The 72,089-nt window shown below is 36.7% G+C and overlaps 2 protein-coding genes across 2 annotated transcripts in view; one reads left to right on the top strand and one right to left on the bottom strand.

Moving 5' to 3' along the window:
* Positions 1-14,047: 14,047 nt before the first annotated feature.
* LOC139138138 (fibroblast growth factor receptor 2-like) lies at positions 14,048-43,848 on the bottom strand. Its single transcript, XM_070706369.1, has 24 exons — positions 43,755-43,848; positions 36,018-36,281; positions 35,404-35,489; positions 34,943-35,056; positions 34,577-34,684; positions 34,104-34,205; positions 32,935-33,049; positions 31,410-31,531; positions 30,986-31,160; positions 30,427-30,555; positions 27,575-27,755; positions 26,763-26,878; positions 26,297-26,422; positions 22,481-22,717; positions 22,000-22,239; positions 21,727-21,878; positions 21,167-21,305; positions 20,736-20,843; positions 19,905-20,062; positions 18,667-18,789; positions 18,136-18,212; positions 17,751-17,791; positions 17,388-17,596; positions 14,048-16,464 (listed from the first exon to the last, which is right to left on the bottom strand). The coding sequence occupies exons 1-24, from the start codon at positions 43,807-43,809 to the stop codon at positions 16,399-16,401; spliced, it is 3,243 nt and encodes a 1,080-aa protein (XP_070562470.1). The 5' UTR covers positions 43,810-43,848; the 3' UTR covers positions 14,048-16,398.
* Positions 43,849-62,318: 18,470 nt separating this feature from the next.
* Positions 62,319-72,089, top strand: part of LOC139139457 (short transient receptor potential channel 4-like) — an 11,357-nt gene continuing 1,586 nt past the window's right edge. The window contains exons 1-13 of the mRNA XM_070708372.1: positions 62,319-62,529; positions 62,849-62,904; positions 63,201-63,332; positions 63,727-64,047; positions 64,450-64,683; positions 64,880-65,073; positions 65,711-65,901; positions 66,243-66,382; positions 66,992-68,424; positions 68,890-69,085; positions 69,490-69,669; positions 70,113-70,158; positions 71,844-71,899. Of these exons, the coding sequence (XP_070564473.1) occupies positions 62,319-62,529; positions 62,849-62,904; positions 63,201-63,332; positions 63,727-64,047; positions 64,450-64,683; positions 64,880-65,073; positions 65,711-65,901; positions 66,243-66,382; positions 66,992-68,424; positions 68,890-69,085; positions 69,490-69,669; positions 70,113-70,158; positions 71,844-71,899 (3,390 nt within the window). The remainder of the gene's footprint in view (positions 62,530-62,848; positions 62,905-63,200; positions 63,333-63,726; positions 64,048-64,449; positions 64,684-64,879; positions 65,074-65,710; positions 65,902-66,242; positions 66,383-66,991; positions 68,425-68,889; positions 69,086-69,489; positions 69,670-70,112; positions 70,159-71,843; positions 71,900-72,089) is intronic.

The following is a 72,089-nucleotide window of genomic DNA, read 5'->3' as shown; positions in this document are numbered from 1 at the left end:
TTCAGCATTGAGGCATACTGTAGCAGGGCTAAAAATAGACCAGGGCCCTTCTGTTGGGAGGAGGCATAATTTCCGTGTCATTAAGATTGATACATTATTATCAATATGCAACGAGAATGCGTTTTTATTGGCCATCGTTTCCTGTTGCTGTCATTCAAGTACGTCAGTTCAGATATGGAAACTTTGTTGCAAAGTTCCACCGCACGGCCGGTTGTCTCCAGAACAAAATCATACTATGGCAAATTTCTATGCCAAGCTGGGTTTGACTGCATTTATCTAGCTCGTCCCAAAATTACCGACGCATCTTTCAACCTTTCAGCTTGGTGAAAAACGCATTTATTGATTCGCCAAAGGCCTGTGGACTCGCTTATTTTTGCACAAGTGCTACATCGACATAGGAAAAAGTTGTTGAATACTCACTGTGAATCCGCCATGATGAGAGTTCTCAAATCAAAAAATGTTGCCGAGCTCGAATACAAACGTCTTCAACGTCATTGTTATACAAGAGTTAGCATTCCAAAGTCTGTCACCTTGAGTTTTTTCAAAGTTTGGAGAAGGCCGGCGTTTCCATCTGAATGATTGAACGACGTAAAACGCAAAATTCCACCGCATATCATCTGGCAATATGTACAGTAGAAATACTGTATACCGTCGCTCCAGGTACGTATAAGCTTATACTCCACAAAATGGCCACAGGTGGCGTGAACTTTCTGAAAGGATTTCCTAAACGTCCTACTTGTTACCTTAGGGACTCACTTGTGATGTCATTAAAAGTATTCTCTGCAGTAATTCCAGTTTCTGTCAACATGCCAAGCTCAACGACAAGATTATAGCACGAGACGTAGTGTACAGACTACACATTCACGCGCAGGTGAACATAATTGCACTAGCTCATATTGGCAGACTACACTGGCAAACGAGTGTGCATGCGTGAAGGTATATTTGCAGCAAATACACATTTGAATGAATTTGGAAGTTTTTCTCTTTCATTCTGACTTGTTCAACTTGAAGTTGAAAATCTTTATTGTATGTGCTAATATGCCAGAGTGGCATACAGTTCAATAAAGATCAATTCTATTCTACACTGGCATAGACTCTTCACAGTCGCTGTTGTAACCTCCACAAATGTAATAATCTCCACAAATGTAATATCAACCACAATTGTAATAAAATGCACCCATAAATGTAATATCGCCCATAAATGTAACAAAATCAACCATAAATGTAATAAAAACACCAACCACAAATGTAATAAATGGTAACCATAAATGTAATAAAAAAATCACCCATAAATGTAATACTTGTCAACCATAAATGTAATAAATCTATTTTGTCGTTGCAATTGAGGAATTAGCCCTTAAAATATTGATCTATGTAATATGTAATATGAAAGCAACTCCACGCATTATTCATTTCTTAATTGTTTGCGTTTAGTGTGTTTTCAAAGTATATTTTACATTTCCCTGTTTTGTGTACTGAACTGACTGGCCATGGCTAGACACAGCTGTAATCTGAGTGTCAGTGCAGTCTCTACTCCAGAGTGGGGAAGACTGTATAACACTACGATCCTTTAACGCCGTTTTTTCGAAAATTGCCGTACTTTCTTAATCAATCTCCTCAAATTCGTCTTCAGTGGATAAATTGTGTGGAATAATCGATAGATTGTCTGTATTCCTATGTTGTCCCACTTGAAGTTTGTTCCTTCACTGGGGATGCCAGGATGTCTAATTTTGTTCTACTGTGTTCAACTTGAAGGTAGTGTTCGTATTGTTTTTTACTAGATTGAAATATATGTTCTCGTCAACATGTTTTGTGTCGTAAGTTTCTGTTATAAGGTTTTATATTTCTCTGCATATTTGTTCTAAGTCATCTGTCATAAACTTTGTGTGGTATCACTGGTTGACGAGTTATTTTGACGCTTCCTTATTATGTAATTATCAGTGTCTAGAACTGCGGTTCCACTTCCATTATCTAACGGTTTGATCAGTACCTCGCCGTTTTCTGATAGCGTTCTCAAAGTATTCTATTCTGTGTTTCGGAAAGGAAACCTAGTTTCAGGAAAGTATGCAATAACGTTACACTAGTCTTATTAAAGTTATTATTTACTCAGGGCATTGATAAACAAATGATCACATATGCAAGTTCAAGTTTATTACATTTATGGTTGAGTTTTATTACATTTATGGTTAATTTGTTTATTACATTTGTGGTTGCAGGTTATTACATAATGGTTGACAATTTTATTACATTTGTGGTTGATTTTGTTACAATTGTGGTCGATATTACATTTGTGGAGATTATTACATTTGTGGAGGTTACAGCTGTGCCTTGTTTTGTACGCGCCGACGACTGCCACAATGGGCCTGCATTCGAACATCTCTTTTTCAGAATTCCCACAGCTTCAATGAACTGTTATAAGATTTCTATATTATACTTATAGCCCCTACTTGTAATAATTAATATAAGTATTATATAGAAATAATAATGCGAATAATAATAGGTTCAATTTCCGTGAAAATTTCACCATAAGGGTATTTTGGGTCGAAAAGACCAAATATGATATCGATTTCACTGCCCCATGTTTCCATGGTAACCATTTTAGGGGTTGAAAATTTCAGTTTTTCTAATATCCAATGAAAAGTTTCTTTGATTGATATGAAAATTAACTACCGGAGGGAGTTAGGGTCAGAGAACAAAAAACCAGACTTATTTTATTGTTTTGAGTTGCCATGGTAACTATTCTGGGATTGAAAATGTTACTTTTTTACTAATTCCTACTAAAGAACTATTGATTGATGCAAAAATTGATAATAAGGGTTTTTCTGGTTAGCACACCAAAGAAAAAATCACACTCATTTTAATGTGAGATGTTTCCATGGCAACCGTTCAGGAGTAAAAATTACCAGTTTTTCAAAGATTCCATCTAAAATCCAGGAATCAACAGAATGTGTTATATCAAAGGGATATTTTGGGTTAGAAAGACCAAATATCCAGTGTAAAAATCCAGTAATCAACAGAAATATTATACCAAAGGCTTATTTCGGGTTAGAAAGACAAAATATGACATCCATTTTTACTGCCCTGTGTTTCCATATTAACCTATTTGCATTATAAAATTTCAATTTTTTTCCTAAGTCCATTAAAAGTAATCCCAGTTACTATTAAAATGCTCTCCTAAGTGTATTTATAACAGCATGAACTCCATGTTTATTTTTATTTAATGTTGCCATAGTAACCATTTCGGTAACTACAGTTTTTTTTTATTTAAAACCATAGACCCTCGAGAGGGTCTATGTTAAAACATAATTCACTGTTTTTTGTTTATTTTATGGATTTCTAAGTAACAACTTTTAACATTTGTTCTATAATAATAATAATAATTGAAATTTGTCTGCCTTCATTCTAGAAAGAATAATAAAGATAATGTATATTGGGGCCATTTTGGTCAAAATTATGTTTTCCGTTAATTTTAGTATGTTAGAATTAATTTTACATAGACCAGAAATAATTTTTCAAGCATTTTTAATTGTGTTTCATGCAGTCATCCCAAGTAAGTGTTATATAGTATATTACTAACTTATTATGCATTTATGGAATTAAGTTTATGCCTTTAAATTAATTTTATGTGCTGAAATTAATTCTACTAGTATCCGAACCCAATCCTCCTTATCACCCAATGTACCATTATATTTATCACAATCAGTAACTGTAGCGCACACTTTTTTTGTTTGATTTAAAACATAATTCACTGGTAGTTTATTTTATGGATTTATAATTAACGACGTATCATACTTTTCATTTTATAATAATTTATTTTGATTTCTTTGCCTAATTCCAATAAGAATAATGAAGACAAATTATTTCTGATTGTTTAACTAAAGTAAAATTATGGCCATGGAGTGGTGCATTATTTTTTGCGTGACCTGACGTGACCCCATAAACTTTATGATTCTGGTGATTAGCTAGATCTCCCCTTTCCATGGTAGCAATGGCTAAATTTGAACATGGTCCCTGTATACCTTTAAAAAATTTTTTTGACCCAGCAGGCCAAGACAAGGGGAAATATTACAAGTTGAATGTTTCATGTTTAATATTGCCCAGGGCTCGAAATTAACTTTTTTCCCTGGTAGTCCACTTGGGCAACCATATTCTGAAGTTGGTCATGCATATTTTAGATCAGGGGTATCTTTTTTCCTTACTCAGACAAGAAAGAGCTATTTTACAAGGTTTTGCCCATGAAGTGAATTTTTTAGTCTTTTGATGTGTATACTTGCACACCTTTAATGACCAAGGAAACAGGTGTAATGGACGACAGTGGGAATCAGAAGTTTTGTGACCTATAAACAACCCGTTTCACTCTCACAGTTTTATGCACATTTTAAAAGTCGCCATGACAACATTACAACAATATGGCCTTTTCAGCACTGAGACATACTGTACCCGGGCTAAAAATAGACCGTGGCCCTACTGTTGGGAGGAGGCATAATTTCCGTGTCATTGTGATTGATATATTATTATCAAAATGCAACGAGAATGCGTTTTTATTGGCCATCGTTTCCTGTGCCTGTCATTCAAGTACGTCCGTTCAGATATGGAAACTTTGTTGCAAAGTTCCACGGCACGGCCGGTCGTCTCCAGAACAAAGTCATACTATAGCAAATTTCTATGCCCAGCTGGGTTTGACTGCATTTATCTAGCTCGTCCCAAAGTGACGGACGCATCTTTCAATAAATTCAACCTTTCAGCTTGGTGAAAAACGCATTTATTGATTCGCTAAAGGCCTGTGGACTCGCTTATTTTTGCACAAGTGCTGCATGGACATAGGAAAAAGTTGTTGAATACTCACTGTTACAGTGAATCTGCCATGATGAGAGTTATCAAATCAAAAAATGTTGCCGAGCTCGAATACAAATGTCTTCTCATTAAATTACGTCATTGTGATATTAGAGTTTGCATTCCAAAGTCTGTCACCCTGATTTTTTCAAAGTCTGGAGATGACCGACACTTCCATCTGAATGATTGAACGCTGAATGATTCCATCGCATATTATCTGGCAATATTTACACTAGAAATACTGTATACCGTCGCTCCAGGTACGTATAAGCTTATACCCCACAAAATGGCCACAGGCGGCGTGAACTTTCTGAAAGGATTTCCTAAACGTCCTACTTGTGACCTAAGGGACTCACTTGTGATGTCCTGAAAAGTATTCTCTGCAGTAACTCCAGTTTCTGTCAAGATGCAAAGCTCAACGACTAGATTATAGCACGGGACGTAGTGTACAGACGACACATTCACGTGCAGTTAAGCTCAATTGCGCATGCTCATATTGGCAGACTACACTGGCAAACGAGTGCGCATGCGTGAAGGTATATTTGCAGCAAGTGAATACACTGGCATGAACTATTCACAGTCGCTGTAGCTGTGCCTTGTTTTGTGCGCGCGCACGACTGCCACGATGGGCCTGCATTCGAACACCTCTTTTTCAGAATTCCCACAGCTTCAATGAAGTGTTATTAGATTTCTATATAATACTTATAGCCCCTAAGCTTGAAATAATAATAATAATAATAATAATAATAATAATAATAATAATAATTATAATAATTATAATAATGTAAAGGATAATATAGTTTCTTTCTACTGTTTTGGCTTTCTACGTTTGTCTGGTGACGAAAATTCGGAGCTACTCGATGATCCTTCGACACTGTGATAACGGAAAATGCATCCCCTGATTCCACTTATCTATCGGCAGTAGCTTGTTACATATTTTCACGACGCGACTGACTGTGATCGACACAAACAATCAAAATGGCTAATGTACGGAGGGATTTCAACTATGTACCGATTGCGCCTGATCTAAAATAAACGACAACAGATACGTATCTACCACTTTGTAATACGAAATGTAGCACTAAAAAGTCAAAATAGACATATTCCTAAAGGATTTTTCTGGCGCAGAACGAAGACTCAATCGATGGTGCGATCACTGCCCGACTTTGATCCGTCGACGTCGGCATGGCAATGTAACGTACGCCTACTTCTAATGAAATGGCGTACGCTATTTTCATCATGTAAATTTTTAAGACTGAAAAAAAAACCCGTGTGCCTACGGAGAGAATTGTGACTAGGTTGGAACCTTTTAGGCTCGTACTTTCGTCCGCTATGTTTGCTTCGACAACCTGGGTAAACATCGCTTTGACCGTGTCATGATTGGCTCTTTCGTGACATTAACACGACAGGGATTAAATAATTGTACTAGGAACACACCTTTGAAAGACATGCGTTCTCTAACAAAAAACAGAACTTTTTTCAGTTTAATTTACACTCAACTTTAGTTGTTTTTCACTACATATTGACAGATATCATATCAGTATCGTGACATTTTTACATTTGTATAGACTAACGATAATCCGGTATCTGTAAGGGAGCTTCCTGTTAAAATATTTAACAATTAATATTTAACAATCATAGCCTTTTGTTTTCCATTGAAATTGTAATCTAGTAAGTAAATTTCCTGGCAAGACAATCTGACGCCTGAACTATGCCTTTAAGCTCTTAGAAAAATAGTTCCGCGTGAAAATGGTTGCGTCTTCCCCATTTGTTTATCTTCACCTTTACTGTCCCTTTACGCTCCCATTTCTCCGATCCCACCTCCGGCTGCCACTAAGGACGCCCGTCTTCCGCCTCTGCAATGCGTTGGTTTTGGCCAAGAGACAGTCTATCGGTCGATCCGTTTGAGCTCAGTTTTTACTTTAAATTTATGTTTATGGTCCGTTTAGGATTTTGGTCCCGTTTGGGTCGATTTGGTCCCAGTTTGGCCAACTTCTCCCCATTTTGGTCGGTTTTACTCGTTCCTACTTTTGGAGACATCCAAGTCCATCTCGTCTATATAAAGTAGGCATTTGCTGCGTCTACAAACTGGCTGATTCAAACCATTTGTATTGTGATCATCTAAAACAAGAAATGGCACAATTTCAATGGTACCATTAGGCGAACAAAAATGGCTTTACGAACTTAATGATTTAAATGCTGCAATTGACACGTATGATTATCGATTATAATAACCAGCCTGTTTTTAAAAAATGCTGTACTCGGAATGCGCTATTAGGTGGCAGCGAACTGACCAAGTCAAGCATGAAAGTACAAGGAGTGAGAGAGTGTACTAGCCATAAATCGGCAACTAAAAACAGCTCCACTTGTTTATTATTGTTAGACTTAGTTGACCAGTTCTATTCCATGTGAGACAACAAGCTTGTTCAGTGTTATTTTTTAATTGCATATCGAGACAATGAGTTAACGTCTCTCGACTGTTTTAATAAATAGCCGCTAGCTTTAGAGCGAACGACGACGTCGACATTTTTCAATAGCTGGAATGAAAAGTATAGACACAATAAAATGAGGAACATCTATGACAATGGTGATGAAAACAATAATCAAGTGGCATCTAACACAATTAGATCATAGTAAAAACGCCAACCAACTGTTGGTCATCATAAATTGCAGAGGCTATGGACCAAATTTCAACAAGCTGGTTACCTACCAACCATTTTTTAAAAATTTTTACTAAGTAGAGTTGTGTTTAAATGTACTCATAATGTCCAGGCTATGTCTCGAAACAGCAGAGTCGGAATGACACATTCGCGTAATGTATATGTAATATGGGTACAACGTTACTTGTGTTCGCGCTGAACGTTTCCTAAACCAGATGTGTGTTTGTTGAACTCATTCCACAAATGCTGAGATCGCGATCTGGCCTGACCCATCCACAGATAAAGCGCGACTGTTGGAAACCCGGAAGTGTCCCAGCCCGAGTCAATTTGCGACATGCTACGCGTTAAAATGGTAATGATTTAAACATTGATAAAGTTTTCTGCCTCTCTTCCCCATCGAGTATGTACTACAATGAATAATTGGGCGTTTTTCGTTCTCCTTTCCTGCTTTTGGTAGATTTTTCGGCGGTTCAAAACTAAGTAGCACACGATTTATTTCATCTGCAAAGCAAACGATTTAAGCTGATGTCTTCATCCGTTAGTCGTGGAGTTCGACGTAGTCTTCGATGTCTACAGGGTAGAATTGAGTCGAGACAGAAGTTATGTCTGGTGTGGCTATGCGTTGTATTTTCTTGACCCTCGACGCAAGCTTACGTGTAGGCCGTGTCATCGCACATACAAAATCACTACAAAGCCAAAAAAAAACAATTTGAGCGTTCACAAAACTTAACATAAATAATAAGCAAGCCTCATCACCATCCACTTCAGGAACAAGTATTCTGAACGGCAGAGGGGGAGAAAAAACGGGAGGGCCGCAAAAAGGGTGTTAGGGGCCTTGAAAATTCCAGAGTACCGTGAGGGGTCCTCTACCGTTACACTCAGTGCAAATCGTATCGATAAATCACTCTGAACATGACATGGTAGAAAACAAATTTTTCACAAACCATTTGCTTAAGGTTATCCTATGAAACAGCTGTCTTTCAATGACTGATGATAAGTTACAGTTTTTGATTGTGATCACTGTATTGCTGACTGTCAAAAGGTGTTATGTAATAAAAAATTCCAAAATCAAATTTCTTGTACACAATGCCCTCTTAATCACCACCTCTATCGAAGTCTATTCATATAAGTTTCAACGATATTTAAATGCCCAGATAATGCTAGGTTTGTTTTGAAAAAAATGTTCAATAGTTTTCGCCATAGACAACCATCTATAGGGAAATGACGCTTTTGGGTGAAATTCGAAAATCAAATTTACTGTACAAAATTAGTAGTTAATGCGTGTGTTAAGTAGTGTCTCTCCGGGCTTGAGGAAAGCTAACTCTGTACATACAGTTCGTTGAAAACATGGAGACTAAAAGAGTAGAGGCGGGCTTCGCTAGTACTATCTGTAGTGTTACAAGAGGTAAGACAGTTTAACTTACCAGCTGATAATACAATGGACAGCGTTAGTAATGCTGCGAAGATCTCCTTTGCCATATTGAATAGAAAAGTCGTTCGTTCGTCTGCAAACCGGGAAATAAGAACCAAGTCCCGGCTTTTTTAATTATAAATATATTCGCTAGCTATAAGGAAGTTATCTTTATATCGTCAGGTGTAACAGATTAATAGAACGTATGGTCGTGACGTGACGATTATTGGAGTCCACATTATACTACAACGTATGTAAATGAATTAGTCTAACATCTTTTCAAAATTTCTCTTGGCCGTCATACTGTCTGCAAACTGAACTTCATCACCTCGTTATCGAAATCGGTAAACCATCTTCTATACTGTCACCAAAATTAGAAGAAATTGGAAACCTGGAATGCGCAAAACACGATGAACCCATAATAATCCGCGCAAGTACAAGAAATGATTCATCCCAAAATCTGTGCAAGAAAAATAGTATCCTCAAGATTCAATAACCCCTGTGGCTATCAATCAGTACTGGTCCTGACAATAACTTTCAACCAACAGCAGGTTTCACATTTATTCGTTCACTATTGAAACAAAATAAAGAGAGCTTTCACTTCCCTATTAATAATAATTGTTCTGTGGCCATGGTGTTTAGACTCCTTCAGAATCAAGTGTTACAACTTTGTGAAGACCTCAAATTATCCTGACCTCAAACGCATCTAGCTGCTAAATCTGCAGTAACATTAAATCTGAAATAAATCTGAAAAAAACCTACTATACAATAGGACGCATTTGAGTGACATTGGCATATTTGAAGTCATATCAACAGCTGTTCAAAATACAAGAATGGATAAAAAATACAAGAATAAGACTGAAACAAAATTAATAAATTATTGACGCATTTGAAGTCATAGAGACAATTTTGAAGTCACTCTGATTGCTGTTATTTAATAATTCTAAATACATTTAAATATACAAGATAAGAGATTGAAAGAGAATGATATAGGGTAGAGTCGGCCTTTTTCAAAAACATTCTTACCTCATACGGAGATGCTGTTGAGGACTTTTAAACTTTTAAGTAATACTAGTTGCTGCTACTTTATTCTTCACGGTGGATGTAAAAATATGTTAGAGACAGAATTTGAGACAAAAGTATCGAAGGGGAGCGTTAGTGTTTGTATAAAACTATGCCAACTCTATAAAGGGACGCAGTTGAAGTCACATGCACATTTATGAAGACGTAGTAAATACTTGAATGAATATTAAAGAATAAGAACAAGGCTCGAGACAGAAATGACAACAGGGAGGCTATTGTTTTGTGTAAAATATCTCTACCCTAAGATAAAGTCATGTATTAAAAGTCAATATTGAAGCCGCACTTACAGCTATCATTTTATATTTCAAGCTGTATATAAAAATAGAAGATTAGGGCTTTAATAACAATTATCAATAGGGAGGGCTAAGAGTTTTTCAAAAATAAAGCCACCCTATTGAGAGATACAGTTGATTACATGCACGTTTTTGAAGTTATACTAGTTGCTGCAATTCAATTGCCTAAGTTGTACATAAAATACAAGATTAGGGCTCGGAACAGAATATAGCAGATTACCTACCGCCTATAGCAGAATACAACAGCTCAAAGCAAGTTACAACAACTAATATTGGATTGCTTACAGCTTAGAGTAGAACAAAAGGCAACATTGTAGAAGTTGTATGCCAAACAGGGATGAAATCTTATGTACGGTCGACGTCCATATACTGCCATTAGCAATATTCTGTTCAGTGCGGTGCTTGATCGATGAGGGGGCCTTTTAACTCAAAGGGTAAGAAACTTGAATATGTTGAACAAGAGACATCCACGGCTAGGCTTTATCGCTAAAAGGCACATGACCTGATAAATGTAACTTGCTAATAAATCTGAAGATGTGGCCCAATCCTGCATCCACATGCATTCTGTGGTATAGGCGAAGTTTGATGATCTATAAAATAAAGAGAATGATTGACGGTCAAATGAGAGAACCGGGGATACTAAGATAACAAAGAATAAGCCCAGAATGAAGCGAGTGTAAGCGAGCGAAATTCTGCGAATTTGGTTAGCTAACCCTAATCCCCCCCCCCCCCCGTGTTTCATCCGACACAAATCCACCCAGTAGAAAATTGTTAAAGTGATTGGAAGAAGGTGAAATTTAGTTTATTTTTATGTCATTCATAAGAAAGTGTTGCAATTACAAGGCGACCGCTCGGTGTTTTATATACGGCGATTTTAACGACGTCATCTTTTGGCATACCACTTCTACATCCTTGCAATTGACAAAATAAAACAATTGGTAGAAAATTACTAACTGCTCATAGTAGACTACAACAGCTCATAGCAGATTACAACAACCAATAGACGATTAAAGAACTCTTGCAAATTACTCTTACTTTATTACATCAGATTACAACAGTTAATTGCACATTACTCAAAGATTATCGGATAGACTTAAACAGCTTATAGGAGATTCCTCATAGCCTATAGCAGACTACAACATCTCACAGAAGGATTTCTCATAGCCCATAGCATACCAAACGGCTAATTGCAGTTAGCTCGTAGCAGATAAATTATAACTCATGCAGATTACTCAACTCAACAGATAATTTCAGATTATAAAAGCTCAAGTAGATTACAATGGCTTTATTAAATTACTGAGAGCACATAGATAACAGACAGCTGACAGGAGACTACGACAGCTCATCACATACATCTCTATTTGATGAACAATTGCTACCATCAAACTAACATGTGGGAAAACAAAACGATTCGAGTGACTGATGAAGGAACCGCACTCTGGTTTCGAAACACCGTTAAGACGAAACACTTTAACGTGTAACCGGTTTTCCCGGGGACCCAGATCACATGACTAGGGTCAAAGCACTATTTATTCACCGGTGGCTCGCCATGTTTCGCCATACCATAAAACCACATCGATCGATTCAATATACCGCATCACTAACAAAGGTAGATAACAATGTGTGAAGTTGCTCTCACTTTCCTTTATATAAATTTAAACGAACTTGACTAAGGTAATCGCTGGGAAGCTGCATACAAAATTTCAAAGTTTGTTTACAAATTAGGTTATTGTTACAAATAGGTTAAGTTTTGTTACAAATTTGGTTCATGTTACAAATAGGGTAAATGTTTGTTACACAGTGGGTTACAAATACGGTGAAAGGAGACTAAAATACCACATCGCAGATTACTTGCAGCTGATTGCAGATTAAAACAGCTGAAAGGGATAACATACAGCCTATAGAAGATTACTTAAGCTCACAGCAGATGATAACAGCTCATAGCAGACTACTTACAACTTACCGCAAACTGCTACAGCTCATAGCAGATTAAAACAGCTCGTAGCAGACTACTTATAACTTACAGCAAACTAAAAGAGCTCACAGAAGATCAAAATAGCTCATAGGAGAGTACAGCATCACATAGCAGATTGCAGCTCGTAGACGATTACTCGCAACTTATTATGTAAAAGAGCAACCCAAAGCATATTACAGCAGCTTAAAGCACATAACAAAAGCTAACAGCAGATAACATCAGTTAATAGCAGATTGCTGACTGCTCATTGCAGATTATATATAGCTCATATAAAAGAACACAGCAGCTCATAGCAGATTTAATAAAAGCTCATATAGCAGATTGCATTAGCTCATAGCAGACTACTTATAGACATATGGCTGTTCAAAGCAGACAAAATGCTCTTCAACCTCAATAATAGGTGACACTTATAAACACTGAAATAGTCCATTTCTAACTCACTTCAGACACATTCTCATGACCAACAACAGTACATCACCACTGGAGATCCTTATCATTTTCATTGTGCAGTCTTATCTCAATCACAGCCCATCAAAGTAAGCATACAGGTGTACTAACTCATACATAGGTAACAAGGTAAGAACTGAGTTACGATGAAGCAATTCATACTGTAGTTGCAGGGGGATTGTATTTGATACAACGATAGTTAACACTCTGAGCTCTTTTTTGGATTTATAAGATTTTTTATTCGAGTCACATAAAAGGAAAAACAGTCCAGTAACTCATTACTGTCAGAAGTATCAACAAAGCAACATTACAATATGGTCAACGCATCAGTGACAATAACAAGTTATCGTTATGGACCAGTTAGTTGTAAATATTTTCCCCATTTCTATATGTGTTCACCAAATTTGTTTTTTTTTTTCTGTTGGCAATGAAGAATTCCGTCTTCTGTACATTCTGGACATAGTTCATAAGTTTGCATAGTTAAGCTCGTTTATATTACATCTCATTATATAAATATATCTCTTTGCAACTAGTGGTAGGAAATTCACAATCTTCGGAAACTGTGAATTTCCAAGCAAAACAGTCCCAGGATTCAGCTAGTCTGGTAACGCAGCCCTCCGAAGCTTCCAAATGTGTCACTAAAATTCTCCAAAATCGGCTGACATTGTAACAGTGAAAATTTAAAGCAGATGGAGAAGAGTTTCCTCACTGTCAGCAAAAAAGGTGCAAGCACCTGAGGGAACTCTAGATAGTGTCATTTTAAAAAGGGTGACATTTGTTACTGGAATGTTATATGACAGCTTTCACTGGAATTGAAGCAATTTCGTATCTAAGGTTAACTGAAAAGGTGACTGGTAAATACATCCAACTTATGAATAAGACTGTTCAAAGTGTTTATGACAAATATTTCAGACCTAGAAGAAATTAAGTATTGGTTTATAATACATGATACAATACGCTTTGTAGTGCACTGGCTAATATGATAATGAATGTTTCTGCAATGCGCTTTGAATAAAATGCCGAGCAAACCTCATCATGATCTACTGTAAATATTGACATATCAACAATCTGTTTCCAGGCAGCCGGCAATGCAGAGATTAAAAGCTTGTTGCACCCACCTGAACTACATGTTCCAATTTAGAATGTTACCACTTGGTGTCAAATAGGTGACAATATATTTAAATACTGCATGCTCTGAATAAATGACGATCCATTTTCATTTTGAAATGAATTTGACTTTCTGGTATGAAATGATTCAAATGAAAAATACAAATTAATAAAGTATCAAACTAGCGATTGACATATTTTCTTTGAGATTTATGAGAAAGACGAATCGTTCATGTTTAGCTTTAAACTTTAATAGAAAGCTTTTCTTTGAATACTAGCCATTCGAAGGGCCACGGATATAAAAAGTGTACATTGTGTATAAAATCAACCTCAGAACGAACGAATGTGTTCGCACTTTGTTGGTAACTACGTAGCATTTCGCAAACATTCTATGCTGTAAATTTGGTTGCCTGCTTGTTCATTTCTCTTTTGCATGGGCCTTGGAATTTTCCTTCAACATAAAATTAATAGTAGTCACAGACAGACTCTGATATGCAAGAAGATTGTGTAATATGACTTATTTGAATGTGCAAACATCAAAACAGCTTGCTGAGATCGAGTGGAGCACCCCAATGCTTGAATAATATCAAATAGAGTGACAGGGCTGAAAAATCCAGCTGGCATTGGCATTTTAAAGGACACCAAAGTTAGAATTAGCTGTCAAGGCTTACTTAATCGAAATAAAATGTAATTAAAGCCCGGGATTTGAATTTTACGTGAAAATCATGTAAATGTCTGCTGAATACCGTCGGATTTGCTCTAAATTCACTATTTGACTTGGTAGTGATTATTTACCGACATTTTGGCAAGAAACAATCTCTTAGGCTTTTACTCATAAATCGTAATTTCCAAAAAGGCCTTTTGTAAGTTGCCTTTTTATAAATTTCATTATCAATATCTCTCATCTGTCTGTTGTTACTTCCGCGATCATTGTCGATTATGCATCCAACTGAATAACAAGAAAAGTCATAGTTTGATTCGGAAGATTGTTTAGCTCATGGTGTGTAGTGTTTGCCTGGTTTCCCCACAAAGTTAAATTAAATAACCTATACGCAGGCAAGCAACCAATTATCAGGAAAAAACCGAAAAGTAATCTGAAAGCGGCAAGTAAATGGTAACCACCTGGATCAACTAGTATCTGCCAACATACTGCTTATGTTACGTTTGAACATCGCGTATTCCTTTACTTTTTGGACAGTAATATATATGAAATCTTAATGGAGGGCAAAAAATCTAAATACGGGAATAATCTGATCACGCCAGACAAATCATTACTTCTCAGCTCCCCAAGTATTGGTTACTTCAAAGGCAGTATTGACCTGCCTTGTGAACTATCTTTACTAATGACATCATGAATATTTCTGCAAATTAGTCAAAGAAATGTGAGTCGATTAGACAACTACAGAGGAAGAATGGGGCTTTTCAGTCTGGTCCTTCAAAGAGACACATGAAAACAGATAAAGGGGCTGTACCAAAGACGCAGCTGTGATTTTGTTCTTGCTATGCAGTATGCAAATTGTGGTATTTCAACTATGTCAATCAATTGCAAAGCTAGTAGACGCAGAATTAAGATTGTTTGACAAATTCAACCGTTGGAGAAGCTCTGGCAGTGTCCACGCAACACCTGGTAAATGGGAATTCTAGTCCAATATCTCGATTGTCGACAATGTCAGGTGTGCAGCATTTCCAAGATACTTGCCTATCGAATTTGACGGTTGTGCAACTGCCATAGTTATCTTATACTGGCGCTCATAAATATTACGGCAATACAAATGATAATGAAGTAGACTTAATGGCCTTAAATTTCAACGTAGGGCCGACCTATTTACAAAAAATGATGAACAAAGCGTAAAACGACAGCCACAGCATCAATCATTCGAGTGACACTAGATCTTCACTACAAAATTAAGGTGGAATTGCAAGTAGCGCAGCGTATTTTGTTCTTAATCACTTTTTTGCAAAGATTCATTACATTTTAAGTAATTTGTGAACCTTAGATTAAAATATTGGTTGGCTCCACCTTAAAACTTGTCAAGTAGTCGTAAGTTGAGTAAGAAAGTGTAAATTTTGCAAATTCATGAAATCGCCCAATTTCCTGGCTTTTCTTTTCTCCAAATTTCCAGATTTCATGTGAATTAAATTCACTTCTTGCTTGGTCAAATTTTATGAAATTTTCACATTTTATTCTTTTTAAAAACTATATATCAAAGAAGCTTTTTTTTGAATAAACTTCTTACATTTTGAATAAGAGCATTTTATTTTGCTTATCATGATTTTAATCACAATTTTTGAGTGTCAGTCTTACAACTGCCATTTTAAAATGAGGATGAATATTGCAAAATAAAATGGTCGTCTTTTTACACATATACTCTTGTTTTAAGTTAAATATTAAATTCCATAAAATAGTATCAAGTTTTCGACTTATTTTTCATTTATACCGAAATTGAGTATTTCTATCTCATGCATATATGACCTCTGTCCTTCGAGTAAACTATTGCTACCATACTAAACTTTAGGTTCTGTGCTTTTTGAAAATATACAGTATGAGGGCGCTTCCTGTTGTTGGTTACGTGCAACTTTGCTGTTGGTTCAACCATATTCTGAAACATTTAGGTCGTCCTGAACCAAATCTTTACAAAATTTAAAGAAGGAACCCTGAAACAAAATACACAGAAAAACAATTTAAATATTTGCATACTTAAATAAGGCGACAAATTCGAAGTTAAACATTTAAGAGCGACATTCTAACTTGAGAATGAATCTGTTAGATCGTTTTTAGGTTACAGCTCTAGCTATTTCACTGTACTTGTAACCGACTGTTTTATGAACCATATTGTATTGTAACACACCTTATCCGCAGTCTGTATTCTAATTCGCCAATTGATAGTCACGTGGGATGCGTTCTTTTTGTGTTGATCCACGTAAACGACGTCATCAGGCATCATTCGTTTGAACTGTTGCCAGCCAGGCATCAGTTCTGAAAAATGATTCCCGCTGACGTCAAAAACGATATTTGACGCGAACGCGGACCGGAATGTAAACAAAGATGTCGTCTGCGGCCGATCGAAACGATAATCCAGAATTTTCTTTGTTTATCCTACTTTCTGAAGAAGAATTGAATGCTTTGGTTTCCAACAAGAACTGGATACGGACAAAAACTGTAATCAAAGGTGAATTGAACGTTTTGCAGAAGTATTGCGGTCTTTTTAGGAAAAACTTTTTCTACTGAACCACTCCAACATATTACATCATAGACCTACATGCGACAAGTTTTGTGTATAGTACGTTCTTGTGTATCGCTACGGATGAGGTGTGTTACAAAACACATATTGACTGGCATGAGGGCAACAGCATACGTCTTTAACCCCTCGGGCCTGTGAGTCACCCCCAAAAACAGACTGTTTCCCTCGGCCTACGGCCTCGGGAAACAGTCTGTTTTTGGGGGTGACTCACAGTCCCTCGGGGTACAGACGTATGCTGTTGCCCTCATAGCCAGTCAATATGTGTATACTGAACCATACTGGTCATAAGCTAAGTCAATAGAGAGAGTAAAAATGACATAATTGTTATATACTGACCCCGTTTAACTCTATGAGCCTTGATAATTCATGGACCATGTCATTGGCAGAACACCTATCAGCGGGGTTTGATGCCCAGCAGCGACTCATCATTCGGAATATTTCATTGGCACAATCTTTGGGTTTTGGTAATCTGCCTCCTTGAAGCAAATACTCGCAAAGTGCTTTCACATGACAGTCATCGATGCCGTGATACTTTGGACTTGTCCCTGACAACAATTCAAAATTTTTTTTCAGTACATAGGGGTGGTGACAACGGCATTGGAATAGTCGTAGCTTTAATGTCAATTATTTTTCTTATCAAAATGTCCTTATACCCATATCTCCAGTTAAAGTAATTTGATATATGTAATCCCGCCTTACCTAATGTTGCGATCTCCCATAACAACACTCCAAAGGACCATCTAGTGACAGATACAAACCAACAAGCAAAAAATAAACAACAATAACATAGATGTGAATGGAAGAAAGGCACACTTAATAACTACAATTGACGATTCTATTCAGTCTGAAAATTATGACAACTACACCAATTTTTTACTAAACGCTCACTCGATGTTATTCTACGATACCATATCATTGTACCTTACTACGTTTACTGAATTATCTATTACGATCTGTCTTTTCCGGGCGCTTTTGATTGCTGACGTCATGGCTTGGTAATTAGATAGCCTGGTTTGTGAGACCGAATACGGTCAAGAGATTACATTCTGCCGTGTCACTTGTTTGATCTTTTCCTCTTACTCACATGTCACTTTTGAAGCTGTAGATATCATCTCTTAGTGATTCTGGAGCCATCCATCTAGTAGGAAAACGTCCCTGACGCTGGTTTGAGGGATGTGAAATTGAAAAAAAGTATTATCGCATAATTTGCATAAGATATTGGATATTTGATTCTTAACAGTAGAGCGAGGGATTGCGACAATAATTTCTAGACTTGAATTGATATGTCGACAGCAAGGAACAGTAACTACCAAAGCGAGGTGTCCGTAATTCATCAACGTTTTGCCATTTGAGCACGCATTCTATTCTCAAACTTTATGGACAGTGATTCTTCTGCCATTTACCTAGCAATCTATAACACACTTCATTATTTTGGAATAACTTAATATCCGTCGTTATTTAGTGTACTGTATTGATAAAACATATTTCTCCGTTTTATTACATAGACAGAAGAACACACCCTTTAAAAGGAATACAAAATGAAAGAAGTTTAGACATCAAACATTGAAGCAATGAACAAATTCGTGTAAATTATTATAACGACAAGTAAATTTACCCCATGATGACAATGGTATTCTCCTGTTTGGTACACGTCTCTGGCAAATCCAAAATCTCCGATTTTAGCTACGTCATCGTGAGATATCAACACGTTACGGGCTGCTATGTCGCGATGGACAATCTAAAAGATATCAATTGAGTTATCCAATCGGTTTGCATCGGTGAGATTGGAAGTAGAACTGAATTTTCGTAAGAACTTGTAAATAGTTTCTTGTGTGCGGGATAACAGCAAAACTGTTCGAAGCTAGGAAAAGCACAACGACAATAGTTTTCAAGGATGTTGCAAGGTATTTATATTAAAGGTTTAATTCATGTCTTCAAAACGAACAAAATTTTATCAATACACTTAAGTAAATGAGTTCATCTGCTTTGATGTTTGATTGATAAAAAATATTCTTCTCTCTTGTAATAAGTTGCAACTGTGTGTTGCTATCCAATCGGCGTATAAAATTTGAATAGACATATAGAGATAAGGTAGGATTGCTAAGTCCCTTTTTGAACGCGTTATTTACCACTGCGCCATCTAGTGTTGAACATTGGCGATCAATATATGTTAGTCATTCCTGAGGAAGACCACAGACTCTTGGTTACCGAAAAGTTGACAAGGAAAACAGACAACTTATTGGTTGAGAGGGAATAAACAGTATTATATTATGCATGTACAGGTCCATACTAAACATATTTAAGTTACTCTTTAAATAGTAAATGCCTATACAACTTTATCATGAACACATGTACAAGTATTACATGATACTGTGTAGTATAGACATGTACAAAAGTCTAAACTACACAGTATTATGTAATACTTTTACACGTCCATACTACACAACATATGTTATACTTGTACATGTCTATACTGTATAGTATTATGTTACACTTGTAAAATATGCCTATACTAAATAGAAATGTTGTACATGTGTATACTAAACAGTATTACGTTATACCTATACGTGTCTATACCAAACAGTATTATGTTTTCCATGTGCATGTCTATACGATGATGGAGGGATAACAAAAAAAAAATGCTGCCAATCTACCTGTAATGTCATTGTGCTCAGAATTATCATCGATCACTGTCATGTAAAATTCAAACAAATAACAGCCTTTAACAGATGGACAGAACTTACATCGACAACCCTCATCCCCGACTTTACTTGCGGTAACTACAGTCACAATCAGATTGAAACAGCACTTGACGTGAGTAAACAAGACCAAATAATAATACGATTTTACTACCTTCATGAGCTCCATATATTGCATTGCTCTGGAAGTGTGTAGAGCAAACTTCACTAACCGTCGGTCGGTATCGAGATCTTTCCGACCAAAAACATTGACATCAGTGAGCAGTGTCCGGAGATCACACTCCATGAGCTCAGTTACTATGTATTTTCTACCTACATTTTGGAAGAAAACTGAAGTTTAGCGCAACGTCTTGAGCGGACTGAAACTCGAACTCGCAAATCACACCGAATGAAATAGGCTTTAACAGTTAGATGACACAATCTTTGAAAATAGAGTACACAATTCTGCAACTGCAGATGTGTGGCTTGGTCTTCACCCATGCAAACAAGGAACAAATTCGACTTTTCGTGAGAATCTTGTCATATCTGGGAAAATGCTTTCTGTTTGCTCAGGTATTAAAAACCAGAAATATTTTTTGAAATGTGTGCCTCTATCAGTATGAACGGGACCACAACACTGATATATGAAACTCCCCTTGTTAAAATGTGGACAATAATGGCAACAAGACCTCAGCTAAGCTACAACTACAATGGTGTATGTAAATTAATTAAACTGTATTGTTCAGGATAACAAGTGACCAGCGGCCGATAGAACTCTTCTGTTAAAGCATTAAACGATACCCCAAGCGATGAATTGGTATACCACCAATTTTTAACTTGTTCACTTCATATGTGCACGAGGGAAAGGAAGCTATTTTAGTAGTCCAAAAATACAATTTTTAGCAATTTTGTTTGCAGAGCTGCTGACAAAAACATTGCTGCATTTTTCAAAAGTTCTAGAAATAGTTTAATCTTAGCCGACGTTTTCCATATGGTCAAAACTTACTTTCTGCGAATACAACACCGACTAGCTGAACAATATTTTCGTGATTTTTGAGATCGTTCAGCCTTTCGCATTCTTCAACAAAAGTATGTGTCGATTCATTATAATTTCCTGCAGAGAAAAATGTCAAACTTGTTAAGACACCTCAAACAAAAAAGTCACTGGTTACAAAAGCGAATTTTTGAAACTTAAGCATTTCTACCAAATGTGTCGGTTTCGTTTAAAACAGGGAGCTCTACATTCGTACTCTGTTGTGTTCGTTTAGAAATTGTATTTGTTACATATTTATATCGTTAATGCTCCAAGCGCAGAGAGAATTGAAAATTAACCAAAATATTATGAAAAGAGTAATTGCCTAGCGATTCTTATCATCTTTATAGGGCGATTTAAAAGTGAACTTTGAGGGATTTTGAATTTGTGTCATGATTACTCACCTACAAGAATTTTGATAGCTACGTCCGTCACATTGCCTCTCTCATCGTTTAATTTTCCAGATTTTACCACGGAGAATTCGCCCTGCCCAATTAGTCGCAACACAGTCAGGTCGTTCATATTTATTTTACGGATATCGTTCTTTAGGAGAAAGTGAGACAGAATTCGCAACTACCAAAGGGAAATATCCAGTTCGAATACGTGTTTAAAACTTAGAGCGGATTAATATCCCACAGTGGGATGCATCATGACCTGTAGCATTGAGCCCGAGAGTTATGAGGTGACAGTACATTCTTTAACTTCACACTCAGTAAATACGGCAATATCATCTCATGTGACAGTCAAAGACAGAGAGCAAGAGCAGGGTTTCAAAGCAACAAAAATAAAGCCTGGTGAAGTATCGATATCCCGTTTGTGACATAGTATTCGTAAAATCTGCACTTTTGTCAAGATTCTATCCCTACTTGATAAGACGACCCTTTGAAAATGATTCATAATTCATTTATTTGTGATAAGTTTACAATCACATCACCTTAGTATATAAAATACTTATTTAATTTACCGGTATTGACAGCATATCATCCAAGGGCATGTATACACGGGTTTTTGGTTTCTTTCGAAAGAAGACAACGAAAACTGAGGCGGCGATCAGCGATATGAAGACAGCTGTGACTGACAATAACGTTATCAGCCGATTTTTGGCCGAAGGAGCTTCTGAAAAAATACACAGATAAAACACTTAAAGTCTTCGCTCTAAATTTATAAATGTGCCTTTTTCTGAAGTTCAGTGATTTTGCAGCATGGAAAAATGAACATAGCTACCTATATTTCTTACCAACTACAGACATTGAAAAGGAACAGCTAGCGGTATTTCCGGAAGGATCTGATGCAATGTATATGACGAAATACTCTCCAATGGATACACTATCTCCAGGTGAAAACGTTGACGACACTGATATGTTGTCAGAATTGTCGTTCACTTTCGGCGTGGTCCAATTAACCACTGTTACGTCACTGTTTTCTTCAACGTAAAACTTCATGTCCGGAGGGCAAGAGATTTCTGGAGCTTCTGTATCTGCAATGTTAAGGAATGTATTGTAAAAGTTGGATGCAGAGCGTTAGCTTGGGTTAACTTATGTTTTGTCATAGTATCTTTCTCGTAAACCTTTCGCTACATCAAGCAAAATGTTCAAAGATACAAAAATGCAAGGAATTGCAAAAATCAAAGTGTCAGAATATTACTTTGTTTGTTTTATATCATCCTTCCAGATTACAAAGACTGCATAAGCTTTGCTTACATTGAGTACACAACAAACCTTCAACGTTCACGGTGAATGAGCAAAATGCGTTGTTGACGCCATCTGATACGTTGATCATTACAGTAGTTATTCCTATATTAAATTCACTGCCAGCCATGTAATTGGATGTGACAGTCGGGGGTCCAGCATTGTCTGTTACATTAAGTGCTTTCCAGTCAACCACAACAGAACTCTTCCTTGCACTGGGCATTGTTATGTTATCAGGACAGTTATGTATTTCCGGACTTTGGACATCTGGAAAGTAAATCCACGGTAATAAGTAATGAATGATATATCATGTATGTGAGGGGTGGAATCATTTAAACAATTACCTATAATCCACTCTTACCTATAGTCCAAAGCTGAGTGCAATTGTCGGGCCAGAAATACATGCCCGCTCGGAGGTGAATGCCAAACCAAGAATATTATTTAAATGCCAAGGTATCGACGAATAACCGTAGCAGCAAAATTTATATCGGCCTTACAGGAAACCCTTTCCGAACTCGTTTCTATAACAACCTACACTCGTTCACCAACGAAAAGTGCAAAACCAGTACGGAACTTTCCAAACACATATGGAATCTGAAGAACAAAAATATGAAACACTAAACCAGCTGGTCTGTTTTGTGCTATGCTGCTGACAAGCGTTTATTTTTTCATGTACCATTTGCAAACAAGGGGATTGACCAAATAAACATCAGTAATATTTTGCATAATAAGAAAGTTGTGGAAAACATACCTCCACATTTTAAATTCCAAGAACCACCTATAGTTTCCTACTCATACACAAAAACCATTGGTAGGAAACTTTTTAACTATAACAATTTCTTGATAAATTTCAACTTTCTATTAAACAACAGCAGAACTTGCAATTGCCTGTCATCCCCCTTTTGCTATAAACCATTTGGTCATATAATAACTGGTGACCTGACCATCATTACCAACAGTAAACTTCGGCAACTCTTTCAATGTGGCCCAAAAGATCGAGAGCCACAAAACATTAATTGGAAATTTAATTTCAGAGTTATCATGGATGCCGCCGAAAAATAAGCAACAGTGGGCTGCAGTTGAGGAAGTTGATGTGGTATGCCTCTCTGATTGGCTGAGCAAAGTCAAAGATACATTAAAATCACGTATTTCACATTTCCGTTCTCACAGTAAAGATGTAAATACTTCCTCAGTATTAGATAGCCCTTCTGTCAAAGCATGCCTTGATGCTTTACACAACGAATATGTTGTAGCTCCTGCAGACAAAGCTTCAAACAACATTATCTTTGTCTGTAGGAATTATTGGTATTCCTTTGAAAGAGAAGGACAAAAAACTGCCTATGTTGTATTGCATACCTAAACTGCACCAGAACCCTTAGAAACAACGTTTTACTGCAGGATCAAGTAATTGCACTACCAAACATCTGTCACAATTATCGACTATAATTTTAACAACCATCAAAAATGGTCTCTTTCGATATTGTGACAAGGTGTTGGAAACAAGTGGGTTGAATAAAATGTGGATACTAAAAAATTCGAAGGAATTGTTGCTTGATTTAAAAGTCAAGAAAAACAAGTTCAGCTCAATCCAAACATTTGACTTTTCCTCATTATACACCACAATGCCCCACGATAAACTTAAAACGAGGCTGTCATCTCTTGTTAAACAGCTTTTCTGCATAAAAATGGCAGTAGAAGGTACTAATACATTACCATCAAACATAGGTCAGGTTATTTCAGTAACAATATGGATGCCCAGCACAAATACGCTGATGAAGAAATTATTAAAATGCTGAATTTCCTTATCGACAACATATTTGTTAAGTTTGGCGGTATGACATTTCAACAATCTATTGGCATACCAATGGGTACAAATTGTGCACCTCTTCTTGCAGACTTATTTCTGTATTCATATGATGCAGAGTTCCTACTGAATCTCTCTAAAAAGCAGGGTCTAAAAAAACTTGCAATGCGTTTTAACAACACGCACAGATATATTGATGATTTGATTAGTCTGGACAATCCAGACATATCAAATTACTTACATCATATTTACCCTGATGGGTTGGAAATCAAAGAAACAACAGAGGGTAGGAACTCTGCTTCATATCTTGATCTGTTCCTACAACTGGGTACTAATGGGCTACACGCTAAGATGTATGACAAAAGAGATGATTTCAATTTTGAAATCATAAATTATCCCTACTTGTCGAGTAATATTCCATCTGCACCTGCTTATGGTGTGTACGTGTCTCAACTTCTCAGGTTTTGTAGGACTTGTCATTTCTACGCTGATTTTCAACTGAGACCATAGGGAAAGAAATCAGTCCCAGGGGTGGGGAGGGAGTTTTTTTGTGCAACGGTTTACCTTATTGATTTTATTAATTTTGACTGTGATATTTCAAATAAAGAGTTCAACTCCACACCGTCTGACTGTTTCCTTATTGCTACAAGTAATTTATTAATTTTGACTGTGATATTTCAAATAAAGAGTTCAACTCCACACCGTCTGACTGTTTCCTTTATTGCTACAAGTAATTTTATTAATTTTGACTGTGATATTTCAAATAAAGAGTTCAACTCCACACCGTCTGACAGCTTTATATATTACCGACAAGTCCTTATCTCCTCTCCAACTTGTGTATACACCACTGTAATTGCTCCGAAAACATTGCCAACTTGCTAATCCGCTGTCCGTATCAGCGGATTAAGTGATTGAGTCAACACCACAGCCGTCCCACACGCATTAATTATTTCACTACGTGTGTGACGGCTGTGGTGTTGACTCAATCACTTAATCCGCTGATACGGACAGCGGATTAGCAAGTTGGCAATGTTTTCGGAGCAATTACAGTGGTGTATACACAAGTTGAAGAGGAGATAAGGACTTGTCGGTAATATTATAAAGCAGTCAGACGGTGTGGAGTTGAACTCTTTATTTGAAATATCACAGTCAAAATTAATAAAATCAAATAAGGTAAACCGTTGCACAAAAAACCTCCTCCCCACCCCAGGGTCCTTTCATCTGTTCCCTGTGCTGAGACACAGCTCATTGGCATATCAAAATTACTGAGATAAGGATACACTACAAAAAGACTCGTTAGGACTTTCAAAAAGTTCTACGGTCGATATGACGACATTGTGGCCAAATATGACACCTCGGTCACTCAAATTATTAACAACAGCATTCCCGGCTTTGACTTATTACAGTGATTCATATCCTGTATCTTTTCATACAATATGTAGACAATTTTGGGACCAATCCTGACGGGTGTAGCATGCTAGCAGGGTACGCTTACCCTTTCCGGACACCTGGTACCACCACTATCCATCAGTGGTTCAGGATGGTCCTACTTAAATTTGTAAACCACAATTGTCCCATGGACCTGGTAATGTATTACCTTGAATGGAAATGATTATTGGACCAGTTTAATGTCATATTACTCCAATGCAACAAAGAGATGTAACCTTTGCCTGAAAGGGAATCTGTTCATCATCAACGCTGTGAAGCTTAACCTGCCAAACAAGCGACCGGAGCTCAAGAACAGACACCTGTCAAACTATCATATCCCTCCTGTAGGAATGGAACCATCCAGCGCACCAGGTGGAAACACGCATAACGGAGTTAAGAAAACACAGAACCACAGCAGATAAGATAAGTTGAACCATTCATCTAAAGATCGGTACAGAGAATACATGTAGCGTGAAACTCTGATTAACGCCTAAGTCCAGTTTCTACTTGTTATTAATTTTTACCATATATATATATATATATATATATATATATATATATATATATATATCTGTGTAAATGTGAGTATAATGTATACAATTTGTGTTACCTACCAAGCTGACAATAATGTCCATCCCAGCCATTTTCACATACACATCCACTTTCTCGCCGACAGGTAGCAGCATGAACACAGTTGCAAACGCGGTCACATTTTTCTCCCCAAACGTTTGGTTTGCAGCCTGTTAAGAAAATTCGAAAGAATTTATATCACGTATATCATCATAAAAACAACTATGGCTCTGCATCGTAAAACTCAATTCCACACGCTAAAGATCTTGACTACCATCACTAGTGAAACGAGCCCGTTCCAAAAACGGCAGCCGCATGCGTCAATACAATACCTTAACACGGGTTGCTTAATTAAAAACTTTTCACGAATTCCTCATTAGGAAATGATAATGACGCTTCACCGCACATTAATCAAATTTTCGGAGTCAGATATGACCGCCTTGCAGGAAATCTGTGAAAACTTATTTTGTATGTTGTAAACTGACTAGCATGACATCAAAGTGAACTCACCTGCAACGTTAACTACAATTTGGTTCGACACAGAGACATCACCTTGGCGGTACGCAATACATCTGTATACACCAGAGTCTTCCTTGGTAACATTTTCCATAAGAAGAACGTGTAAGCTACAAAAATAAAATCATGCAATAAATATCGATTACATAACATATTATGATTAAAACATACTTGTAAAAAGAAATCTGGATAATGAGTCAACGAAAGTACTTTCTTGTACAATACTTTTCAATGACCAGGATTATCGAAAATCACCAAGAAAGGGAATCCTTTACAAAATTGCATGTAATGTTCGTAAATTCCAAAAAAATATTACTAATCCAACTACATATCTCGAGGCACTAAAAGTATGTATGTATTTCTGTATTTCTGTATGTATTTCTGTATGTATTTCTGTATGTATTTCTGTATGTATGTATGTATGTATGTATGTATGTATGTATGTATGTATGTATGTATGTATGTATGTACGTACGTACGTACGTACGTACGTATGTATGTATGTACGTATGTATGTATGTATGTATGTATGTGTGTATGTATGTATGTATGTATGTATGTATGTATGTATGTATGTATGTATGTATGTATGTATGTATGTATGTATGTATGTATGTATGTGTGTATGTATGTGTGTGCGTGTGTGTGTGTATTTGTGTATTTATGTATCTATGTATGTATCTATTTATCTATGTAAGTATATACGAATAGATGAACACAATTTCAAAGAAAACGAGTGGATTTTCCAGGAACAACGAAGGCTATCCTATTTGTGATGTACTTGTGCGTAAATTAGATTTCCTTACGATTTTGTTAGTAGAGAAGCCAAAATTCTCAATGAGTGTTTCTGGACTTCGATTCCATCCTTTGTCCACGCAACTGAATCGTATTCAATGTTGATGCTACAGCTTAGGTCGACAGAAGAGTACATAACTACAGCACTTGTGTTGGATGTGGATGATTCAAGCGTGATTTGTCCTCTGATTGCTACATAAATATCAAAGATGACAAATGATAGCATTGCATGTAACTCTTAATCTTTGTCCGTTGATATCCATAGGTTATTCACTTTGTCGTCACCTTTGCTATAAATGCATAATACCCAAACTTTCGTCTGGTGACCAATAAGTAAAGAACACATAAACAGGGCCATTGAATGATAACCAGTAACTGACGTAGCAGTGTGATCGGTTCTGATCGCGCATGATATCCAAATGTACAGAGGGTGATATAGCGAATTTACAGTTCATTTGTATGTAAATAATCTTTGTATAGATTGGGTATGGGAGAAGTCTAAACAAGAAGTGACAACACCTGGCAATAAGTAACAGCTTGTAAACGTATTATCTTAGAAGACTTTGATAGCTACTCTGTTTCCGTATCCCGACGTTTTCTCGCTAGCTATTTCCAGAAGGAAGCCAGCGAGCAGTAATATCTAAGTGAAAGTTTTAGAATATAAGCAGGGTTTGAGAGTTTTGAACAATTTTCTTCGAAAACATATTGTACTGCAATGGGAAGTGCTTTCTGTTCCTATTTGAGTGCCAACACGGTTCCTAATAACAGTATTTTGTTAATGAACAAATATCAATTTCACTATAATCCTTTTAAATGTAGCCCTCTACATACGCAGGTCGTCCCTGAAAACCCTTGGACCCGATCTCCGATGTAAGCAATGATCTTATTTTTGTTTGGCACCTTCTTTAGCTACTTGAAGAAACTGGACGCCCTGTGATTATGACGATGTGAGAATTTTTCGCTTTAGGCTAGCAATTCTTTATTTTGACCTACATGTCCTGTAAATTAACCTTACAACAAGAAACATTCTCAATTGATGTTAATAGCAAGTTAATCAAATATTTCAATTTCACAGCAGAGAAGAATTTGCGCACTAACATTTAAAGTGTCAAAATTACTGTAAAAGTTACTTTTACACTTTTCTTTGTCGACAGTTGAATAATAGGCTTGGTAGAAAGTGCGAAATGCGTCTCATTGTTAATGGCATTGTTTTATTCGATATAAAGAGCAACTGCAATAAACTTTGGTGAAGTCCTTTCAATTTTATATCCCTGACATGAAAATGCATTAAATTTCCAAATGGCAAGGAGGCTAACGTTCGCTACTATTACTAATACTACTCCATATCACTGTCTTATAAATATGGTTACTAAGTTTCTAACTTTTTCCGGAAAAGTTTACTATATATGAAAAGTTTACTAATATGGAAACGTTTACTAAATATGAAATTACAAATAAACTGTCATAAAAATTTATAACAAAATGGTCTTTCACTATGTTTTTGTCATCACATATTCAATATACACAGCAACATTACTCTTTTATAATTTTTTGTAGGTCCTCCCGGTAAATTTTATCAATTGGGAAAACTCATTAAATATACAAATTACTTCTTAGCTTACGTAACAATACTAGATGTCTTTCCCTACTGATAAATAATTCTATCATATATATATATATATATATATATATATATATATATATATATATATATATATATATATATATATATATATATATATATATATATATATATGGGTTACATAAACTTAAGTCGACTCTTATATATTATATATATATATGGGAAAAATACATAAACTTAAGTCGACTCTTTCCAGTTTATGTCCATAGTAGAGAAAGTTCCTTTAAAACACACTCACGCACGCACGCGCGCGCACACACACATACATGCATACATACAAACATACATACATACATACATACATACATACATACATACATACATACATACATACATACATACATACATACATACATACATACATACATACATACATACATACATACATACATACCTACATACATACATACATACATACATACATACATACATACATACATACATACATACATACATACATACATACATACATACATACATACATACATACATACATACATACATACATACATACATGCATACATACAAACATACATACATACATACATACATACATACATACATACATACATACAGAGAAGACAGACAGACAGACAGACAGACAGACAGACAGATAGACAGACAAACAGACACGCACATATCGGCATTTACAAACATACGGAGATGAATGAATCTGCATATCTGCAATGCCTTTGATACATCAACCGAAATGGCAGAAAAGATGGCAAGTTCAGTTAACATGAAATCCAGACATTTGACTCCTAATTTTCTGAAATAATTATTCAACATTGAAGCGTTTCCGCAACAGTGTCCTGAGAGACTTAAAATATACAGTAAAAATCCTCTTCATTAAACAAAGATAATGAGAAATTAATTTTCCATTTGAATTAATGTACATGTACTGAACCTTATATATTCTACTTTAATTATCACAGTTTCTATTTGTACAGAAAAAATAACATTGGTTTTGCTCTTGATATACATGATTAGTTACACGTCAATTACAGCAGGGAGACTCTATCCTACTCTAGAGTAACCGTGATAATCGATTGTAGTGAGTAGAAATACGTCTAGTCAAACTTGTGAAAAATAGCACCATTAATTTAATGGTGCCTTTTGATGTCACATATTTAGTTTGTTACAGTTATAGCGGATTCAATCATGTACTTAGTTGTAGACCTAATCAAGAAAGCAGGTTCAGATTTCGCAATAGAAACTCACGTATATCACAGGCAGGTCCTATCCATCCGACGGGACATTTACACGCACCATTCCATGCATGACATGTAGCACCAATTTTACAAATACAGTCGAACTGGCATCTGCCCCCATACTTGCCTCGTGGACAACCTGGTGGTAAACCATGAACGTAACTAAACTGAGTGATCGGCGACTGTGGAATTTTATACTCAGGTGTATATAAAACAAGAATTAGGAAGCTTGTCTTTGTTCCACTGATGCATCGCAACAATAGAGGATGAATCAGTCAGACTTAATAAAATGCAGTCTTGTTTGTAAAGGCATATTTTCGACTCTAAGAAAAGGATACATTATAAACACACGACGGATCTGTCATAAATATTATTGTGAAAATGTATTTTTCTTTCACCTATACTGGTCAAAATTAACATTACCACCATGTGTAAATCTAACCTACCTTTCGCCATAAAGTATCGTGACTTAGTTTAATGTCTAATGTGTACTGTTTTAGTACAACTTCGAGAGGCTCGAAGTCTTTGCAATTGACACGGCATTTGTTATCTGACAGGGAAATGCTTACCAACAAAGTTTGCTTCAAAGGGATCGTCAAATTTGGCAAATATCCCTTTTCCATCCAAACTTGCTTCCAAATAAGACCTTGTTGTAAAATGGCTGTCGAAACCACTAAATGATAAACGGGCTCGATAAAATAAAGAATCATCAAAATCTATCCCAGCGTAATCATCGTCTTCTTTCTAGAAAAAAGATTACAAGTGATTAAAAAACAAGAAAAAGAGCAAGCAAATGTGAATATATCTCGATATTTGAACTTTACATGATAACAGTACACTGCCCATGTAAATGAAGACATTAATGTGCAATATAATGTTTCTGTCAAGCAAATACGAATGCCCCATCATAAAGTGCAACCATCTCGACAAATAAAATTGTAATTGAAATTTAACGTGTGTAGCAACGGGGAAGAGCGTAGATTTTTTCATTACCTGTAAAACTTCATATGTCACGAATTTGGTGTTGTTCACTTCAAAGAATACGTTTAAGAGCATTTGCTGTGAGTCAATGCCTAAGTATTGTCGTGGTATGGAGATATAATATTGCAAGTCACCTGAAACGAAGTGTCATTCATTAATATTCTGTAACGTATTCTGAACACAAATGAATCGTTACTTGACCCATTGCGAGATTGTTAGTTCATAAACATTATAAAAGTTTAAAGTACAATTGTTTGTGATCAATTATACAAACACACACAGACACAGACAAATACACAGACGAATTCAAGGCGCGAGCTTGCACATGCTGTCTTTGGAAAATAGATCCTTAACAATACCCCTTTTGTTAAACGCTTATGACACTTGCTAGATTTCTAATGGAAGTTTGAATAGATTAGATCGATAGTGATATCGTCATGTTTATAGCTGTTTCTCTCACTGTTTACACAATAGAAATTTCCTTCAATGTGTCTACAGGTGAAAACTAATCCATTTCTGTTATTTAGAGAACCTGTTTCTGGATGGCGATTGAGTAAGAATTTCTCATGTAAGCACTTTTTATATCATTTAGTAACGTTTGAATATTGTTTACATTGTTTGATGATTTGCTATTTGACGGTGTATGACATATTTAAGCCATTTGAAGTCCAAACAGAATTTCTAAAGTCCATACACAAACAACACAGAACTGAGCAAACATAATTTGGTTGGACTTTACATTCAAATACGTTTGCTCGGTTTTCAGGTTTCGAAATGTCGCAACCAAAACAAATATATATATATATATATATATATATATATATATATATATATATATATATATATATATATATATATATATATATATATATATATATATATATATATATATATATATATATATATATATATATATAACACACGGGAAACTTAAAATCACGTTGTTGAACCCCCTTATTGCGATAACGTGGAAACAAATATAGGCAAGAAGTTTCTACGTTTGTTTACAAACATTTTCCGAAGGGGTCAAAACTTCACAAGATCTTCAATAGGAAATACAATTAAAGATAGTTACAGCTGCATGACGAATATGGCAAGTATAATCAAATCGCATAATAAGAGGGTAATCACCACAGATCAATTTAAGGATCAACCAGCTGATTGCAATTGCCGGGTCTGCATGTCCCTTGAATGGTATCTGTGAAGTCAAAGGCGTGGTTTACAAAGCCAAAACGTCAATGGACGATAAAACAGAGAAGGTTTACATCAGCCTCAATGATAACACCTGCGACACGCGCTTTAATAACCTCATGCATTCGTTCCGTAATGAGAAATAAAAACACTGTACAGAGTTGTCAAAGTTTTATGGAACGTACAAAATAAGGACCAAGTTTTTTGTCATTTCGTGGTCCATTATTGACGAAGCATTTAAGTACTCTAACGTAAGCGAGCGACGTAATCTTTGCACATCAGAAAAGCTGCACATTATCAATGCTGACAAATGATATATTGATATAATAAGTGATAAAATACTTACATTTGGAATTGTTAAACACAAAATAGGGTGGAACTCCAAAGAGTGGAATATCATTCAAAACAGAACGTCCACGATATGTTATATCAATGGGAGAATTATGAAGTTTGCCTATGTTCTGGAGAAAGAATTAAGTTTATGGTAAGGGACAGGACAGTAGTTTTACCCCATTCTCTCCATTGTGATTATACATGCTGATAGTTTAGCGGTCAAATAATGAAAAACCTATTATGCTGCCTTTAACAGGCATTAGGAATGATAGAAATGTTTAGCTTCACAAGAATCGAAAGCTTAAACATTTTTCATCCTTATTTTGCTTTGCATTCTTCAATATACCTTTAGATTGTCATTATTTCAAAAATTGCACACTGCAAAAGCTGGTAATCTGAGGTTTCTGCAAAGTGTAGCAAAATTCGAAATTCGAAAATTCTCCACTTCTCAAGAATAGTGTTTGAAACTTCCTAAATTCATAACAGGGGAACGTCGGGGTTCGTGCAAGCACTGATCATATTATATTCATTTAAAAGTATATGAGACAATAATAACACCTGACTGTTCTTGGTCGTTCAGAATACAAATATGCAATAAAAATATTTCCGTTTTACTTTAGCCATTACTGTCCAATAGGCAACAATAATCACAAACTCAACATTAAAGACAATATTTTATACCAAAGAAAACATAAACTTAGAACATTGTATGACAAGGTATGTCCTAATGATTAGACTAAACTTCAAGTTGACATTAAAGACAGAAATATATAATACGACGATGAAAAACACTTGTTTTCCATGGAGAGCTCGAGACAAATCTAATCAATCAAACATTACGACCAAAGCATTAAATGTAGAAGACGAAATTCGAAGAAGTATGTCTTGTGCCTGAAACAACACAATGTCACACGTTCAGGGAAGAATTTTATTGAGGGCTTACTTGTAAATCTCTAAATTATACACCGTTGTGCTGGTTACGACAACAGATCTATATCAACTTTTACGTATCCTTCATGTCACTACAATGTCAACACTGTCATTGATACTAGAAACAGTTCATGGTGCACTGATCATTATAGATTCACACTTGTTTGACAAATTATCAACTACTGTGAGCAATTCAATCATTATTTATCTCACGCTTGGAGCGATGTCAGCACTTCGTCATGACATACTTACATTGGTAGTAGTAATGGTTTCACACGTTGTATTATACACTGGTGGCCAATCAGGATCATCGATCACGTTTATGTTTATTCTAACAGCCAATACAGTTCCTTTCTGAACATTTAACACAAACACAACGAAAACTTTGCAGTAAAAAGATGATGTCTTGGTATAGCGTAAAAATTATGCATAGTGACACCAAAGTCCATTGTGTATTTATTGTTAAGTATAATTTTACGCACGTTAAATTTTGGCAGTGATGATTTATGAAAGCAACTTGATAGTAAATCATCTGTCAATAATAACGAACATTTTTTGCTATATTATATGGTATTTTAGGCGGAAAATAATTTGTGAATGTATCGCTATAAATCAATGTAAGCCCTTTTCTGACCAAATTACACTTTTGAAAGACAAACAAATTTTGAAATCAGAGAAGTATGGACAGTTGACTTACGTTTGCCTTTTTTGAAAGATAGCCTTACCTCTGACGTCAGGTAGATAAGTAGTCCGTAATATGATGAAATAGTTACATCAAGAAAACCATACAAGATGACAGAAGAGTTATTCTTACTAATAGAAAAACGGTTGACCTGAGAAAATGAAAATGTCGCATTGACATTCTGTAGTATAAAAGAACGTAAAAAACTCCTTCTTTTTATAAGTAAATAAAGTTGTTGTAATTCTGTGAGTCGTAGTTGAAACACTCAGAAAAATAACATTTTGCAGTTCGCTTCATTTTCGAAGCACACAAACATTTACGGATCATTAAGGTCGCTTGCACTCACATTTCATCCTTACGATGAAAATGTTATAAGCATTATGTTTAAATACCAAAGAACATAACGTACCTTATTTCCATCGACTATTTCAACTGATATAACGTTACTCTCATTAAACTCTGCACTTGTTGTTGCGATATCATGAAAGGGTAACTTCCATATGTCACTACCGAGTTTGACATTCTGAAATCCAAGAAGAAAATGCCGTCAGAGATTAATGAAATAAATGCCTTCAGGAGAGACAATAAAACAAGAATGTAAGTCTCTAAGCGTAGAACAGTAAGTATTGCTATGACAAACCAATAAAAATATTGGTCACTCTCATTATCAAAATGAAGTTCCTCTGCAAACTGTATAAGTTATTTACGGCTCTTTAAAAATGTCATTAATCCTACGGCAGATGATAAATGAAAGATTAGATGTGTTATTACTGTAACGATTCCATCAAAAGATATCTTTCACCATGCAATCTTGTTGATGCAGCAATTAAACTAATTACATAAAGAAAAATAACATTTTAGTTGACTCACCTCTGCGATATTAACTGAAAAATTCGCCTTTACAGAATTTTGTTTTAATTCTTCATTTGTGAGGCACCATTCTGCTCCCTGGCCACCTGTACACAAATTATAGATTGCAGGCATTATCTCCATTCATATGCACTTTTCGATATTATGAAAACGATCGTTTTGCCAGAACTATATCAAATTAGTAAAATAAGCAGATAAAGAAATATGTATATTTGCAAAAACATATGTATGATAATAATACAGTATTTTCAATAGTATAAATAGGCACATCTTCGGCAATTACATGTCTACTCTCTGTTAGAGCACAGGGCTCCTTATGAAGTCATTTAAAAGTCATTTAAAGTGTTTGATTGATATAAATTTACAATATTTGTATGATACGCATACGTTAGAAGTGATAAAATAGATACTGTTTTTTTTTTCAGTCAGAACATTTCAGCTCTCTGACTTTGGCTACTTGATACCTTTGAAGAATTTTACAATGCCATAAATAATATGAATAAGCTCATTCTGGCTCTGGTTTGCTTCATAGTTTGGACAGAAATATACCGATCTAACGATAGCAACCTCTGAATATTCTACTGTGGTAATTTAAGATTTTACGTGCTGGCTACCTGGACAGCAGAATCTGACTTTGTAATTCTCGCAGACGCCATCTGATTGGTCTTCATTCCTGCAGTAGAATCCTCTGCTGACGTCATAAACACTGAACACTTCACCAGTTTCTTTAGCTGCAATGCCGCCCTCTGTGAGTACCTCAATTCTTGTTGGATTGCTGCACATAAACCTTGGGAAAATCTGGCGTACTTCAGTGACAAGTTCTTTATCTCCTTCGTCATCAGCATTATCGATGTTGAAATATCTGGTCCATTCAGACTCTATTAATGGTAGGAGAGTTAAAATTGTTTGGAAGGCTGATCACTTCGTCATTATATTGACAAGGCAGCGTTCACAGAATGCCACGTAAGGGTAAAATAAAAAAATAAGTTCATGAATATCACACATACTTTAATGATTTGGAAATAGTAAACCCTGAAGATAGTCATGCGTCGTCCAAAAAGAAGTTAAGTTCAAATTCAAAGGTTCATGGAGAAGAAGAGACCAGGCATTGGAATGGTGGATAAGTAAATAGGATAAGAAATTGTAGTCGGCCTCTTTTATTGAAATAATTTGAGAACTCAGAACCAAACTTGTTAATTCCACACAAACAATCATCGAATTTCTCAACGTCTTCGGTAAAGTGGGTACAATTGAAATCAAGCAGTATGGAATAGACAAAAGAAGCTTATCGGTCCAAAGCATGTCAGATTCTAATAGTTTGGAGGTTCGACCGTAACCATGTTTCTGTCATATTTACAGTACACAAGGTCGCACAACAATGTCCAAATATTCCATATAATAATAATTAATATAATAATAATAATAATAATAATAATAATAATAATTATAATGCGCCTAATCTCGAAAAGGAGCTCCATTGGAATGGGCACTTTCTGCCCTATTCATCAAATTAGGGGCCAGATTTGACATTTTAGGGGGCAGTCACTGTCGATGTTGATTTACCTTACTAGGAAGCGCTTCCCCGATATCATTTCGATCGTCACCAATTTCGGTTGCGTCGCCTATGTCTCATGCAGCACCCGTGCTAACATCGACATCATCTCCATCTTCTGTCGATTTGTCACACACAGGTTTCCCGATTCTGAATTTGACGTATTTATTCCGTGTTCACAATTTGGTCCTAATTTTTGGGTTTAAATCTATGAATATATGCTCCGCCAGAATTGGTCACTTTTTCAGGAAAAATCCCTAAACATGGATCCTTTCTTATCCCGGAAAACCTAAACATGGACGTGTCGATCAAGTACGAATCACTCATTTCATCACGATGAAGCAAACACAATTTACGCTCACACAAATTAACACAAAAACGTTTGGGTATCGGTAGTTCTCTTTTTTCGTCTATAATTTTGCGACATAGACAGTGCTTGCAGCATCCGACAACCTGCTTCAAGCTGGCCGACTATATATGCCACGGTGACCTGAAGCCTACCACAGAATTGACAGCGAGAGTGTATGTTTGCCGCAGAGTGACGTCATTGAGGCGACATCCGTGGTGACATGTACGTAGCAAGATGAACTTTGACTGCAAACTATACAGGAGAGCACATACAGATGTTATTGACAAAAAGCAGAACTAAAAGCGTAATCCGTGATGACATGTACGTAGCAAGATGAACTTTGACTGCAAACTATACAGGACAGCACATACAGATGTTATTGACAAAAAGCAGAACTAAAAGCTGTCTGTAAATTTCTAGGAATCTTTTGTGTCTATAAAATGGCTGATCCAACAATAGCGAATGGTTTTATTGTAAAAGCAACACTATGGCAGTAGCAATGGTGCCCTCACGCGAATAATTAAGGCTGCGTTCACAAATAACGATTGGGGGAGGGGCTGGAGGAATCGTGATTGAAATCACATTTTTTTCAGATCCCCTCCTAAATACCCTTAAAAAATTTCAAATTCCCAATTACATTAACAAAATTTTTCAAGTCCCGCCAACTATCACAAGCCCGCATATTTATAAGGGATGTGCGCGCAGAAAAAAACAAAACATATATTACGAAGTTCTGCTAGCATTTGTTCAACACTCCGACAAACTGAATTTTGTGTGTTTCGGCATGCTTAAGGAATATATTGCAGAGGAATATTGCAAAAATCATCAACAGTTGCAGCTTCTGCCTAGTGACTAGGCCCAAGTTTTGATTTTCAACGATAAATTAAGCTTATTCATACATGTTTAGATATTTTCGAGAAAAAGTCATGAAATGTGACAAAATGGTTCTAGCTTATGTTTAATTATTAGTAATATTAGAACAAGTGGATGACATTAAGATGTTATTCATATTTCGTTGAATTACCTCCAAAGCCTTAGAATCGGAAAATGTAAAAAGTAAAAGGAGTCCAAAAATTTCAAGTCTCACTATAGGCAGAGCAAAACTTTCAAGTCCACCTCATGAGTGAGACAAAAAGCTTGTTTATTGCTATTTTCATTCCGAATCGAGATTATTCTGTTAAGACCTCTAGGTTGTTTTAATAACTAGCTTTAGAGCGAACGACATTTATGAATCGAGTGCAGACGCAATAAAATGGGGAATATCTACGAAAACGGTGATAAAAACATTAATCAAGTGACATTTCACAGGATTTGATGATAGTCAGAACATCAATCGACTATTGGTCACCATAAATTGCAGAGCCTAAAGACCAAAATTCAACAAAAATTATTAGTGAATGAATGAAAAGTGGCTTACCTACCAGCCAATTTTAAGAAATTTGTACTCAGTAGAGATGTTTTTAAATGTATTCATATGTTCAAGCTTTGTCTCGAAACAGCACATGTGGAAAGACACATTCGCTTAACGTTATATGTAATATGGGTTAAAAGTTACGTATGTTCCCGTTGAATGTTTCCTAAACCGGGTGTTTTTCTGAACCGGGCGAGTAAATCATTCTACAAATGCTGATATCGCGACTGACCTGACATATCCACAGATTGAGGGCGACTGTTGGCAACCCGGAAGTATCTCAGCCCGAGTCAATTTGCGACGTTATGTCGTGTTAACTAACATGGTAATGATTTCAACGTTGATGAAGTTTCCTGCCTTTCTTTCCCTCGACTATGTTCGAAAATGAATAATTGGACTTGTTTCGTTCCCCTTTCCTGTAAAACTAAGTGGCACACAGTTAATTTATTTGAATCTGTAGCTTCTGAAAGCAAACGACATCTGTCTTGATCCGTTAGTCGTGGATTTCGAAGTAGTCTTCGATATCTACCGAGCAGAATATAGTCGAGACAGAGGTTATGTCCGGTACGACCATGGATTGTATTTACCTGCCTCTTGATGCAAGGCGACATCACGAATCGTACGGCGCGCCGATTGTTTCAAAATTAATTTAAATATTTGTGAGGATCGCTTGGTTTAAAAAAAACGAAGGGGTGCCTTACAGTTCTATCGAAAGGAGATAAAACACGAAACATCAGGATACAAACGATTGATTACCCTATCTTTCTTAATGCATGACATAGTGCTCGTGAAATTGTGAGGAATTTAACTGTTTCGAGTTTGATTACCTTGTTGTCAACTTTCTTTGGTCATTATAAAGTACATCATCGACTCGGTATTGAAAAAAATGAGTGACCTGATCACCCCTTCACATTTTTAACAGACCAAAGATAATGAGAGAGCTAAAGGATCACTCCCTTGTTTTTTTGCAGTTAGTGAAATGCTCACGGAAAAATCGGGATAACAAGACTCCCTAACCTTTTTTATTCTGTCCACCCACTCCGCAAATTTTGTGTGGTAGCGACCCTTAACTTGGTTTTCCCACCAAACAAGTACTCTACATTTTCAACATGCAAAGCTCGTTTTTTTTCATAGTATCCTTTTATATCTCTTTTTTCAGACATTAATAAATCCACTGAACTTTTGCATCATGATACACCCCCTTCCAAAAATGAATGGTGATAACCTGCGATTTTCTCTCAAAAGTGTTTTTTCTTGATCTTCCCAAATTTATTTGCCCGATCCCTTTTCTCGAATCACCACAAATATTTAAAGTAATTTTGAAAGTCTATTCTCTCACCCTTCACTTTTTTCTTGATCCTCACAAATATCTACCCAATCCATTTTTTACACCAGTGCTAAACCCCCATCCCGTCATTTTGTAAACGATACAAACGATTTTCTTTAATTAGGATCAACCACTATAATAGTACTCGCCTCCTGTCTTTTTACCCCAGCGATTTTTCCTTTTTTACCCTTCGTTTTTTCAATACCCTAGATGTTTTTCTGGATGAACTCCCCTTTATTATTATTATTAACCATGGCGATTTTTTTCGCTATCTACCGCAGTAACCTCTCCCTTTTTATTTACCCCTAGCGATATTTTTTATCTCGGATGACCCTCTTTTTTAACCCCAGCGATTTTTTTCTTGACCCTTACAAATATTTAAATTAATATTTTGAACAATCGGTGCGCCGTACCAACACCCGTTTTTATTTTGTCAACCCTCTCCACAAATTTTGAGTACCCTCTCCCTTTTTATATACCCCTAGCGACGTTTTATCTAGGATGCCTACCCCCTACGTTTTTTTTTGCCCCAAGCGATTTTTTCTGGTTCTCCACAAGTATTTAAAATAATTTTGAAACAATCGGCGCTCCGCAATGTTACATCCATGATCAAATGTACGTAGCGAAGTGAACTTTGAGTGCATACGATACAGGAGAGCACATAATACAGATGTTATTGACAAAAAGCAGAACTAAAGGTTGTCTATGTAAAGTACAAGAAATCTGTTGTGTGTCCATAGAATGGATGATCCAATGGCTGATCGCGCTGTCACAAACACAATCAAAATTACTACAAAACAAAAGAAATTGAACGTTCAAACTTAACATAAATAATAAGCAAGCCTCATCACCATCCACTTCAGGAACAATCATTTTGAACGGCAGAGGGGTAGAGAAAATAGGAGGGCCACAAAAACAGGGTGTGAAGTGGGGCCTTGAAAATTCCAGAGTACCGTTAGGGGCCTCAAACGTTTCATTCAATGCAAGTCGTAGTGATAAATCACTCCGAGCATTGTAGAAAACAATTTTTTCACAAATCACTTGTTTAAGGTTGTCGATGAAACAGCAGTTTTTAAATGACTGATGATCATTTACAGTTTTTGCTTGTGATTACTGTATTACTGAATGTCAAAAGGTGGTATGTAATAAAAAATTCCAAAATCAAATTTCTTGAACACAAATACCTCCTTAATCACCATTTTCTAGTGAAGTACATCCATATCTGTTTTCAAAGACACTTAAATGCCCAGACATTGTTTGGTTTGTATTGAAAACAATGTTCAATAGCTTTCGCTATAGATAACAATCTATAGTGAAATGACACTTTCTGGTGAAATTTCAAAATCAAATATACTGTACACACTTGCCCTCTGAATCACCACATTCTAGTGAAGTACATTCGTGTAACTTTTGAACGATACATAAATACACATTACACGCTCATGTTGTATTATGTTACAGTTTTCAATGTGTTTTTTGATATTTTGCACCGCAACAGTCCATTGTGACAAGTTTACTGGGCGATTTCCACGGCAGTTATAGTTGTACGAGCGAGGTACCACTTTCATTCCAAAATATTCCTGGCATACCTGGCAACATCCTTGGTTGCGCTTGATTTTTTTTACGTCGATGAGCTATTGAAGTTCCTAAGCAGTTGGAATGTTTGCAAATCTGTTTTAGAAAGAGGTTCGTCGCGCGTTCATCCCAGACGCACATCACGTTCTAGTCATCCGCCATTGTTTGAAAGCTGCAGACGACAGTATACAGTCACGTGACCGGATACTTTTCCAAATTTGGTTAAAACTATTTGCCTACGAAAAAACGTTTCAAAAAATACCCTCTGACGTCACTTTTGTTCATTCAGTCGGGATTAGACGTGTCTATTTTCTCGTCACGTGACGTATTCTGGCAAATAGCGAAACGGAATGAGAATGTGGCGATATATATATATATATATATATATATATATATATATATATATATATATATATATATATATATATATATATATATATATATATATATATATATATATATATATATATATATATATATATATATATATATATATATATATATATATATATATATATATATATATATATATAAAATATATCCACACTTTGACCATTCGACTTCTGGGTTCGAAGGAAAGCGGGGCTGTTTCCTGCTCGCCTTTTTTTATTGTTTTAACCTTGATAAAGTGGGATTACTCCCACGAAACGTCGGTGCAATAAATTTTATTAATGAAGAGCTTGGTGTCCTAAGTAGGTGCGTCTTGACCTGCTTTGTTTTTATATATATATATATTATATATATATATATATATATATATATATATATATATATATATATATATATATATATATATATATATATATATATATATATATATATATATATATATACACACACACACGTGTAAACTACTTCATTTACAGAGTAATGATATCAGTTTCAGAAGTTCAATGCATCCTGCGATCTTCAGACACAGTCACAACTATATATAAAAGTTAATGATTTTCTTTTCTCTTCGCCACCCCCGCACCCGCCCCCGTCCCCATCAGCCGTTCATAATACTCGTTCTGTCCTACCTGAGAAGAGTCACGGAAATGCACGATAATCGAAAAAGTTGTGTTCATTCGTGTTCCAATGACCAAAAAGAACAGTTTACCAATCGTTGCAGAGCTTAGAAAATTCTCCATATCAAAGATGTCAAAGTCAGCTTAAAATTTGACCAATATAGCCAATAATTGGAGGCAAATAAGTACTGTAAATTTTATTGGGTCAAATCCTGAGTTTTGGAGCCGTAACTTACAAGGAAAATTATCAAAAGTTTTCTATGTACTAACCGCTTGTGTCGATCGCCGTCTCGACTGGTCTGAACCATCTACACACTGTTTACATCCGAGTGGTAAGCCTCGATTAACAAGACCAATAATTCATAACGCCGATGACTGAGGTAAAATGATTGAACAATCATATTCTGCCACACTAAGCCATTTGTCGGATTGCGTATGTTTAACGTGTTTTGAACACATTATAATATGGTCGGGAATGCTAAAGCTGTTTAAACATCAATGAATCTCTTTCTCCAATCTTTGAATCGAAATAAACTAGCTCGCCCGCCAGTAAAGAAATGCTTGTGAATACCTTTTTACGAGCCGCTTTGTTGGCTGCCCTTCGTCACAAGGTCACTCTATGCCTTCCGCTCATACATTTTTAGATTGAAAAAGTTAGCCTCGTCGAAATCCTAAACGGCAGTATGCAATGGCTTCGAGTACCAACGATATTTGCAATATCAAATTTCTTACGGAGTAACGTGGAACGTAATTAAACTTGTTTCTCTCCACTTAGCGTCTCGAAAGTTAAACATAATTATGGTTGATTTTATCCGTATAACCGAACATGGCGAAATAATTTGAATATCACGAGTGTCTCCGCCCCGCCCAGGGATCTTTCGGGAAAAATCATGGAATATGGTTCTTTCTCATACACATGATATACATGTAGTTATAGTTTGTGTTAAGTAGTGTCTCTCCGGGCTTGAGGAAAGCTAACACTGTACATAAAGTACTTTGAAAACATGTAGACCAAACAGATTGGTTGAGGAACCCGTCTTTAGCAAGTACAGTGGAAGCGAGCTTCGCTGCTGCTGTCTGTGATGTTACAAGAGGTAAAACAATCAGTTTATAAACTCTATTTAACCTACCAGTCGGTAATCCAATGGACAGCGCCAGTAATGCTACGAAGATCTCCTTTGCCATATTGAATAGCAAAGTCGTTCGTTCGTCCCCAAACCGGGAAATGATGACCTCTTCCGGGTCTTTTTTTACGTATATGCTTATTTACAAGCTATAAGGAAGTTATCTTTATATCGTCATGATTAAAAAATAGATAGAACACACTGATTATGACATGATCGATATTTGAGTACACATTTTACTACGACATATTTCAATTAATTAATCTAACATATTTTCAAAATTTCACTCGACCGTCATTGGCAGTGGACTATCACACTGTCTGCAAACTGAACTTCGTCAACCCGTTATCGTAATCGGTAAACGATGTTCTATACTGTCACCGAATTTAAAAAATTGAAAACCTGGAATGCGCAAAACACGATGAACCCCTAATAATCCACGCAAGTATAAGAAAATGACCCACCCCAACATATATGCAATCATTCCTGGTCCTGAAAATCAAAGAGTAGCATGTTTCACATTTATTCGTACAACACTTGAAAACATAAAGAGAGCTTTCACTTCCCACCGATAAAATTTGTTCTATACCCATTATGTATAGACTCCTTCAGAATCAAGTGCTACACCCTTGTGAAGATGTCAAACTATCATGACCTCAAACGTGTCTCGCTGCTAAAAGTGAAGGAAGATTAAAGCAAGCTTAAACTCGAGCCTGGCAATACCTACTATACAATAGGACGCTTTTAAAGTCACATTGACATTTTTGAAGTCATATAATGGTATTTAGTAATTCAAGTTAAGTATTAAATTATAAACTTAGGACTTGAGACAGAATAAACAACAAAGGGTGCTATATAAAATGTACATACCTTATGAAGGGACGCATTTAAATAGTTGAGGAGTCATAAAATAGGAACTTCAAAAACACGTGAATGGATAAGAATACAAGAATACGGCTGAGACAAATAAGAAGGTGAAACGGTACTTCTTTAAAAATGATAATAATCTGGTGCCGAAGCCTTGATTTTTGGTCAAACCCGAAGCACTCAGTGTGACTTCAAGATTGTCGGATGACTTCAATATATTCAAGATGGCAGACAAGATGGCCGCCAAACATGTAAATGGTATTCTCAGCTCTATGAAATGTTATCAAAGTGATTTTGGTGTCATTTGCCAGGTAAACAGGGCCAAGCAATTCATTTCTTTCACTGCCGAACATGTTCAACTCTTAATTTGCATACAAATCCAAAATGGCTGCCAAAATGACCTCCAAAACAGGGAAAACGCCATATCTCAGCTCCATGAGAAACTGTTGGAGTCATTGTGGTTTCCTTTGCCTGGTAAATGGGGTTACGGAACTGATAACTCTCATTGCCTGACATGTTTTGGCGGCCATCTTATTGGCCATCTTTAATATATTAAAATGCCCAAGGGTGCCAGGACGGCATCACGCAGATCCTGATTCAGTCGGCTTTGAAGATACAGAAACCACCAAGAACCATTATGGGCCGAAATTTTTGCGTTTTGTGCCTAGGTACCAGACTATAAACCTACCCCAAAATTAAGGGATGCGTTTAAAGTCATCTGGACAATTTTGAAGTCACACTGAGTGCTTTTATTTAATACTTCAAGATGCATATACAATACAAGATAAGAAATTGAAAGAATGATCAAGGATAGGGCTGGTCTTCTTCAAAAAATGCTGTTGAAGACTTTCTCACTTTTAAGCAATACTAGTTGCCGCTATTTTACCTGCGGATTGGATATGAAAATACAATATTAGAGCCGGAGACAGAATTATCGAAGGGGAGCGGTAGTGTTATACCAATCTCTGTAAAGGGACGCGGCTGAAGACACTTGGACATTTATGAAGACGTAGTAAGAGCTGATTGTAAAACCTTGAATGACTATGAAAACATAAGAACAAGTCTCGAGACAGAAATGACAACAGGGAGGCTACTGTTTACCTACCCTAAGATTAAGGCACGCATTTGAAGTCATATAGACAATTTTGAAAACACAGGTATCATTTAATACTTCAAGCTGTAAATAAAAATAAAAGATTAGGGCTTTAATAACAATTATCAATAGGGGGCTAACAGTTTTCAATACCACACCCACCTATAGAGAGATGTTGTTAAAGGCAAGCATGGTTTTAAAGTCATACTAGTTAGTTACTGCTATTCAATAATTTTGGTTTAAAATAAAATACAAGATTGATAAGGGCTCTGAACACAACATAGCACATTATCAACGGCTGATAGCAGATTACAACAGCTCCAAACAGGTGGCAACAGTTCATAGCGGATTGCTTGTAGCTTATAGCATAATATAAGGTAACAATGTAGAAGAGGTATGCCAAAAAGTGATGACGTCTTATTTACCGTTCATATACTGTTATTAGCAATACGCTGCTATGTGCAGTGTTTGATCGATGAAGGGGGATTTTATCTCAAAGGATAAGAATTCTAAATATTTTGAACAAATGACATCCACGCCTACGCTTTATTGCCAAAAGGCTCTGCCACATGAACTAGTAAAGGTAACTTGCGAATAAATCTGAAGACGTGGCCCCTTTTCTTCACTTATCATGCATTCACATGCTCTCTGTGGTGTTGGTGTCTGAGGAGTTTGAAGATCAACAAAATAAAGAGGGTGATTGACAGTCAAATAAGAGAAATGAGGAGACTCTCAGTAGACAACGAAGAAGAAGTCCAGAATGGAGCTAGAAAGCGAGTTAAGTTCACAGCTCAAAGCAGATAAGTTAAAGCTCATGGAAGATTACTTTCAGTTCATAGCTGCTGACAACAGCTCATAGCAATCTACTTACAATTATGACAAACTACAACAGCTCATGGCAAACTGCAACAGCTCATAGGACACTGCAACAGCTCATAGCAGACTACAAAAGCTCATAGCAGATTACTTGCAGCTCGTCCAAGATTACCTGCAGGGCGTAGATTAGAACAGCCTAAGGCAATGGCAAATAACAGAAGCTCATAGCAAATGACGTATATAGTAGGAGACTACAACACCTCATTACAGATATACGACTCAAAACAGATTACTTACGACTAATAGCAAATTACTGCAGCTCAAAGTAGATAACAACAGCTCATGCAGACTACTTACTTACAGATTATTACTTACAACTTATAACAGATTACAACAGCTCATAACAGATTACTTGCAGCTCAAAAATTACTTGCAGTTCATAGATGATTAGAAAACCCCATGACTGAATACAGCAGCTCATAACAAATACCAACAGCTGAAAGGAGACTACAACAGCTCACCACAGATTACTTGCACCTCATCGCAGATCACTTAACGGCTGAGAGCAGATTTAAACAACACAAAGCAGATAACTTACAGCTCTTAGCAGACTCCTTACAATTTATAGCAGATTACAATAGCTCATAGCAGATTACAACAGCTCATAGCAGATCACAAGAGCTCAAGCTACATTACAACATGTTAACAGCTAACAGCAGTTATACCACTCTCCGCCTCGTGTCAATTGTTCTGACCATGCTTGCATATTTCCGTAACCGAATATTTTATAATTACCCCCGGGCTTTCTTCTGTTTAAAACTGTCAGCTTTACTGGTAAATCGAACAGTTCTTTTGTTAGAAGAAAGTCACGTGGCGACTAGTTAACAACCCCGACAGCGACATATTGACCAGAAGAAATGCTTTTCACCATCAAGTACAGAGAAAAGAAAATTTCAAAGAAGAAGCATCAGACTGAATAAATTTCTCAAGTACATCTCCATATCAATTACAGGTCACAGTGAAATAGTGGTATCGATTACAAATATCACTATGTGGTGTACAGGAAGGTTATTGTTATCACGATCATTCGAAACTAAAAATTACTATGTCAAAGTCACTTGTCAAAACTAAATGAGAAGTTTCTGTCACCATTGGTATTAAAAAGTTAAATTTACAGGCAAACACGCAGTGTCACACTCATTGTGGTCAAGACATATCGTTTTGTTTTATACTTGTAGTTTCAGTTGCTTGAGCGCCTTTCTCTGATGTTGCGGTGCAGCTTGGTTTACAGATTGTGGGGGATGAAAGCGAAATCCTTGCTGCACTTTGCTGAGTTGGAAATCTTCCATACTATCGATAGCAATCGCGATAGGATGAACTCTGTTTCCAAGTCAATCATGTCAGCGAGTGGTTCGGTCATATCGAAATACGTAGTGCGACTCCGCAATTGTGTGTGTGCCGCTCAAAGTTTTCAACCTAAATGAGCGTTGCGTGACTCCGACGTAGATCTGCAAACACATGTTCACTTCATTCAACCGATCAAACATAATTCATAAAATTCAAATCAAACCAGGTGCTCAACCACGCCATCGCATAACAATAGCAACACATGTCAACTTTATTTTATTCAATCATGGATTATTTTTTATACTTTCGTACAACAAGATGACAAAGCGCGTCAATGTTGTCCTGCCAACGCTTCAGCTCATCACTGCACTAAAACTGCGAATCCAAACTTTCGGCGGGCAAACAAGGGACTAATTCTCGGCTAATTTGTGATAAAACACGGTTAGCGAACTTGTTTGCGGTCTCGGAATTTTACTGGCAAACTGTACCGTTGAATTCCGTGAACTGCCTCCTACTCGTCCGCTTACCCATAGATAAATTCAGCTCATACCAGATTGCAACAGCTCATAGCAGATTACATACTGACATATGGCTGTTCAAAGCAGACAATGCTCTTCAACCTTAATAATAGGTCACGTTTGTACACATTAAAATGTTCTTATTTCTAACTCACACCAGTCATATTCCAGGCATATTCTAATGACCGACAACAGTACATCACCACTGGAAATCCTTATCATCGTCGTGTTGCAGTTTATTTCAATCGCAGCCCGTCATCGTAATCGTACAGGTGTACTAGCTGATACATAGGTAACAAGATAGAAACTCAATTACGATGAAGCAAATCTTACTGTAGTTGCATTGAGGAATTGTATTTAACACAACAAGAGAAAACAGTCTAAGCTCTTACGAAACCGCAATCATGTCAAATCAAAGATACAGATAGCCCAAGTAGGTGTAACAAACACTCATGTTCTTATAACTTAGCAGGATATGTGAAGATGTAAAACTCAGAATTGTATGATTACTTTAAACATCGGTTTTATTCAAATATAGCAAGGGCTCATCCATTTCAATAGATGTTATTTTCAGTTGTACAGAATAAATATTACATGCTTTGAATAAATTAACGGTCCATTATTTTCTGGTATGTAATTTGAATAAAAAACAAAAACAATTAATAAAAAGTGTACTTCTAGCGATAGGCATGTTTTCTTTTGCATTTAATGAGAAAGACGAATAGCGTATGTCTAGTTTAATAGAAACATTTTCTTTAAATACTAGCGATAAGAAGGACCACGAAAACAAAAAGTGTACTTTCGGTATAAAATCAATTTAAGAACTTGAGGAACGAGTGTGTTTACTCGTTGTTGTAAACTACGCAGCATTTCGCTTAATTCTACGCTGTAAGTTTGGTTGTCTGCTTATTCATTACTCTTTTTGCTGAAGCTGTGAAATTTTACTTCGTCATGACATTATTATTAGTCACAGACTAACTCTGTTATGCAAGAAGATTGAGAAATATGAGTTATTAGAATGTGCAAACAACAAATACATATTTTAGAGATCGAGTGGAGCACTCAAATGCTTAACATGAATAATGTCAAATACAGTGACAGGGCTGAAAAATCCAGCTAGCATTGACATTTTAAAGGTCATTAAAGCCAGAATTCGTTTACAAGGCTTACTGAATCGAAATAAAATAGTAATTAAAGCCCGGGATTTGATCTTTACATGACATTCACGTTTAGAAATTTTAAAAATAAGCGATTTTTATAATGACCGTCGGATCACCCCTGAATTCACCATTTGACATGATGTATTATTGCCGACATTTCAGCAAAGAAAAATCTGATACGCTTGAAACGCTAGGAAATAAATCGCAATTGCCGAATAAGGCCTTTGGTAAGTTGCCTTTTTTATTAAGTTAATTATCAATATCATCTGTCGTTACTTCCAAAGTCATTGTCGGTTATGCATTCAGCTGAATGACAAGAAAAGTCAGTTTGTCTCGGAAGTTTGTTTAGCTCATGGAGTGTCGAGTTTGCTTTTATTTCCCCACAAAGATCAACCAAATAACTTATGTATAATTTACTGCATTTTTGATCGCAGGCAAGAAAGTTGAGTATCAGAAGGAAACCGAAAAGTAATCTAAAATCCGCCAAGTAAATGGTAACCATCTGGATCAACTGATATCTTCGAACATTTACACTGCTTACGTCACGTTTGAACAGTGTATATCCCTTTGCTTTGCCGACAATAATATCTATCAAATCATAAATGGACGACAAAGAATCTAAATACTTCTCCTTTACATGTTCCTTTAGACTTCTTTCGGTGCCTTTTTGTCCACTATTGACATTTTGAAGTGACGAGGAGATTCTGCGTTAATGTTCCACAGAAATCCTATCTGCAGCCTCTTAACTGTTCTTTTATATATAAATACCCTGGAAAAGTTTGAATTGATGAACGATTCGCCTTGATGACATGCGGCAACTGACATGCAGCAGTGTATTACACATCACACACAATTTTATCTTTGTGATTCAGTAGATCTACACTCTATATTGGAATTCGCACGCTTGAGAGAACAGGTAGTATACAACTTCGGTGATTAAGTAAACCCATAGACCCTGTTTTTCTCGAGGGTCTATGGTAAACCAAATGAAAATGCCTGTGTTGGCATCTTATGGATTTCGAGGAAATATTGTTGAACAGTTCTGTTTATTATCACACGTACACATCTCCGAAAGTTGTATATCGCAAACCCTCTCGTGACTACAATCGTCAAAAAAGGACTTGAAAACTACGGCCCAATTGGCTTTACCCACTCATCAAATCGCAATTTGATGAATCAGTGACAGAACACATAATACTGTCGCAGACCTCAACATATGCAACAAATGTCACCCGTCCCATAGTTTTTGTTTGCTTATTAACTACTGTGGTGAAATCACTATTTGTAACAGTTTACACCCACTTCTCTAACATGATGAAAGGAACACGGATGTAATTCTCAAAAAATCATTGTGCCACAGTTGGTTGTGCAAACATTATACAGTCATTATGTTACCACAACAGTGTGGTGTACAAATCAAAACAGCGGGGCTGGTGACAGTTTTTACATATGACCCAGACACAGAAGTTGTTGAAATCGACGAAAGCACTGAGTTTTCAGTCAGATTAATGGTTTGAATATTTACTGATACATACATCAGCGTAGTGATCAAAACTATCCAATTCTTAGGGATTAGATTCAAAGAATGGATGACTACATCGATCAAAGCATTCTAGTTTAGAAACATCAGACTGAGGGGACAATTTTCTGTAGTAACTCTGACTTGCCAATGATTCAAAAACTATACTCTGTGGAAATTCATAATCCTCAGTATAATTATTACAAATGACCATATCATTCAAAGCGACTAGATTCATTTCTGTTTTAAGCCGCAAGGCTTCGTAATACTCTGGCTCTGCTAGCTAAATTAATTAAGTTAGTTATTTTTGTGGTGCATTTAACATACGCATGATGTCACAAATAACAAAAACATCTACAAGATTAAATTTCAGTGTATATGAAATGCTTGTCTAGTTATAGAATCTGTAGTATCTACATCTGCCTTACCAGTGCTTGCTGCTTGACTTTGTATTCTTATTCAGAAAGTTGTCTTTTGTTGCAAGAAAGTCATTGTGCTTTTAAACAGCTTTACATCTCCAAGAATATAAAAATCTTGATTAAAACCTACTCTCAGTCCGTAATTGCCTGCATAATGATATAATATGTTTGAGGTCACGCATGTTATCAATTTAATGTGAATTATTACGGGAATGCATCATCGCCCTCTATGGGCGAAGCAGGATGTGGCACAGGAATACTGGAGGAAGTCCTGTTCGGAGTTGGTAGCCACCTGTGGTATGTGCTAAGGACGTCCTCTGTGGTCATCTCGAGAATTTATGCATGCAGAGAGAGTTTACAGTAGTTTTAACTGGTCAGCTCACTTGTTACCTATCGATGAAAGACATTCTACATCCAACAGCTAACTTTAGATTTTCGAGAACTTAGACAAGAGGTTCGTTTACGTGTAAATATACTATGGTATTCTAAGTTACATGAAAGTTAAGAGGACAAATTTAAGGCAGCTTATTGCCATCTTCCTCTACTTTCTCCACTCCCTTTCATGAATTCCTTTGCTTTACGTCTTTCCATTGTACATGCTCCCAATTGCCTTCAATCGTCCATTCGAGTTTGCCTCTCCCAGGGAAAAACAAACAACAAAATTCTATTCCCTGCAGTTTAGTTTGTTGTTCTCGCGCGACTATGATCGATTGACACATTTAAACATTGAAGTCATTAATGACGGTACCATTATACATGTCAAAGATTTAAACACTGAATACATGTTCTTATATATAATTCTATCAGGCGTTTATAATTGGTACCATTATACATATCAAAGGTTTAAAGACTGAAAACATGTTCTTATATATAATTCTAGCAGGCATTTATGATTAGTACCATTATACATGTCAAAGATTTAAAGACTGAACACATGTTCTTATATATAATTCTATCAGGCATTTATAATTGGTACCATTATACATATCAAAGGTTTAAAGACTGAAAACATGTTCTTATATATAATTCTAGCAGGCATTTATGATTAGTACCATTATACATGTCAAAGATTTAAAGACTGAACACATGTTCTTATATATAATTCTATCAGGCATTTATGATTGGTACCATTATACATGTCAAAGATTAAAAGACTGAACACTTGTTCTTATGTATAATTCTATCAGGCATTTATGATGTATGTATCTATGATGTATCCTAATAAAAATCCACTGTTTATTGTTTTCCTTACTTTTCTTGTGTTTCTTGATCAGTGTTTCTTTATAAACGCGACAATCTCCGGCGCCTTGTTATAAGCATGACCTCTGTTTTGCTTGTATTTTTATTTGCAAGCACCAATTTCTAACAGATTAAAGGTCATCATTAGACTTGGTTCAAGTCGGTGAATTTTTAAAAAAATAAACTCATTTATAATAGTTTCTCTTGTGTCTCTCCTATTTCGTACAAACCTATCCGGAATTTGGCAGCTCACGCCAGGTTTTCCTAGCGACTGAATGCGTCAAGTTTGAGTCTGCGCAGTAGTGAGTTAGTTTCTGCCGGATTCCGGGTGAAACTCCGCTGTATAGCGTCAACTCCACTCATCGCGTCCTCTCCACTCACGCGTTTCACATGAAAACAAAATATAAATCATCGTGTTCACTCCACTCAAACATTCACAAATAACAGACTTCAACCAAGTCTAGTTCATCATTTACGTTCTTGTTCTGTTTCTGTCACGTTTTTTTAATTTCAAGCGCATTGAGATATTTAAATATGTAATGCGCTATATAAGAAATAAAGATTATGATTATTGTTATGATTATGAACTCTGCAGTGAAGTGTTGTCATTGTTAAATCATTTCAGTTTACACCATTGCCATGGCTGATGAATAATTAGTTGTTCCAACAAGATGGCGCATTGTAGCCCTTTTTGAACTTGGTAGTGTCATTAGTTTGTAATTTTATTATTTTTAAGCAATGCTGTCAAGTTAGTAACCAACGCTATGGGATTACCTGAAGATAATTCTAATGACATGACTTCCTGTTCTTTACTGAATCTGTCCTGCTATTTTCCCGTAGAGAACAACACATTACCATTTGTCGATTATATTCCACTTTCCAACAACACATACATGGGTATGGTATAAAAATTCACATAGCCGCCTGAAACTCATAAATAACAATGTAAGATGATAATCTCTGTCACATATTCAGACCTTTCCCAAAAAACTGATATTAACATAGTTGCAAATATACGAGACTTAGTACTTATACCATTCCATACTTGATCGATACTGATTTAAGGGTCTCCTTGACATAGTAGCATGTTTCTTTAACTTTTTAAAACTGTATACTTTTTGAGATTGGGTTGACAGTCTCAATTGACGGCACTTACAAAGTATACATTTTCATCATAAAGTAAAGGTTCTTTTATGGCCATACAAATCCCTGTATACACCCCCCCACACACACACACACACATGGTAATTTGGTGATTCTTGAGGTAAAATTGCTCACCTCTTTTATGCTCTATTTTAACCCACATTTTCGTGACCACACAGACTAAATGGAACATATTCAGAAAAGGCAATAAGATGTCAGACATTCGTAGTTAATATTAGTGCCAAACGTAATTACATTCTTTGGTAAGTATTTGGATTTGGATATCAAAATTTATTACTTGATCGGAGGATAGCAGCTGGGGAAAAAGTCTATTCATTTCCTCCAGTGATGAAATTCCTTAAATATTATGTGGTAAACATAGATACAAGTATTTAGTTTCATATGCAGTCAAAGCGTCGACACCTTCCATAACAGTAGAGTGTTGCAGGTAAACTGCAGCCTACAAGGTGAGATTCCACAGTCATAATTTTGTTGTAAGGGAGCTCTATCGGGATGCTATACTTTAAGCTTACAATTGACGAATTGAAAAGGTAATGTTTTTGAAACAAATCGTTTTAGGAGGTCGGTTTCACCTTTTAAAGGTAATTCAAAATGCTGTTGCTCTCTCCCGATAAGAAAGCTTCCCTAAACATACCTTAGAATAGTCAAAATTATTGATGATTAAAATTAATCGAATTTAGCTGTTTCAATATCTTTGAACAGATGAAGCTTTGGTCACTTCAGCAAAAGATATAATAGTACAAGTACAATACACATAGTATTGGAATATACAGTTTCTTGCAAACGAAAAGACACATGTACAATCAAGTGAATCTTTAAGGTTATGGTAGAATTTGTATTATTAATATTTGCAATGGAACTTTAAAGCATGGCAGAGGCTATTATTGAGATTAATCTTAATATCAAAAAGGAATCGAAGAAAGACTTCAACGGTTCCCGAAGCCAAAAGGAATGCAATATTTACATGGTGTAGAATCAAAAATACACAAAAAATAGGTGTTCATACAACTTTCATTATGTTATTTACAACACTAAGGTAACATAGGTCATCTATATAAAAGTATTACCTATAATAATTCAGTGCTATCAACTTTATACGTAACTTTGTTAAAGGAAGTGATTAAATATGCAAATGTGCTAAATGCGATATTCACATTCACAAACCCCCTGCATGAGTAAATCTTAGTTTGGCCAAGTTAATAATTTTCTATTATAGCAACTTAATATCAAACACTGCAAGTATTTTTTCCTCTAAGTTTAATTGACACACACCAAGTATTAAAGATTTAATGGGTAGCATTATTTAATCCCTGGAGATTTGACAATAGAAGTTATAGAAAGCACAAGTTTGGGCAATTGAACCCATCACCATAGGACTCTACATAGCAAAAACGGACATTCTGTTCTTCGTTCGGACTGCCGCAGTCAGGAGGGTTAATGTCTCCATTTTCTAAACCGTACTTATTTCCTATGAACTCGCGTAAAAAACATGAGAAAGCAGCAGAACACTTCACTCGTGATTTTTTCGTCATCTGTGGAAACACTTCTGCATTGTCTGTCAGAGTTCAAATTTGGAACTTTGTTCTATACATTGGTTGCTACATTGATAAGACTCAGTTCGCAATGATCATGGCATCAGCACGGTACATAGCCTTAGACCTGTACCATGGTATGTACCATGCATGTATAGAACGCATATAGTAAAAGGCCTGTGGTCATTATGGATCATGAAACGAAAAACTAGAAGCACACATTCAGTACAAATAATATTTGTTATCATCACCATCACAACTAACCTCAAGTACTGATCGTAAACACTGCTACTATAGAATGCCAATGTTAGCAAAAGATTCCTAATACATTGACAAATGATGGCGTTTAAATCTCTTAATGTCTTCAACATTCTATAGAATCTTTGCAGAAAATCCTTGAAGGCATGGCATCTTTATTCTGTATGTGCATGGAAGTGAACGATACTAAGAATACATAATACGAAAAGCTACACGTAATAGATCTTGTCTTTAGGGGTACAGAACTTTGATAATATTTATCTCTGTTGTCACAGTTGCACATGGTAATGTAAACAATTTGATGATTCCTACATACTTTAGTGTACATAGCGATATACAGACACGGTAATTTTATAAGCACAGGAGAACATTATATTTTCTCTCACACTGTAATTACAAAAACTTCTGATTAATGCATAGTACACAAATATTTGGAAGATAGAATCAATATTAAGGTAGAACGCGCGACGGGAACAGAAATTCGGCTTTTAAATTTTATTAGTTCTCTTCTGACCTACCACTTGCGGGAGCTCATTTTGAAGCTCTTGGTGAAAGAAAAGTTTTTACCGTCTTAGTTTTTCGAAAATCCAAAATTTTAATTCTTTCCCGTAGAGTTAACACAGGAATGGAGGCCCTTTTGAATTTCAAATATCGGGAAATCTTATTGTCTCTTTAGTACCAAAATATTCACGATTACCCCTGATTTTATTCTAGCGTTGGTAAGAAAATGGCCAAAAATTTCATTGAGGAAAGTTTGAGGAAAAGTTGAAGTCTTTTACTTTCGAGGCGCGTACTACCATAACAAAAAAGAGTAATGATAAGATATCTAGATATCTAGCCTGGCCCCGAGACATAATCATCAATTAAAGTGTACGTGTCACTAATTTCAATAACATGGGCTGTTAAGGTAGAACGCGCCTCGGGGACAGATATTAGGACTCTCAAACTTTTACAAATCTGTTCTGCTGTACAACTTGTGGGGTTCATTTTAAAGCTCTTGGTGTAAGAAAACTATTCATCAGCTTACTTTTTCGAAATTCGAAAATTGTATTTTTCTCCATAGAGTTAACACTAGGATGGCGGCCATTTTGAATTTTAAAGATCGGTAAATCTTGGGTTATTTGTTTCTCCAGTACCAAAATTTGCACTGTGACCCCGATATTTATTATTGATTTTGAAAAAAATGGTTGAAAGATTCCCTAATGAAATTTTGGGCAAACGTTATTAAAGTTTTTCTTTTTCTAGGCGCATACTACCAAAATACAATATTGTGTATGCAATGACGTAGACGTGATTCTAAAATAGTTAATATGTAATCCTATTTCCTTCGAAACCATTATTTATCGACCAGCTTTGGTTGTTTCATCAATTTACGGAATTTGAAGTCAATGAAACGTTTGTTCTCATTGATATGCCTGATGCAATATGATTAATGGCGGAAAAGGTATATTTTTCACACGTTTCTGAACATGACACGAGGAGTTATGCCATTGCATATAGGATATGCTGGCTGTCACACACCCGAAGGCAAATTCATCGCTGGCAATTCAGGGACATAGTCATTTTGTAGTGTTAAATACACTGCTGTCTTATTTTCTAAAACCATCATAGCAAAGGAGTAAGATGACTGCAAAGTACCAGTTAACATTGCTGCCCACTGGTAGAGTGAGAGAACAGAAAGATAAGGTGTGATAAGATGTGATAAGATGGTTTTATCAAGCAGTTGCTAAACATGTAACAGAGACGTTTGTACGGCCACAGAGGCATTGGCCTTTATCAATCTTAATCTAGACGCTTCCGCCAAACAAACCATTGTATTTGCAGACAAACCACAGACACATTGCAAACATAAGAAATACGAACGATGGTGGTAATTGCATGTTTCAGAGGTATCAAAGCAATTTTGTTTTTCAGCCTTTAAGTAGAATCAATAAAAGAGCATTGATGAAATGTCATCTTGCTAACACATGGTACAGTACATTGAACTGAGGTAATGTGTGGTCATCTGCAGAGCATTTCTGTTCTAAAGTCTAGCAGTAGTATGATCAGTCATTTAACTTTTGCAACATAAGATCTTTCGTGCAAGTCTTATGAATAAAGACTTAAGGATAATTCATGTCAACTTCCTCGAGTCGGGTGTGTTATTCCACGGCAATGTCCGAGAATTTGAGAGGTAACAGTAATATTCTGAATACTACAGGACAAACAATCAGGTAGCTGTGGCTGTTTAGAAACAGTAATATGAAAATTTCCTAACTATTAAAAATGGTAATTTTTGTATAAACATATTATGAAACTCGTTGGTTTGATTGTGACATGCTTAGGGACCTTTCCTAGGAATCGTAGGGGAATCCATTGTGAATACAATCAGAAGTGGCCATTCTCAGGAAACTATCGCAAATCAAGTTCTTGGGAAAAAAATAGCGGGGAGAAGAAAACTGCGGTCGACGAAGCCTAGTGTGACAATTTAGCGACACGATAGATTCAAGTTACGGCTTCACAAAGATAGTTCAACTCTTTGGCGATGGTACAGCCAGGTACGTATCATGCATTAGTCCGGTCACTGTATTATTGATATAAGTATTCGCAGGACAAATATTTGCGGTAGATTTGTATGCTGGCCAATATCGCAGCCTACAACAGAAAACATTTCCATTATCGTAAGTTGCCCCACTTTACATAACCTTTGGTTTGCTAGAATAACGGTGATCGGCATCAGCTTTACTGAAATACGAGCCATGTCTTTCGAAATATCGTCAAATCCACGGAACTTCTCCTAACATGAAAAAACGAGGCATATTAAGTGTACATAGATATAGTTGATCTGTCAGTATTGTAACATTCATAAACGTAAAAATTAACATATATTCATGTCTAAGTATGAAATCCCCACATTGGAAAATTGCGGTCTATTCCATTCTTCCATTGAGCATTGGGAAGGGGGTCATTTTCCGACACAACGGACCCCTATACAGACTATAGGGTTGATCAATCCCTTCCCATTCGTTCGTTGCAGGGTAAGCATTTTTAGACACGCAGATTTGTAACCTTTCACCCTGAATATCTGACGTCTTATAAATCGATGGTGCCTGGAACTATTTCATTTACTCATGATGGTCATGAAGAGAAGCGTTACAACAGAGCAGAATTAACGTAAGCTATTAGGGCCACAGGAATCACGTGTAGCACACTATAGTGTGCATACACATGTAAGTATGTATGGCTGTCTAGCCGACCAGAGCAGATTGCTCACAATTTTCTAAATGTCACCTATGTATCACGGTTTTGATTTGTAACCCTTTAACTTTTTACGTTTAAAGTTACTCAGGCTGAGTGATAATAGAATACGAGTTAAGGTAGAATGCTCCTCGGGACAGGAATTCTAATTCAAAATTTTACAATTCTCTTCTAATCTATCACTTGTGGGATTCATTTTAAAGCTCTTGGGATGAGAAAAATGTTCACAGTCTTCATTTTCAAATTTCAAAAAATTTATTTTCTCCAATGATAGCGGTCATTTTGACTTTCAAAATCGGTAAATGTTAGGTGGTTTGTTTCTCTTGTATCAAATTTTGCACGTGACCCCTGATTTTTATTCCTGATTTGGTAAAAGATTGGTTGACAGATTCATCATTATTTTACCGAGCTACAAAAGCTCGCTTTCACACGTTTTCTTAGAACTTATTAAATTTTTGTGAGGAATGCACCTGCAACAATAACGGCAGTCATGCTTTTTATTATGGTAGAGTAAAATCAGATTATGTGGATCAGTGAATATCTCTGACTTTAAGAGAAAACCGACGAACAATGATGACTTTGTTGAGTACTCTGTGTTCACGCATACTCCAGTCGTGAGAAGGGGACTAGAGGTAGCCTACATTACTGTTCGTGTAAAGACTTGTCGAGAGTGATTTCTTGGAAAGCGAGTGGCCATTTGTTTCTGCATCAGGGGCAGGTGCAGACCGGCCAGTGTTGAATAGAAGTGGACAGACAAATATCATTCACTGAGAGGGTAGCTTAAAGAAGGTGGTGTTGCCGCAGGTAGAATGATTCAGCTGTCTTCTTGAATTTTCCTTTTGGGAAAAAATATGTGGCAAAGACTGCCAACAGGGAGTCTTGAAGTATAAAGTGGGCAATGGGGAGTATTTTACTGGGCAGAGGAGAAGCGGGAAGGTTTCCTTGGAAGTAGGGGAAGGTAAAAAACGAATTGAAGAGGACGAGAAATTACGAACAGGTACTATTTTCTACTCCAAAATATAACTTTGTTCAAATTCTTTGGAATAACAAATTTATACGTATAAACTCTTGAGATGACAATTTCTCGAAGTAGCTTAGTCAGCTGAATTTAAATCTGTGCATTAAATGTCATCGATAGCAAGGACAATAACATTCACCGGATTCTATTCTCGTTAAAGAGGCTACAGACGCAAGCTTGCCAGCAATAGACTGCTTTCCGTCAATGAAACCTAAATTTACGGAATTTTAAAGCGTTTTGAACAGTATCTCTATTTTTTTTTAAAAACACTTCAAGCATGAGCTTCGATTATCTTCCATGCGCAGATCAAGAATTTGCAAAGCCCTTAACTTGAAGGCCCGCCATTTGATGATATTAAATGTATTAAGTGCGTTTAATTTTCAAACTGCTTTCGCAAATCTCAAAAACTAACTCACGGGAGTTTCTAGCAAAACATTGCATTTTGTATAAATTAGTTTTCCTTCAGGAAAACTGCATATTTAATGTCGTCAGACCAAAAAAATGCCAGTGTGCAGACACGTATAGGGGTCATGAAAATGACCAATTATACATGCCTAGTTAATCACTGTCCAAAGGTATGAAGGAAGCATTAAGGGGACCAAGGTAGCTCTCTCAAGGACACAATAGTGCAGGCATGTTAAATTTTTAAGATCCCTAGTAACGACCTTCCCCCATGTAAGTCATTCTTTGTGTTGGGAATTACTGGCAAATGGAAACAACCTTTGGCTGAAGTAAACAAGTCAACGTTGGATAAATAACGAATGCAACTAAGGTGATTGTTGGGTTAGCTTTCCCGCAAATAGTACAAAGTTCAATACAGGCTGCGTCAAAGATGATTACGTGAGAATAGTTCCGTTTCACAACACAACGGTCATATGTTGAACCTCGTACGACCAGCCTGATTCAGAGCTCCTAATGATAAGTGTTTTACAGGTCGCATTAAAGATAATCATTCGATATGCAAATTGTGCTTATTGACAGCAACTATCATTATTAATGAGCGTCGGTAGATTACACCTCCCTGGAATGGGAGCAATTTTGCCGAAACGTGTCCAAACACGACATAGATCAAGCAGTATGTTTCACTCTTCCCCGCAGAAGAGTTTCACTTGATTCAGTCATTGTCATGTGATTACTAAGGCTGTAATTGTCGTCTCAAATCCAGTGAATTCTCGGTCGGCTTCAAACTGACAATTCACTAAACATCGTAACCTTGTGAAGTACAGCGATCGAAACCGCTTGGCCAAGTTTCCATCTCTGAAAAGGGCAGTTGAACTAAGAACTGACGCACTAGGAACGTAATTTGTAAGTCCTTGGTATCAGTTCCTTTCACTCCCTCCTTAAAAAACCCTAATGCGACATTGGTTTCTGGAAAGCTTTGGTATTTATTATTTATGTAGCATAGGATCTTGTTTTTCACGAACAAGTTGTGCAAAATTTACACATGAATTTATATACACAAACTTTGCCATTATATTGCTCTTTCTCAGCGTCCTAAGTAGTCCACATTCTTCAATCAAATTATGTGTTTTGTTTTTTAGTTTGTCGTAGTTTGTGTCCCATTTTTCTCGATGAACGTGGAGATGGTACTATGTCGGAGCCGTATAACTATTTCGTTGAGGCCACAAGTTTAAAAGCGCACATGAATTTCGTGTCCACATTGTCATTTCTGGTTTCTCTTATCTTATGGTTTCACGATCTAAGTGTTTTTTTAATTGTTTGTCACCCCATAATCCCTTTTGCGATTTTGACGCACACGAGACGAATCGGGGTCTAACCCCGCCTCAAACAAACCAAGGAATTAGGTTTCCAGTATGTCAGCTTATGCCCCTAACTAAGCTACGTTGTGAAAATTTTCTGTCCACAACCCTCCTCACACAAAAGATCCCAATATATTGCTTGACTGGGTTTCAGACAGTCTCGGGGACAAATTTATCCATCAACAGAACTATCCACCAAGTACAGAAAAGTCAATAAATTCTCGATGGGATTCAAACTCACAACCTTCAGTGCCTATTCACCTGGCAAAGACAACGCTCTCCTTTCACAAAAAAACACACACATTTGGATGCTGCTACAGAAATGGCGCACGTTTAATTAACCTCAGGTCCGGTTTGGTTTCAACTTCTTAGCAAAACTTTTGTAAATAAACTATCGCAAATTTGCTTCCTTGTCAGCATAAACCTATTGAAAACCGCATAACGAGCCATAAATTCAAAGATATGAAAATTGACTCTTTACAAAAGAGATCTCGTTTACAAAAGTCAACGTGAATGTCAAAGCATCCGAACGCAAACATACACAATAAATACAACTATATTTTCTTCAGGTAATCTTGATATAGAAGCATACACTTTTACCACGTGTGGTGCACAATAAGAAGATGTCAAAAAAGATCGAAAGTAGCAGAAGCCGCCGCAAGGCGCAAACGACCCTTGAGACATATTTCTTGCTGGCAGCAGAAAAGGGTGACGTACAGCTCATGGAGGAAACAATGGAACTACTGAAAGTCGACGGTAGTGCTGAAGATCTGAATTTTATGAATAAACACGACAAAACGGCTTTACAGCTTGCAATAGAATATGGTCATAAAGGTAAAACGTCCGAAGAATTTGCTTTTTTTATTGACAGTTGTGATTTATTTCACTCTTTTGTCCAAGCTAATACCAACACTGAAATATCACCTGTAGCTTTACTAATATTTGCGTGTAATTGGTCGCCGGATATGAACGTTATTCATTTTAATTTTACACAAAACTTAATATCTTACACACGTTTTTGAGATTTAAGTTAAGTATCTTAGTTATTGACCAGTGTACTTGTCTCACATGCCTTTCCGTTTTCTGGTGCCAGCTATAATTGACCTTTTGTTGCAACATAACGTGGATGTTGGTGATTGTTTGCTGTACGCAGTTGACAACGATTATCTTGATGCGGTAGAGACGTTACTGGGAGATGCTGTAGATAAGGTAGATAAATAAATGAAAATCGACAAAATATTTTTTATAGCGAAGGGATGATGATCAGATAAATTTTACCTTCTGCTGGTAAAGTTTGTGTTAAGCATTCAAAATCTGTGCTTGCCTTTGGAAGTATGTATACTTCAAGCACAATAGTGACTGATGATAATGACTTGAAATATGATGAATTGAGTGTGTTCTGAGAAAACCTGAGAATTGATTGTTGACCCCGCACCAATTTCAACATACTGTGTATATATGACGGAGGAATAACATTATCTTTAAAATCTTCTTCATTGTCCTAGAAACAAGATCTCGATGAAAGAGGATTTCCTAAGATTGTCAACAAGCCTGTCGAAAGAGATAATGAAGATTTCCAGAATGATATGTGTCCGATGGTACTGGCAGCTCATCGTAATCACTATGAAATTATACAGGTAAAACTTACGCTGAGAGACATAACATAGAAGTGCATTTGCTGAAAAGTTAATGAAGTCGACGAAAAGCCGAATTCCCATTTAGTTATTCAAAAGAAAATTTGTCTTTACTTACAGCGAAGGTATCTTTCTCCTGGTGTGACACTATACTTTCATTACAAAAAAATACGAAAGCACCAACAAAGTCTTTCGACGAAATAGGCGTTTTTTAAAAGGAGACACATAAGTGGTGCAATGGCGTCTCGAGTTTAGTATGATCACTAGTTTTTCGATCCAAAAATCACATTGCATGCATACATCTGTAGTTTCCATCTATTCTTTATGGTAAATTTATGCTTCAAGTGTTCACATTTAATAAAAAATGATCTTTTTTGTATCCGCGTGATTCTTGAAGACACTATTAAGGTACGGTGCGCATGATATCATATTAAATGAAAGGGAATTTCAGTCCGATGATATCGAATGGCAGACTGAAAAACACACTGTGGAGCGGTCCCTTGGTTTACTTAACTTCTACAAAGCAATTAGCAGCCCCGCCTACATTGCAATAACAGAACTGAATAAATCTACCAACTCTGACAAGTCTGGCGACAAGAAAGATATTCAAAATGACCAATCTGCTGATAAAGACGTCGATAAAACCGACAAGGCTTCATTTGAAGATGGCGTGATTGACCCACAGAACGTTTGTGATCCATTTGGAAAGGCCTTTGAGGTAACTTTAGTTTGACAAATAAAAGCAATATTAACGTACACTGGAATCCCATAGCCACGTTACATAGAAAGGTAAGGCATGGATGGAGGGAGCGGTGATGTGATCTGTGGAATGGTTGGTTAGAGGAAAGAAAGAAAATAGTTTGACCATGTGTAAGCGACTACATAGATGACGGATCAGGGTTTAGTAGACAGATTGATGGACAGATTGATGGAAGTATGTATGCAGGGATAGAAGGATGGATGGATAGATGGATAGATAGATAGATGGATTGATGGATAGATAGATAGATAGATGGATGCATGCATGCATGCATGCATGGATGTATGGATACAAGCATAGATAAACTGACAGACAGACAATGGGAAATTAAGATAAAGTTCTTTTTCCAATTAAAATCAGCTTTCATCAACTTTGAAAGAAATGAGTGAGACGGAATACGAATTCAGCAAAGACTACTTAGAACTATCCGAACAATGTGAAGACTTTGCTGCTGATCTCCTCGGACAGACACGTCACACTAAGGATGAGTTACATACTGTTCTGGCGCACGATTCACAATGGAAGACGGAAGATATCATCAGTGGAGATCGACCATCCAAAGTTATATACGCTGTCGAAAAGGAACAGAAAAAGGTGAAGAGAATCTTTTTTTAGATATGCTTCGTTTATGTTTTAAGATCAAAAATTTAATCCGTGGTCACCAGGATAAATTTATCTACTGTGCCTTTGATGGCTATCTTCTTTGAGTTTTATATCTATGGTCCTATTATTTTACTTGATTTGTGTCCCATTGTTTAATCTTATTGCCTCTTCCATTCGCTTGTTTCAGTTTGTCGCTCATCCTCACTGTCAGCAGGAGTTGATTACTCGATGGTACGGAAATGGTTCTCTTCAACACTGGCGAGACAAGACAACATCACGCAACGTCGTCATATCCATGACAATCATGCTATTCTTTCCAATACTTAGCCTGCTTTATTATTTTGTGCCCTTCGGAAGAGTCAAAAGATTCATGAGAACGCCGTAAGTGCTATAGTTTTATACAGTATGTGGTATGAGGACTTTGTTCTTCAAGTTTGTTTCGGTGTTACTAATTAGAGTGCTAGCGTCCCACCTTCTACAGAGCATAAGCATAGTCAGCAACCGTACCATTGATCTAAACCGTTTCCATGAATCAGTCGTTAGTCCAATGCAATCGACATACAAACCAAGTATGTTGTTGCTATGTGATGTCTGAGAGTGATTAATAGACCAACGTTAAAAATTATCGCTCCTCTAAACAGAAGATCCGGATAATCAAAAATTACCTATTAAATTGATCGTACAGCCCCTACGATAAGGTCCTGTATCGGTTTACACAGCAATGTGAAGTTATTCACAAAACATTGGGACGAGCGTTCGATTACACCGTAAACCGAAATGATCGTCCGAGGCGCGTTGCGGTCGCGTTGAAGACTTCGTCACAATTACAGGATTTTGTGGTCCACTGATATGGAAACTTACTGTACGATGAAACGCCATAATATAATAGGAATATAGACATAGGTGTGAGAATTACTTTTGCATGGTAGCGTTTATTTAAAAAAATATGTTGCATATACATGCCAAACAGCATTCCTCTGTATCCAAATACCCCTAACATAACACTATTTCCACACAGATACGTCAAGTTTCTGATGCACACGGCGTCATACGTGTTTTTCCTCATACTGCTACTGATGTCAACTGTTGACTTTAGTACTCTTGGCATTGGTAATTACGTTCATCGTTTAATTATCCAGCAACTAGAAAATCAACAACGCGGTCCTCCGTTCTCGGTACTCGAAAAACTTATCTTCATATGGATTCTGGGTAAGAATACATCACTTTGTCACATCAGTCGGCACTAGTTTTGATAAGGTGAAAATAAAATATGTTCCAGATGTCCGTATACATAGTTTTATAACACTGACATTTCCAAATATGTTGCTAGGTTTAGAAAAATTTGCGAATTCTCATGAATGAAATGAGAATACATAGGTTGGCCAAGCACTGTCGTAAATTATGAACTCACACACGTTATTATCGATATAGTGTATTTCTTGACAGTTAGCCATTTCATTACGATATGTAAGGTTGGCCACATGCATGCAAATATTGTTTATTATTTATCGATAAATTTCCAGTGTATATATAATTCTTCTTCCGACTAGCGATGACATGGCGGGAGATTAAAGAGCTGTGGAATGAAGGACTAAGTTCTTACATAAATGATCCCTGGAACTGGATTGATTGGGTTCAGTTGCTTCTGTATTGGTGCTGGGTGGCATTCAGAGTGTGGGCCATTGTCGAGGTAAGACTGACGATGAATCTGCTAAAGGTGTTTTTAAAACTTTAATTTGACTTTCGTCAGACGCATTTGCAAAGGCCTCTTTGGTCGTCCGAACTAACAGTCATTGTTAACCTTCACGTTCAAGCATTTGGAAATCAAAAATATAAGTCAGTAAATATTTGGACTTGAACCTTTCCAATGTCAGTTTCCAATGCCGTCGATGTATTGCCATACAATCAGCTTTTTCCTCACTTTCAAACTAATTAACAAAGATGAGAATCTAGTTGAGTTGTTTCACGATTGTTTTATTGGCCAGTATTACTATATTCAATGCGTTGACTTCATATATCTTTACATATCGGGGTTTACTAATTGTGACTAAAATATTCATTTTTTTTAAATCAATAAAATGACATCATGCATTTGGAAAATACCCCCTGTATCTTTGTGTAGTTCTATGCTGTCAGCCACCAATTTATCGATTAACGATAGTGATATTGTATGAAAATGAAGCTGTAACATACATGGATTAAAGTCAGTATTTCTCAACATATACATCACACATATTGCAGCATTTTATCAATTTGGAATTTAGGATGAAATAATTTTCCTCTGTTACGAATTTTGCAGGTCGCGTTAGAGAGGAATGAACAAGACATGAATGAAACAATCCCGGCAACAGCTTATTCAAGTCATATGGAAAGTCACCTAGTAACTAAAATACAGCGATTTAACAACAGCGACGACTTTATCATGCTTGCTTACTATGATTCAGATAATCAGACTGAGAACAGCAACATTACTTACTTGAATTATGAAGCGGAATTATTTCTTAACTCGACCACTTCGCCGACTAATGACACGACGAACACGTCAACTAGCGGCCACATGACAACAGAATATCAGTCTACAAACGATGCAGCCACAACTATGCAACAACACACAACACAGACTACAAAGCAACAGTCAACTCAATACAGAACTACAATTCATACTTCTCCAGAACACACAACACCACACGAAACTACATTTCATATGACTTCTCCCGAACACACAACACCACACAGAACTACAATGCATACGACAACTCCCGAACACACAACACCACGCAGAACTACATTTCATACGACAACTCCCGAACACACAACACCAAACGAAACTACATTTCATACGACTACTCCCGAGCATACAACACAACACGAAACTACATTTCATATGACTACTCCCGAACACACAACACCACGCAGAACTACATTTCATACGACTACTCCCGAACACACAACACCAAACGAAACTACCTATCACACGACAACTCCCGAACACACAACATCACACAGAACTACAATTCACACTACTCCAAAACCCTCAACACGACACAGAACTACGATTCATAGGACACCACACGACACCACTACCCGTACAACTGTAACCCCACGAAGAACAACTCCTCCCTCTTATCCCCTGTCACCTGTTGTCAAAGAGATCCTCGACCATGTATCAGACGAACACGTTAATACCCGTATACATGCAAAGGTATTAGCATACAATGTCACTGGCATGGTGCTCAGCAACATTTCCCAAATAATTCAAGAGATAGAATTTCCAAGTGAATGCGAGGAATCGTTGGCAAACGTGTCACAGGCTCTCGATGACCTTGCCAGCGAAATCTATTACTGGTTGCCAACAGAACGTCCTACCATCCCTGACGATGTGGAACCAACTGACTCAGAGTACGATGACATATCTTATTCGTCTCCTCGAAGTGAATGGGATTCATTGGAACCAACACTGTTAGCAGACTGTGTCCTGGCATGTGCCACCGTCATCAGTGTCATCAGATTTCTACGTGTGATGGTAATTAACGAACAAGTTGGCCCCATGCAGATATCCTTCAGTAAGATGATCACTGATGTAATTCTCTTCTTGGTCATGTTCAGTGTCTTGTGGGTTGCATTTGCACTTGGCATGACTCAAATCTACTGGTCCTATGCAGCTGACGAGGAGATCACGTGTCTGAGGGAAGGTGGATCACAGAGCGAATGTAGCAATCAGCCATATGGAAAGTAAGTATTGGCATGATTTTAATCGATTTTATGTCTCCCAGCAGTGTATAAGTAGACTAAACCACCACCTTATCCAAAGCTATCACCACTACCTTATCCAAAGCTACCATCAAATGTTTGATGGACAGTGATTTCCTAAAATGATTTTAACGCAATTGTGTTCGTTGTGTAAGTGTCGTGTATTGAAGTGTATTGAAACAATCTTAAAGACGGTTAATTCATCTGTCCGTGAATTTTTACTTGGATATTTGAACTACCCGACGATATAATGTCGGAAAGTGCGAGCATTAGTGATTTGTACTTGAATTAAATTCATGTTTGCAACGTTCTATACATTGGTGTCTGTAACTTTCAAATTGCTTCCCCGAGACACCTATAAAACTTCTCTTGGTGGTTCAATCCATCTGTGTTTACATCTTCCTGTCGGCTGGTTATTTCTTTGCAACCATGTTGTATTCTTTGCAGTTTGTTGAATTCTATGGCTACTTTATTTTGGTCACTCTTTGGTCTTGTTGAACTTGACACTCTGGAAGTGGAACCCGACCACTCGTCAACCGAGTTCTTTGGCGAACTTCTCTACGCACTCTTCCAACTGACAGCAGTAATTATATTATTGAATCTGCTCATTGCTTTCATGGGTACCACGTATGACAATGTCTCGGTATGTACCAGGATATATGTATTATTTACCTGTTTAGAGTGGAAGTTTTGCATACGTTGTGTCTCTTTAATGTTTCAAATTTGGACCGATACAATTGAATGTAAACCTATTCTTCATCATCAGAAGTGTTCAACAACTTGCTATTTGTTTTTTTAAGTCTTAGACATTTTCAGTCTGGCAACGGACTGAGTAAAACTATTAAACTACATCTGCCTGCCGCCCAGAGATAAAAGAAAGGCGTGAGAAAACTAATAGCCGATATACAGAGGTCACAATACTTCAGTTATGGGTTTACTCTTGTATTATCATTTATCCAATCCTAATATCATTTATATTGTCATGAAACCAATGACAATACAAAGCCCAATCGCTTAATTTCAGCTTTATTTTGTTTATTGAAACAGGAGAATAGCGACGTCGAATGGAAATTCTACCGCTCTCAGTTGTGGATGGCGTTTTTTAGACGAGGTGCTACATTGCCACCCCCATTCAATATTATTCCAAGCCCTAAATCCATTGTAAGATTTTGCTGCTTTATATATTATAATATTCTTTGTCGTAAGCGAGGACAAATGCGAAAAAAGGTAAGAGGAATTGAAGTTTTTGTGCTAGCAACTACCTCTGCAACTCGTCTGCAAGTTTCGTCTTTTTCCACCAAAACTTTTTTCTTGGAAAATTGGTGTCGTGTTATACGGATGCTCGAAATCCAAATAGCAATAATATGAACTTTTTTACTGCAGCTGATCTTGCCGAACAAAAGGGGAGACAATTCAAAACATCGTTGTAGAATTTGTTCACTCACATTTACATGATTGCGTCAACAGAAGACTACGATATTCTCACAACTAGACAAGAAAATCTTATTAATATGATTACAATGTCTGAATTTGTATCATCGTTGCGTTATCAACGTTGGGAAAATGTAGATATTTGTATAAAATTGGAGAACTTGCAACAATCCTATGCATCATTACATTCATTATCTGCTCAAACCATAAATACAGAATTCACACATTTTTGTTCGCAGAAACAAACGGCTAAGATAATTGCAAAACATGAAGACTACATGGCAAGTATGATTGAATACGTTATGTGATATGCATGTATATTGAGTTCATGAAGTTTTTACATCAATGACCCAGGCCACAAATTTAGACGGATTGTTACGAGAACTTTTAATAATACAGCTGTACAGACACCACAGGTCAAAGTATGTAGTTGTAAAAACATATCTCCAAAATTTCTGCTAGGGAATTGTCTGCAATCAGCACTTCTCTCTGAACCATTTTTCACGGGGATATATATTGTCACTTTGTCTTTGAGAAGCATTTCTCTGCACCATTCGTCTCGAAGGTGTCTCACATTGCAATGTCTGTCACTGTCGTCTGTCAGAAAAGAACCACTCATCATGTTTGTAGTAAAACCCTTTCTGCATTTTTCTCACAATACCATATATCTCGTCAGCAAGACATTCAGCGCAATATCTGTCAACACCATGTATTAATATATCATATATTTAAACGTTCTAAACACAATACATATGATCATTATTTCGAATGGCATCCGAACGCCGCATCTCGTTCTCCACCCTCCCTGCCTATCCCACTAGCTTCTGACTCTTTTTGTCCTGTTTTGGTGTCTGTAGAATCCGTATCTTGATACGCCTATGGTGATCGTATTTGGCTTATAGCCGGTCAACGTTGCAATAATTGTTTACCTTGACCTCCCCAACACAAAGTTGTGTTTTATTACAAATACAAAACCATTTAATACAACGTAGCCTATTGATTCTTTACCCAAAGACAACCCCTACAGATGAATCTTTCCCTAACCTAGCGAGTCCTTTATATGTGCCATAAAGCAGTCGACGCCCTCCATCGAACTTCAGTCTAGATTCTGTAGCCTTCTGCTCACAGTGCTGTGGTCTGCTGACGAATTGTTACTACTTCGAAAGACGATAACACAAGATACATTTTCAGCTTGCTGTTTTGATATAGAAAGAGCTAAGACCTTTTGTATCTGTTTTTTCTGAAGTGTCGAGAAAGTAGGTTTCTGCTTTCATTGTTTCCGTCTACAAGTTTTTGTCGTATGGTCCACGAGGCCAGAGTTGGCATTGTCTCTTTGTCTGTGCGAGCATGTGGGTTGAATTGTCCGGTTTTTTTTCACTTATATTTTCTCATGGCTTCTGATCTGGTTTTTCAGTCTTCTGTGCCTCCTGGGTGAGGTTTGGATTCGTTTTGGATTTGTCTCGTATTGCAGAGTTGAGAATTTGTTAGATCGCCAATGTGAGTTAGCTAGGGAAGCCTCTGCTATGTCAGGAGTTAGCGCGGATTCTTGGCACTCCAGAGTCGGGTAAAACTTCGGTTTTTGTCCCCGTTCACTTGCCTGTTTCGTCACTGTCTCGTACTTCGAGATTTGTGAACAAGGAACGTAGCAAGTGTGGCGGGTCCTAGTGGGCCTGCTATCTAGGAGTTGTCGGATTCCCGTTTGGCTGGTGTGGGATCTACCTTTGTTTTGGCTTTATCTTCAGCTGTCCCTTTTCTGCCCCCGCATTTGGTCAGTCATGTCAGGCGAGGGTGGGAGGTTGGATGATGGTCTGGTTTATACTGTGGCTGGTAGTCTGGTTTGCTAACAGCAGGGACTGAGTTTTCCTTTCATAAGCCTCGGCTAGGGTTTCTCTGGACTCCCAATACCCCAGGTTTTTTCTCATATGGTCCAGCTGTATCCTGACCACATCCTTTGCAATGGTCTCTACCAGCAGAGGTACCTAGACATGTTCCTATGCCTTACCGAGAGCCTCTGGATATGATGCAGGTAGGTATCATCCTCATCCACAAATCTCTCATAGTTTTAGGCCTTCATTCTTCATTCTGCAGGGGCGACAGTAACTCGGCCAGAGTTTTCTCTTGACGATGAGGGTAGGCTTGATTTCACTGCCTTCATAGTACCAGAGGGGGGTCAACTTCAGTATTTTGCCCACCAGTTGAGTCAAATTACCTAAGAC

This window comes from Ptychodera flava, chromosome 8 (genome assembly GCF_041260155.1).
Source record: "Ptychodera flava strain L36383 chromosome 8, AS_Pfla_20210202, whole genome shotgun sequence".
Classification (NCBI taxonomy): Eukaryota; Metazoa; Hemichordata; class Enteropneusta; family Ptychoderidae; genus Ptychodera; species Ptychodera flava.
Note: the sequence above shows the minus strand (reverse complement) of the source record. Positions and strands in the feature narration are given on the sequence as shown.

What these genes read in the sequence shown, in the direction of transcription:
- LOC139138138 (XM_070706369.1), bottom strand. Translation starts at nt 43,809, where the DNA reads ATGGCAAAGGAGATCTTCGTAGCATTACTGGCGCTGTCCATTGGATTA. An exon ending in AATATATGGAGCTCATGAAG is followed by an intron (nt 18,790 to 19,904) that starts GTAGTAAAATCG and finishes GATATCTTTTAG; the next exon opens with ATTGTCCATCGCGACATAGC. An exon ending in ATGGGAGATCGCAACATTAG is followed by an intron (nt 17,597 to 17,750) that starts GTAAGGCGGGAT and finishes AATTGTTGTCAG; the next exon opens with GGACAAGTCCAAAGTATCAC.